The 61,179-nt window shown below is 38.9% G+C and overlaps 7 protein-coding genes and 1 pseudogene across 8 annotated transcripts; all 8 read right to left on the minus strand.

Annotated features, from left to right (window-relative positions):
- Positions 1-9,591: 9,591 nt before the first annotated feature.
- LOC311006529 (C-reactive protein-like) lies at positions 9,592-11,004 on the minus strand (the record flags this gene model as incomplete). Its single annotated transcript, XM_083999376.1, has 4 exons — positions 9,592-9,822; positions 9,918-10,206; positions 10,299-10,401; positions 10,950-11,004. 4 exons carry the CDS (start codon positions 11,002-11,004, stop codon positions 9,592-9,594), a joined length of 678 nt encoding a protein of 225 aa, XP_083855502.1.
- Positions 11,005-16,090: 5,086 nt separating this feature from the next.
- On the minus strand, positions 16,091-17,511 carry LOC311006531 (C-reactive protein-like; the record flags this gene model as incomplete). The annotated part of the gene is made up of 4 exons (XM_083999378.1): positions 16,091-16,324; positions 16,420-16,708; positions 16,801-16,903; positions 17,457-17,511. The coding sequence occupies 4 exons, from the start codon at positions 17,509-17,511 to the stop codon at positions 16,091-16,093; spliced, it is 681 nt and encodes a 226-aa protein (XP_083855504.1).
- A 1,576-nt stretch (positions 17,512-19,087) lies between these two features.
- On the minus strand, positions 19,088-19,793 carry LOC311006312 (C-reactive protein-like). The gene is made up of 3 exons (XM_083999089.1): positions 19,695-19,793; positions 19,320-19,608; positions 19,088-19,224 (listed from the first exon to the last, which is right to left on the minus strand). Exons 1-3 carry the CDS (start codon positions 19,781-19,783, stop codon positions 19,114-19,116), a joined length of 489 nt encoding a protein of 162 aa, XP_083855215.1. The 5' UTR covers positions 19,784-19,793; the 3' UTR covers positions 19,088-19,113.
- A 3,746-nt stretch (positions 19,794-23,539) lies between these two features.
- LOC311006532 (C-reactive protein-like) lies at positions 23,540-24,959 on the minus strand (the record flags this gene model as incomplete). The annotated part of the gene is made up of 4 exons (XM_083999379.1): positions 23,540-23,764; positions 23,860-24,148; positions 24,249-24,351; positions 24,905-24,959. The coding sequence occupies 4 exons, from the start codon at positions 24,957-24,959 to the stop codon at positions 23,540-23,542; spliced, it is 672 nt and encodes a 223-aa protein (XP_083855505.1).
- Positions 24,960-26,537: 1,578 nt separating this feature from the next.
- Positions 26,538-32,398, minus strand: LOC311006313 (C-reactive protein-like). The gene is made up of 4 exons (XM_083999090.1): positions 32,370-32,398; positions 27,145-27,247; positions 26,770-27,058; positions 26,538-26,674 (listed from the first exon to the last, which is right to left on the minus strand). Exons 2-4 carry the CDS (start codon positions 27,231-27,233, stop codon positions 26,564-26,566), a joined length of 489 nt encoding a protein of 162 aa, XP_083855216.1. The 5' UTR covers positions 27,234-27,247; positions 32,370-32,398; the 3' UTR covers positions 26,538-26,563.
- An 8,503-nt stretch (positions 32,399-40,901) lies between these two features.
- On the minus strand, positions 40,902-42,312 carry LOC311006533 (C-reactive protein-like; annotated as a pseudogene). Its single transcript has 4 exons — positions 42,258-42,312; positions 41,608-41,710; positions 41,228-41,522; positions 40,902-41,126 (listed from the first exon to the last, which is right to left on the minus strand). The product of its transcript is annotated as a C-reactive protein-like (transcript).
- Positions 42,313-45,202: 2,890 nt separating this feature from the next.
- On the minus strand, positions 45,203-46,626 carry LOC311006534 (C-reactive protein-like; the record flags this gene model as incomplete). The annotated part of the gene is made up of 4 exons (XM_083999380.1): positions 45,203-45,436; positions 45,532-45,820; positions 45,913-46,015; positions 46,572-46,626. The coding sequence occupies 4 exons, from the start codon at positions 46,624-46,626 to the stop codon at positions 45,203-45,205; spliced, it is 681 nt and encodes a 226-aa protein (XP_083855506.1).
- A 1,659-nt stretch (positions 46,627-48,285) lies between these two features.
- Positions 48,286-49,709, minus strand: LOC311006535 (C-reactive protein-like; the record flags this gene model as incomplete). The annotated part of the gene is made up of 4 exons (XM_083999381.1): positions 48,286-48,510; positions 48,617-48,905; positions 48,998-49,100; positions 49,655-49,709. The coding sequence occupies 4 exons, from the start codon at positions 49,707-49,709 to the stop codon at positions 48,286-48,288; spliced, it is 672 nt and encodes a 223-aa protein (XP_083855507.1).
- Between the last annotated feature and the right edge of the window lie 11,470 nt (positions 49,710-61,179).

A 61,179-nucleotide genomic window follows, 5' to 3' on the forward strand; every position in this document is an offset into this window, starting at 1 on the left:
TTTCTTGCTTCATGTGGCTTTTATGTGCAAATTACAAATAAATTAGTCTTGAATAAAGCACCATTTCATATATAAAAATAAAATAAAATTGTTAAGTCACTGGAAAAGAGCCATTGTGTAGCCTATTCGGCCAACTCCATGTAAAGGCAAACACATAGGCTAGCTACATTGAAACATTTCACCTCACTCCCGTTATAAAATCTCTCCTTAACTGCATAAGAGAGGCCTGCTGCTTTAAACTATCAATACCCCAAATCATAAAAAATGAATTCAGTAGGCCTATGTGCTGTATTTTGAAAGTTTTTACGGGAAACGATGTTTGTTATTCTTTTAGCTTAACACTGCGCATGCGTTTCAATATCTTCGTGGCTTTTCCAGAGAGTATGGCACCAAATCTCTGCGAAAAGAGCTACCTGGATATGTTGACATTTTTGTTTACTTGGCCGTCATTACCTGTAAATACTTAATATGGATAGTTATGCAGCTGATCTTGTATTGTCATGCTTTAAGAAACGCAAACAACAACCAAAACCTTTTCTCTGGATCAAACTGAAACTCTTTGAATGACCTAAAAGCCGCGAAACGCTGAAAATTACGAGCTGACACCGAAGGCAACACCTGTATGTTCAGTGGCTTCACCCACAAAGCCAGAAATCAGGTTTTATACATGGTTTTATAGTAGTAAACAGTCTTTATTGTGCAGCTCATCGACCTATCTGCTAAATCTGCTTAGATTTATGATGGCTGTAGTAAAAAGCCTGCGTTGTGATGATCACTATGTCTGACAGTAATGATGAGAAAAATTGCCTTGTTACTGAGAACATGATATCTAAATTGTCTGAGTGCTTTTAAATGTTTCATCAGCTCTTCAGCTTATTTTCTGCACATCTCCTCACTTGCATTGGGTGGTTTGATTTAATTTCTCTTGTTGCAGAAGTGATAATGGATTTTACCTGGATTCACCTCATCAGAGCACCAAATGAAAAAAAAAGTGTCTGTCTGTATAATTATTTTTAAGAAGACCTTAAATGAACCGTCTCGTCTCTTATAGTGAGTTTTCAAAAGTAAAGTTATGTCAAAACATATAAGTTTCTTGATTATTTGTAGATTATCAGTAAACTATCAGCAGTACAGTCCATTATATATCACAAAGAGTATGAAAATGCTGCTATTGATGTTTAGTGAGTATAAGTGAATGCCATCCAAAGACATTTCTTATCTTTTGTACACCATCATAGAGTGTACTTGACCTTTTCTTGTAATAATCATGTTGCGTTGTTATTTTTACTTACATACTTTTGCACATATTGAAAAAGAAGACAATAAATGACAGGTAGCCTACGGTTTCATACAATCACAGAACTGTGACATTTTTGTTCTTATTTTGTATTATATTTTATCTTTTTGCTGCTGAAACACATAGTCTATCCCCTGGCGCAGTCTATAGGTGGTATACTGGGTTTCATAATTACATGGCAACCTTTTGCATAAAACTGAGAAGATGAACAGATTGATTGTGCAAATTACATACAAAAAGTAAACTTATCAGGAATCACCAGCTGTCAGAGGAGTTATATCCTCAGTATAAGAACAAAATAGAAACCTGAGTGGTGAGGTAAGTGAGGGCAGTTTGTATAAGAGCTGGCAACAGTGAAATGCATGGTCAGTGTATGGGTGAGTGGGCTGGGCTGGGTGGGAGAGTGTCAATCAAAAAAAAAAAAAAAAAAAAAACTATTCATAGCTTCATTTTCAGCCCACTGTTGAATAATCATCTGTTGTTTATCAAAAAATACAGGCTGCAGAAAACCTCCTGATGAAACTTTTGTGACTCATTGGAGTTGGAGGGTGACGTGGGTTCAACCAGCAGGTGGAGTTAGAGGTGTGCTCATGATCTTTGGAGTAAAAGGAGCACAGTCAGTTGCCTTTGACTCTTCTCACAAGTGCCAATACAATGGACAGTGATATAACAGACGTGTCCCTGCAGCACGAGAACAACTGAGGGGAATTTGTCTCCCTGACTGAAGTCTGGAGAAAACAAAGACGCTGTGCATGATGGCGTTTGACAGTACACGCTTAAACAGGCACTCACTCACTGAAAAACACGGTTTTATTACCTTGCAATGTAGCAGCCTGTGATGTAATATGTAGTCGAGACACCAAACACATGTTTTTGGACAAGTCTTAAAATACAGAAAGCTGAAAGCTCCGGCCTCTCGGGCTTTTTGCTATATGATGTCTGCCGTCCTACACCGATTTTACAGATGTTTATGCTCCATTTTTAAAATGTAATTCTGTTCCACATGTGACTTCCTTGATTGCATTTGAAGATCAATGTGGTGCATGCTGATAGAGGCTGCACAGAATGACGGTCAGCCAACGTGTGACTATGGCTGAAGGTCATTTCATTTTCATAATGAAAAGCATCAGACTGTGTGTGTGTGGATGTGAGGTAGGCATGCAACTGAATCAGAGGATTAGTCAGATGGATAAAAGCTCAGCAACCATTTTTTTCCCTCAAATGTACGTATTTCCAGAGCTCTGTGAGACTTGAAAAATTCAAAAAATTAGGAAAGCACCAAAGCAACTTCTTTTCTCCTGATGTCAAATCAACTCCATGTCTCTGCCAATAATGAGCCCTGTTTGAATACCAGTCTTTTCTTCTTCTTTTTTTGCCTAGATTTTACTCTGTGGAACTCATTGGCATCATTTTTATGTAAGGCATTGGGAGGCCTGGCATTGCTATGGTGCTAAAAATGGAGGTGGCAGCCTGCTGTGACTTAAATAAATGTGACTAATATTAAAAAACACACACCAAAATACAACATATTAACATCAAACGTGACATAGTAATACAGACTTATTTAAAAATACTGTATTATTTTGTTGTTTCCAGCAGTTCTGGACATTTAAGCCATGTTGAATAAACCTGGTGTTGTGCCCACTGGCTGCTGCTCCCCTTGTTAGAAAAGCATCAAAGCCAATCATGGAATTGCAGGAAGGAACATTATGCTTCTGCAACAACCGCGGATGCAATTGACACACCTGCACAGGTTGTTGTACGTCGAATTACAGATAACAGCTTGTAAATTGGCCTGTTTCCTCCACTGATGTGAAAAACATTTACTGCTCCGACCGTACTGACCGAAAATGACTAAATCCAGCCTTTCTCCCACTTGACAAGATTTGCTCGAACTCTTCGTTTTTACTGCTGCTGTGTTGTTGACACTGTGCCACCTGCGCTCATCACCATTACACTTTCATAGTTTTAACTCCAAGTCGTGAAGCCAAAGACAATTTCCAACAAAATGCGCGATAAAGTTCCTACAAATTGAACTAGCTATAGATTCAGACTGAATAATGAAGTGGGTTTAAATGGCAATCCAGTGTAATTAACATGGCTGAGTGAGACCTCGGAGCGTTTTGGAATAATATATGATAATCCTTGAGAAGGCCCACCTGCGGGTGCATGAGGGGTCATGGATCAGGTGGTGGAGCATGTTGACTGGCGGCTCCTGGGTGTTCCCATGGCTCTTCTAAACACAGGGTGCATCCGGCTTAAAAACAAACAAAACAAAACAAAACAAAAACCGCTGCCAAATTCAATATATGGAGGATGGTGAACCGCTGCAGTAACCTCTCAGGGAAACAGCTGTAACACAGTGACAACAGCTTCAGAAAATGTCACAGTATATTCATCAACATGTCTGCTTTTCATGTTCAAAACAGCCATCAGCTTAGTTAGTATCAAATCCAGTGGGGTTTTAAATGGTTCAGAAGTGGGGGGGTGTTTCTTAACCCATAAAGTAAAAGGTTTCCCCGGAGAATTCAGATACTTTATTCTCTCTCTAACGTGCCTCTCTGGTGAATACATCTGTGTTCAGGTCGTTTAATGGCATCTAATGACTCCCATGAGACATATTCCTCTGAGGGAAAAGTGTCCCTGCTGACCACATCATATAGCAATCATTGCACTAAAAGCAATTAGTATGGGGAGTATTTTTTTTTTCACAGCCTCCTTTTGAGCATAGCCTACTTACTGTTGAAGAACTGCTCCAGTTGATTAGAAGTCTGACATATTTCTTCTCAACCCTGATGAAGGCTCATGTGAGCTGAAACATGTTGGTCTTTCTTCTTTTTAACCTTTTATATTTGTACCTGGCCATGTTTATAAAATAAAGGCATTTTAATCTTCTTTCTTTTTTTTCAGTTTTTCACTCCACGCAGCGCTTCCTCACCCCCTTTTTGTCAATGCTTCTGTGAACGTTTAAAGGGAAATTATGGTGCTAAAAGCGTTATCCCTGCCATCTGGCTCCATGTGTTTTGTCTACTGGCACAATCTCTGGAGACAATGTCCCAAAGCATCCTATCACACAGCATAGTGATTTTAGTGGCCATGGCAACCAACCTTGTTGCTTGGAAGTACCTATACAACCTTGTAACAGTTTCCAACGGGGCATGGGAGCCAGAAGCAACGCACAATCAACATGGATGAATAGATGTCAAGTTGTTCTGGTTGCTGCCAGAGGGTGTCTTCAAGCCTCAGGTCAAGTGCTCCTGTTGGTGCCCATTAATGGATGTGGAAGTACTCAGGTCACAGAAATATCCAGCAGTGCAAATAGAAATCATAATTCATATCTCGAGTCTCCTGCCGGCCATAAAAGCTGCAGTGAATCCTCGGCATGTTGAGCTGTGTGTAAAGAAGCAGACCTCACAGTGGGCTCTTCCTTTTCTGTAGCTACACCACTGTTTTCAGTGCAGAAAAACATCTGCAGAGCCTGACGATCAAAATAAAGCTATAGTGCTGGGTGTTTTTATCATAGAAAAACAAAATGGGGTTCATGGAGGACAGCTGGAAAGGGCCAGTCTGTATTTCATCCTACGCTGGCTGTGCCGTTGTTGTCAGCAGGAGTGGGACATCTAATAACTGCAAAACGGACACTAGAGCCTGATAGGGATGCATGTGGACATAAACAGTAAATCCACATCTTACTGTCCTTTTTTTAACTGCCTCTTATTCCTCTTTGGTGTTTCAGCTCTCTCTTTTTTATGTGATGTCTTATACCACATGTTATTTCTACTGTGCAGAAGCTTTAGATTCTCCCTGGAGATAAATGGATGAAACAACAACAATCTTCTGGCTGGCAACAAGTAGTTTAAAGTCACTTTGTATCCCCAAGCTGCAAGATTCATTCTTAGCAGCTCATGGCTGTTTGTACAAATTACAGTGGTTTTATACCTCAATAGGCTATTTCAATACTTACACAACTGATACAGTTGAGAGTATTAAATTTGACTAAAGACTATGTCGGTCCAAGAAAAATACTATATTATTGTGGGTGCAGCAGAAAATAAGAACAACGTCAATAGTCACCCTGAAAACAGACAATTCACAATTCATAGATTTCACATACAGTACCAGCAAAACTGTTAGTTTGTTAGAAATAAACAGAAGAAAAGCACAAAAAATGTGCTACATTGATTGCAAACACGATGTGTTAATTTGCACATGTGACAGTTGAGGGTCCTGTCACTATGCCTCCAATTGATCATGTGCCCTAGGTGGCTACTTGGCCAAGGGGATGTCCCTTTGGCCAAGTGGTTACCGCGCATGACTGTTACCTGGGAGTCCGGGGTTCGAAACCCGCCCGGGCCCTCTTCACCTTGCCACACACACACACAGACTGAGTATCACTCTCCATCCAGCATCCAGGTTCTAAAAGCAGTTATTATTGAAGAATGGAAAGAGATGACATGTTGGATATAAACACTAAGTACTATATACTCACCTTTATTTATAATGATGATTGAGTTATGGTGCTTAATTGGTCCCGGATCCTGCCGGAACAACATCCGGCACCTCGCCAGTCAGGACTAATATTTGCAGTGTCAACATTCTGTACTTAATAATAATAAGTGGAAGTGTTAGTGTTTATATCGAACATGTCACGCTTCACTAAGTCAACATCTAGCCATGCAAATTAAAGTTTGCGCAGTGCCTGCATGGAGCTGACTGTGACTTTCCTCATCTCTAAATCTATTCTACCGACTTTTAAGCTCTCCCAAACTTAGGAGCTACTTTTAGGCCTAAAATACTTTGTGAATTACTCTTATTTTAAACCTTAAGATTCTTTGTGAATACGGCCACTGGACATATAGTGCTCAGCATAAATGATACACACCCTTTAAAAAGTAAGATTTAAATCAATATCTAAATGAACACAAGAACAATTTGCTGGTTGCAAGTTTTATAAAACATTTGTTCAACTCAGAAAATGAAATAAGGTTAATCATATTACTTAGATTACAAAATCTTAGTTTTACTTAAATTAGTTGAAGCAAAAATGAATACACCACAAAACAAAATCTACTACAACTGGTATTTTGTATGACCTGACATGATTTTTAAGGACAACACCAAGTCTAGTATGGAATGATTTGATATTATTCCATTTGATTAATAACACCGGCAGCCGGTCGAGTGCACATGGGGCCGTCTGCAAATTGCAAGACAAGAACAAGACGCTGCAAACAAAAATCAATAACTACTAAAGTACAGAGACTCTCTCACTACACACATCAACAATCTCCTCACATTCATACTACAACAGCTGTTTTGGAAAAATATGCTTTTGCGTAATATTGGTGATTTTTTATTGGGAATAATGATCAATCACTTCAATATTAATCAATAACATCACTGTTATACAGTATAGAGACTTAAATACACACACCAACGGTCTCCCTGGTCATACTATAACAGCTGTTGGGACAGGACTAAAGTCTGTAACCAGTTTCATATTACTCTCTGTCAAGAAGTGAACACTTCTTCTGATGTTACAGAGATACCTCTGCTCATTTTGGTCACCGGACCATGCTACCAGTCCATCAATGGTGCCACTTGGCTTATTTCATCTTCTCAATAGCTTCACCTTGCAAGAAGAGGCACAAATCTTGATTTGCATGCATGTTTAGAGCCCAGTAGGCTACCATGCATTTTGCCTTGAAGACATTCAGTTTCAGCTTGTTTTCTTTGACCCACTTGACAGGACAGCAGCATCTATCCGCACAATCAAACCATCAAAAGTTCATGTGTCATAGAACTGCTTTTCACATAAAATCTTAATTTTATAAATAAAACTTACAATAAAAGCCTCAGGATAGGTAAAAAATATATATATATTTGAATGGGCTGGTTGGGTCAAGTTGGGAATTGTTTATATCAGGGATTTATTTGATGGAGACCAGTTTTTCTTTTGAACAATTAAGGGGAAAGTACAAACTCTCTAACAAGGATTTTTGGAAATATCTCCAGTTACGGAGCTGTAACTTGTCACATCTTAAACAACTACCGCTTACATCTAGAACTGAAATACAAACCAGACTGGAACAGGATGGGCACTTCAAGAGGAAATCAGCATGCTTTTACAACCTACTGAGGGGGTCTCAGTCACCCAGTTATGAAGGCCTTAAGAGATAAGGATATAGGGGAAGAGATATCTGGTGAAACATGGGTGCAAATGATTAAATCATGGTTTAAAGTATCAAGGGAAATGTATAGGTGTAGATATACTGTCTCTGTTGGACTCCCTATATTACGTTTGTTTGTCTTTGTTGTTGTTTTTTTTGCAGAGGCTCTGTTTGGGCTTGGTTTAGACTTGTGGTATGGTATGTATGTATGCATTTTCTTGTTGAAAACTAATAAAAAGTGAATAAAAAAATAAAAATAAATAAAAAAGAACTACTTTGCCTGTGTACTTACCCTGACCCATTCACTGCACATGTGAGCATGAAGTTGTAAAACTGCCAAACTAAACAGCTGTTAATGCCAGTGGTGGCTATAGTGTGAAAGCCTCCAAATAAAACAAAATATAAAATTTAAGTTGTGTGTTTTGAACAACAGAATCAAGCGTAGCGTTAGTTCTGTCAGGACCACTATGTCAAAATAATATTTATTTACTTGCACAAGTTTAATTTGGCAGTATGGTACTGTTCTGGGACCCCCTGCTCTTCCACGCGCTTGCGTGGAAAGCCTGAGGCAGGAAGAGCACCTCCCTGCCCTTCACGAGCCATCATGAACGGCATAAGCAGGGAGCGCAGCAGCAAAGAAAACCTTGACGTCATGTCCTGCTAAAACTAACGCTACGCTTAATTTCTGGCAGGCCATGACGTCAAGCTCTTAATCAGCACAGCGTAGCTGTCATCACCGGTGCAGATCAGCTGATGGCTCCTATTGGGGAATTGCATTCAGAGCGCGCTATTTAAACTGCTCTAGCCCGACGTCACCTCCCTTGCTGCTGCTGCTTCCTCTGCCGGCTTTTTTGCAACCCACCTCCATCCCAGCTCCTCCTGTCATTGTATTCATGTTGGTTGCTCTGCTCTGTCTGGGTTTTCTTTGCTGCTGCGCTCCCTGCTTATGCCGTTCATGATGGCTCAGGAAGGGCAGGAAGGTGCTCTTCCTGCCTCAGGCTTTCCACGCAAGCGCGTGGAAGAGCAGGGGGTCCCAGAACAGTACCATACCGCCAAATAAAACTTATGCAAGTAAATAACTATTATACTGACAGAACTGCATTTTTCAATTTCTCTGTTCATGCACCCTAAGCTAGTTATACTCGGGTGATGACCCAACATCTTTTCACAACACCTAGGTGTTTCTGGGATAGAACCAGAGAGGAAAACATATTAGATGGAAAGCCAATGGACAGAATTGGCAATTGAGTCAATTTGTGTTATTATCATGAGGATCATGTTTGTTTCATCTTGTTAGAAAATAGAACAATGTACCACTATTATGGCTTTTTCACCAGCCTTAGACATCCATCTCATTATGTAGAATAGATCCATGAGAGAAACTAGTCATTGTACTGATTGAAAGACTGGCAGCACTGAGTGACTTGAATAAACAATAAAAAAAAAACATAATAGTGATTTATTATTTAAAAAACAGTGAGAAGTGATGAAGCATAAAGAAACCTAAGCCCTCTGCCAAGTAGCTCCATTCACATACTGTACAGAGGGAACTACAAGGTTGTCCAGTTGAATGAAGATATGGTTTATGTCCGTGTCTAAAAAAAAACGAAACCAAAAAAAAAAGGCCAGGATCAGATCAATTAATGTAAATATCAAAACTAAGTTGAAACAACTTTTTTTTTTTTTTTTTTTTGGGGGGGGGGGGGGGCTGCATCTTTGGAGGGTATGCAGAATGAATCAAACACACCAGCAACTGCAACAACAATTATTTTTTTATTATTTTTCTCTTTGCAAGTTATAATTTCTTGATTGCCCAATGATTTGATTGATTGATTGCCCATTAAATCAGGAAATGATAGTAGTGATTTTAAGTGCACACGAAGAGAATGGAAGGTAATAGAAGAAAAATGACACATCTGTCTCATTTTTGTTTACAAGGCTACAATGAAGTCAGACATTAGCCATCTCACCACTTGAAGAAAAACCTTTTTCCAGTTAGCACAAGGATGCAACTTTTCTTGACAGTATTCAATCACACAAGTTTGCTAATAATTATTATATTGTTGGATTATGAAAGAAAGAAAAAAATCAGAACCTCTTCCATAATTATTATTCTTATTCTCTCTAAGTGTTTTTAATTGTAGTGACATCTCTCATGTCCTCTATCAGCACTCTGCCCTTGATCTGGAAGTGCAGTGCTTTCCAATTGAGTACGTTTCCCGGAGTGAAGCTTTCCTCGTCCATGTAGTTGTGGATCTCACAGGAGGAAAGGATGTAGTCCCACATGTGGACATCAGTCATCATGCCGACAAAAGACCCCGAAGCATGAAACCCACCACCATAGGTATCTTGGTCCTGTAAAGAGAACAGACATTACAGTAAATTAAAGTGTTATTTTATAAGCATTATTCTGAAATATATGCAATATGATCTTACTAAAAAAGCTGTACCTGTCCTAGAATAATAATAGCAGGTCCTTTGATGCTGGATCCAGAGATGAATTTCCGTGCCAAAGGTTTTCCATCAAACCACACTTGAACCAGTCCAGAGGCAGAGTCCCATGTGGAGCAGATAGAGTGCCACGTGTTCAGCTTGTAGTCCAGTACCCCATATTCTCTCCTTTTATCGTTGACATGGGGCCAAATCTCATTCTGAGCCCAAAATATCAAGAAGCCATTGGCTGTCGTGGGTGTGGCCAAAGAGAAAAGAACATAGCCTCTTTTGAGGTCTGTAAAGGATCTATGAGCATTACAGAAATGTCATTATACATGAAACTTTTCACAATTAGAGATGCACTTTGTTCTTTTGTGCATTTGCACATTTAACACTACCTGTGACAGACGGTTACAGCACTGAAGGTCTGCTGTGGCGCATTCAGCCTCACGTAAGATTGTAAGGTTTCTTCTGGGAACGTGAACATTTTACCTGACAGATCTGAAAAGAGAGACATTATGTTTTTAACCCTTTTCTTCTTCACTATCAAAGGAAATTGCAACAACAAAAAATACAGAAGTGTTTTTAAGGAACAATGACAACTGCAAATATTGTGAAAAAAATAGACATTCTGTTACCTGATTAATATCGTTTTGATTCTCCATTTACTCTTGTGGTTTGCTTATTGTTTTGTCCAGTTTTGCACAGCTCAATAAATAATTCCGGTTTATTGCAAATAGTAGGATACATTTTTGGTGTATAAACAAAAAATGGAATGAGCACCACCGTGTCAGTTTATTAACAGTGAATGGACAATTTTACACTCTAATTAGTGACTGTAAATTATAAATATTGGGAAACAATATGACTTTTTTTTTTCTTTTTTTATATAAAAGGAGGCTATAAATACCATATGTGTTATACAATGGCATGAAGAATTTAACTTTAGCAGAATATATAGGGGCACAAATGAAGTCAATTTGGTGGTAAATAACAAAAGGCGACACATTTCCTCCATTTAACTTGAAGAATAAGCCTTCTTTTTTTACCTTGAGGACTTGCAGCACATCCAGTCAGTATCAAGAGCAAAAGTAAAAACTGCATCTGATATGAAGATAAGAGATGTTTTGAGGAAAGTTTGATGTGATCCAGCAAAACCAGTAACTCATGATTCACTCATATTTGTGTTGGACCTCTACAATAAAGTTATATAACGAGAAATAACACAATTATTGTGAATTCATCCAGTTTTCCGAATGTAGATCTTACCTTGAAGTCCGTGTGAGATTTTGGAGTGTGATGTTGAAAACAAGTGTGTTTTGTAATGGAGCAAAGTAAAAGTTGAGACAGGAAGACTATCTCTTTAAGTAGCCTCCAGGCATCTTCCCACTTCTCCCGCTATCCTCTCGCTCCGCCTTTCTTCACCTAATCCAACCAATCACAGACTGCCATCCCCTCTCTCTTCTTCCAATCAGTAGTCTGGGGCCGTTGACTCGCTGTTTTGGTAGGAAACGGATCCAGGGTGAGAGAGACAGGCCTTTCCGTCAAAATAAAAGCACCGAGCTAATAAAATGCGGTAAAACTCTTTAATTTAAGGAATATAATTTACAAGAAAGTCCCCGAGCCATTAAGTTAACATTTTGCTTTTATTGTATTACAAGTTAATGTTTATTTTATAAGTTTTATGTTGGTGAACACTTTTATTTTGGTGAATTTGGTGATTTCGGTATCCGCTACAGACAGGAACCAGAATACAGACGAATTTCGAGGTAGCGGACACCAGGCTCTTCGCTTGTCTGAAGAGCCTGGTGACGCGAGGCTATCCAATCAGTCATTAGCTGTTGTTACTTGTGGCCAGGGGGAGTGGCCTATATGTGTGTGTGTCTTTCTGTCTCCGCCCTGTTCTGCCTTCCTGAGCTCAGGTGCTGGCAATCACCTGAGCAGGCTAAAAGGAGGCAGCAGCAGGGGCGGCAAAGTTTATTCTTGTGCACAAATGTTATTTCATTTTTCAACCTGTTTCAACCAATTTTCCTCATCTTTATTAGTCTGTCCTGATTGAATTCCTGTTGCTTCCTCATTTCTATCTGCATTTTTTTGTGTTTTTCCTTCCTTAAAGCAGAAGTAAGCGGAATGTTTGTGTTAATATAAGTCTTAAATAGTTCACTGATTCTTGAGAGTCGGGACAAAACATGTCCCACATAGAAAAGTCTTATTTATATCAAAAATGAAGAAATAAATAATGATTGACATACTCACAAAGTTAGATCTAAATGAATTGTGAATACTGATGTTATGTTTTAGCATAGATAATTCCTTTTTTGGGGGATATTTGTTTAATTATATGACCAGTGGTCAGACGGCCCATGTTATTTCTCTTGTCCTCAGCAATAGGTCACAACATTCACCAGCCCCAAAAAGCTTTAAAAACCTCTACAATTGTGAAAACATTTATATCAAATCAAAGATAAGGGTTATAAATGTATAAAACAATGCATGCCATGAACATCTAAAAATATTTTCCACAGAAATCTGCCCATCAAAGTTGTGTCCTCTGTTTCCGTCAACTCCGTCAGATTTTTTCATAAACCTCATTAAATCAGGCAATAGCATGGCCAGCTATCCCTTAGGATCCCTTTTCATTCTCCTGGCTGTGGTGAATGCATCAATACCACACATGGTCTGGTAAAGTTGACATTTTTTGATATTTTAGATGAACAATGTCAATTTTCCTATGGTCACAGCCGGAGCATGTCAACACCATCTCTCCCTTATGATACTTTTTTTAAACCATAGTGGACTCAATGCAAGTATTTTATTGAGATTATGGAGACAGCTAGCAATAGCCAAAAAACTAGCTAGCTAGCTGCAGGGCTTTTTTCTGCAGAAGGAAAAAAACATGCCATTTCGTCAACTCCGTCAGAGTCAACTCCGTCAGGTTTTATGTCTGACGGAGTTGACATGTAAGCTGACGGAGTTGACAAATCCACCAATAACTGCTTAAATGTGCTAATATTATACTTTTTTCAAACATAGTAAAGGAATATAATGTTATTTTAGGGGTTTATCTGCACATTAATGTAGGTATATAGCATGCAATTACATTATATTACAATATACTTGTGATTTGTAGAGCACGGCCAGACTGTGGTCTGCTTATTGAATAATTTTCTTCTCTTTTCTATCTGCTTATTATTGGATGACTTTCCAGCACATGTGTTATATATAGCACTTGTCTACATGTTTGATTCATTGATTGATGTACAATTTTAAAGGTACAGTGTGTAGTTTTCACTATGGAAAATATACACACTTCTTATAGAGCAGGGAAGAAGTTCAAATGTTGCTTTTTCAAATCAGTTTACTTGGACCATCATACCAAAAGTGCACCTGTGGTAATTTTGGCTTGATATATTTTAAGACATGGTCCATAGGATATGTGTCCAGAATGCCACAGCATCCAGTCTCTCTGACTCGGACAGTGTGCAAAACCCTGCCTTTCCACCATCATTAGTGTAATATATGCAGTACAGTGTTATCTGTGGCAGATTTGTCCAAAACAGACACATCTTCCAATCAAATGCTAGATAATGTGACATTATAGAAGGGCTTCAGAGTACAAAATGAAGAAGTGCAATTTGTTATAGTTTGAAATGGTGTATTTACAGTTTTGTTTATTATAGTTGAATTTAAAATATGTTCAGTAAGACAAGGGATTGCTATTTTTTAATTTAGTGTCACTTCCATCTGTTTAAAAAAGCTTTTGCTCATTGATCAGAAATGCAAATACAATTTTGTCAACTCCGTCAGCTCCGTCAGCTCTTCATCAGCACCGTCAGATGTATGTTTTTGTAATTTTTTGGGAAAACAAATAATTCTTTCTTCAGTTTTTGTTGTTTAAGTAATGAAGGATCATCAGATCTACATCCTCTTGTGTCTTATTCACTTTAGGATTTTTTTCTATAGTGGCAAAATAAAAGATAAAGTTTGAAAATGCTAATTTTTAGAAATCTGTGTATTCATAACAGTGTGAAATTAAACCTTAAGTTTATATCTTACTTTTTATTGCATATCAGAGTAACTAAACACTATTAAAACATACATCAGAACTTAAGATTCTTGTTAGGCTATTATAATTATATAATTATATACTTTTAGTGTGTCTGACGGAGTTGACACAAATCAAGTCCTTAAGGTAAACATGTGAATTTGTTAAAAATGTTTTTTAACCTCCAGCCTGCACCTTTACATGGTTAAATAGAACAGATCTTTATCTACATGAATATATAACTCTAATCAATATAGTGTAAATTTTCAAAAAAAGTTTTTCAAAACGTGTTTTGTCCCGACTCTCAAGAATCAGTTTCGACAGCAATCACTTATATAGAGTGTTTGGTCCGAAACACGGGTCTGTCAGTCACTCTGCTCTGCTGTAAGCCGAGGAGAAAACATTCCTTGTTTCCTACAACCTTTATCCAATGAGGAGAGAGAACGGCATAAAGGGGCGGTCCTCTCTCTGTGTGCAGCCAAGGGATGCGCGTGCATGTGGTGACGTAGGGACGAGGGCGGGGACTGCTAACTCCATCGGCTGACAAGAAGTTAGCCAAAACGACCGGATCGCTTACTTCTGCTTTAAGGTAAAACATAAAAAACACATTGGTCCCAAATCCCTCACCAAATCTGCCAACAACTTCACGCTCTCTATTGACACACCTCCCTTCAGCACTTCACTTCAGCAGAACTGTCCCTACATTCATAAATTTAAATAAAATAGCTAAATCTACTTTAGCTACCTTTTTAGGTTTTTAGCTATTATGTCAATCCATTTTAACAGGAGGGATGTAAAAATGTGTTGAGATGCATAAAGTGCACTCATTTACTGCAGGCTTGACAAGGTGAAGCTGACAGCTGCAACAACAAACAGTGAAGCCGTGTCGCGTCGCGTCCGTGCCTGGAGTAGCAGTTAAAAAACTCCCCTCCGCCCCGCTTACGTATCGCGTCGCAGCCGTTCCCAGTGTATTCCTGGCGTAAGAGTGGAGTTATTGATTTTTCTTTTCTTTTTTTGTAATTATGAGATGAGTGAAAGCAATGCGTTTAAAAACCCGTCTCTTTTCCATAATATTTGATTCAGAATAGTAAAAATACTCCATCGTTCTCAGATTGTTTTACCCACTGTTTATAAATGTTCTTTCTCTCTGTCTTTTTCTCTCTTTTTATATTCTTATTGTCATTGTCGTTCTTGCTTTGTACATAATTGTAAAGCACTTTTGCTTTACATTTGTTGTTTTTAGATGTGCTCTATGAATAATGCTGACTTGACTTGACTAGTCGTGTAGCTCTATTCTGAGCAATCTGGACTTTAACCAACTCTTCCTTTGATGCACTAGACCAGATTGTAGAATAGTTGTCCACATGGGACAGGACTAAAGACTGTACAACCAGTTTAATATTACTCTCAGTCAAGAAGCCAACACTTCTTCTGATGTTACAGACATACCGCTGCTCATTTTGGTCACTGGACCATGCTACCAGTCCATCAATGGTGCCACTCAGCAACTTGGCTTCTTTCAGAGGCACAAATCTTGATTTGACTTGAGAGCATGTTTAGAGCCCAGTAGGCTACCATGCATTTTCCCTTGAAGACATTCAGCTTCAGCTTGTTTTCTTTGACCCACTTGACAGAACAGCAGCATCTATCTGCACAATCAAACCATCAAAAGTTTATGTATCATAGAACTGCTTTCCTGTCTACTTAGTTTGGACTCGTCGGGGGGCTGTATCTTTGGAGGGTATTCAGAATGAATCAAACACACCAGCAACTGCAACAACAATTTTTTTTTTTTATTATTTTTCTCTTTGCAAGTTATAATTTCTTGATTACCCATTGATTTGATTGATTGATTGCCCATTAAATCAGGAAATTATAGTAGTGATTTTAAGTGCACACGAAGAGAATGGAAGGTAATAGAAGAAAAATGACACATCTGTCTCATTTTTGTTTACAAAGCTACAATGAAGTCAGACATTAGCCATCTCACCACTTGAAGAAAAACCTTTTTCCAGTTAGCACAAGGATGCAACTTTTCTTGACAGTATTCAATCACACAAGTTTGCTAATAATTATTATATTGTTGGATTATGAAAGAAAGAAAAAAATCAGAACCTCTTCCATAATCATTATTCTTATTCTCTCCTAAGTGTTTTTAATGCAGTGACATTTCTCAATTATGTCCTCTATCAGCACTCTGCCCGTGATCTGGAACTGCAGTGCTTTCCAATTGAGTACGTTTCCCGGAGTGAAGCTTTCCTCGTCCATGTAGTTGTGGATCTCACAGGGGGACAGGATGTAGTCCCACATGTGGACATCAGTCATCATGCCGACGAAAGACCCCGTAGCATGAAACCCACCACCATAGGTATCTTGGTCCTGTAAAGAGAACAGACATTACAGTAAATTAAAGTGTTATTTTATAAGCATTATTCTGAAATATATGCAATATGTTCTTACTAAAAAAGCTGTACCTGTCCTAGAATAATAATAGCAGGTCCTTTGATGCTGGATCCAGAGATGAATTTCCGTGCCAAAGGTTGTCCATCAAACCACACTTGAACCAGTCCAGAGGCAGAGTCCCATGTGGAGCAGATAGAGTGCCACGTGTTCAGCTTGTAGTCCAGTACCCCATATTCTCTCCTTTTATCGTTGACATGGGGCCAAATCTCATTCGGAGCCCAAAATATCAAGAAGCCATTGGCTGTCGTGGGTGTGGCCAAAGAGAAAAGAACGTAGCCTCTTTTGAGGTCTGTAAAGGACCTATGAGCATTACAGAAATGTCATTATACATGAAACTTTTCACAATTAGAGATACACTTTGTTCTTTTGTGCATTTGCACATTTAACACTACCTGTGACAGACGGTAACAGCACTGAAGGTCTGCTGTGGTGCATTCAGCCTCACGTAAGATTGTAAGGTGTCTTCTGGGAACGTGAACATTTTACCTGACAGATCTGAAAAGAGAGACATTATGTTTTTAATCCTTTTCTTCTTCACTATCAGGAAATTGCAACAACAAAAAATACATTACAGAAGTGTTTTTTAGGAACAATGATAACTGCAAATATTGTGAAAAAAATAGACATTCTGTTACCTGATTAATATTGTTTTGATTCTCCATTTACCCTTGTGGTTTGCTTATTGTTTTGTCCAGTTTTGCACAGCTCAATAAATAATTATGGTTTATTGCAAATAGTAGAATACGTTTTTGGTATACATTTAATAAAAAATGGAATGAGCACCACCGTGTCAATTTATTTACAGTGAATGGACAAATTTACACTCTAATTAGTGACTGTAAAATATAAATATTGGGGAACATTTTTTTTTTTAGATAAAAGGAGGCTATAAATACCATATGGGTTATAAAATGTCATGAAGAATTAAATTTTAGCAGAATATAGGCTATAGGGGCACAAATGAAGTCAATTTGGTGGTAAATAACAAAAGGCAACACATTTAATACTGTCCTCCATTTAACTTGAAGAATAAGCCTTCTTTTTTTACCTCGAGGACTTGCAGCACATCCAGTCAGCATCAAGAGCAAAAGTAAAAACTGCATCTGATAGGAAGATAAAAGATGTTATGAGGAAAGTTTGATTTGATCCAGCAGTAACTCATGATTCTCTCATATTTGTGTTGGACCTCTACAATAAAATTATGTAACGAAAAATAACACAATTATTGTGAATTCATCCATTTTTCCGAATGTAGATCTTACCTTGAAGTCCTTGTGAGATTTTGGAGTGTGATGTTGAAAACAAGTGTGTTTTGCAATGGAGCAAAGTAAAAGTTGAGACAGGAAGATAACTCTTTAAGTAGCCTCCAGGCATCTTCCCACTCCTCCCGCTACCCTCTCGCTCCGCCTTTCTTCACCTAATCCAACCAATCACAGACTGCCATCCCCTCTCTCTTCTTCCAATCAGTCATTAGCTGTTGTTACTAGTGGCCAGGGGGAGTGGCCTATATGTGTGTGTGTCTTTCTGTCTCCGCCCTGTTCTGCCTTCCTGAGCTCAGGTGCTGGCAATCACCTGAGCAGGACAAAAGGAGGCAGCAGCAGGGGGCAGCAAAGTTTATTCTTGTGCACAAATGTTATTTCATTTTTCAACCTGCATGTCTCATGTCTTCAGCACCTCCCTTCAGCAGAACTGTCCCTACAATCATAAATGTAAATAACATTGCTAAATCTTTTGTAAAATATAGCATGCTAATTCACTTTTACTGTATACCCAGCGTTAGACGAAAAGATCAATACCACTTAAAAAACAATTTTTTTTTTTTTTTTTTTTTAAACACTTTTAGACAGGTTATTAAACCAACAGGATATGGTATGTTTTTACTGGTGAGATTTTGAGGTGCTGCTAGTTGGAATTTGTTAACTCAGAACTATAAGCAAGGTTACAGTAGTTGCTTTCATGTTTGTAGGCTTAATTGCGGATCTAAGTCTTAAAGGAGATATATTATGCCCCTTTTCCACAAGTAAAATAGTTCCCAGCTGTCTTAAAGACATGTCTGTGACATGTTTCAGTCCAAATGCTCCAAGAATCAAACATCACAGCTCTTTTTTCATCCGCTCAGAACAGCCCTTTTCAGACTGTATCTTTGGAGGGTATGCAGAATGAATCAAACACACCAGCAACTGCAACAACAATTCTTTTTTTTTAAATTATTTTTCTCTTTGCAAGTTATAATTTCTTGATTGCCCATTGATTTGATTGATTGATTGCCCATTAAATCAGGAAATGATGATAGTGATTTTAAGTGCACACGAAGAGAATGGAAGGTAATAGAAGAAAAATGACACATCTGTCTCATTTTTGTTTACAAAGCTAAGTTCAAATTCTGCATCAAGCGGCCTTATCCTGCGTGTCACCCCCCCCCCCCCTCTCTACCTCCCATTTCCTGTCTCTCTCTCAAGTGTCCTATCCATTAAAGGCCAAAAAAGCCCCCAAAAATAAAAGTTTGCTAATAATTATTATATTGTTGGATTATGAAAGATAGAAAAAAATCAGAACCTCTTCCATAATCATTATTCTTATTCTCTCTAAGTGTTTTTAATTGCAGTGACATCTCTCATGTCCTCTATCAGCACTCTGCCCGTGATCTGGAACTGCAGTGCTTTCCAATTGAGTACGTTTCCCAGAGTGAAGCTTTCCTTGCCCATTTAGTTCTGGATCTCACAGGGGGAAAGGACGTAGTCCCACATGTGGACATCAGTCATCATGTCGACGAAAGACTCCATAGCATTAAACCCACCACCAGGGGAATCCTGCTCCTGTAAAGAGAACAGACATTACAGTAAATTAAAGTGTTACTTAATAGGTATTATTCTGAAATATATGCAATATGTTCTTATTAAAAAAGCTGTACCTGTCCTAGAATAATAGTAGCAGGTCTTTTGATGCTGGATCCAGAGATGAATTTCCGTGCCAAAGGTTGTCCATCAAACCACAGTTGAACCAGTCCAGAGGCAGAGTCCCATGTGGAGCAGATAGAGTGCCACATGTCCAGCTTGTAGTCCAGTCCCTCATATTTTGAACCTTTACCGTTGACATAGGGCCTAATCTCATTCTGAACCCAGAATATCATGAAGCCATTGTGTGTCTTGGGTGTGGCCAAAGAGAAAAGAACGTGGCCTCTTTTGAGGTCTGTAAAGGACCTATGAGCATTACAGAAATGTCATTATACATGAAACTTTTGACAGTTGGAGATACACTTTTTGTGCATTTGCACATTTAACACTACCTGTGACAGACGGTTACAGCACTGAAGGTCTTCTGTGGTGCATTCAGCCTCACGTGAGATTGTAAGGTGTCTTCTGGGAACGTGAACATTTTACCTGACAGATCTGAAAAGAGAGACATTATGTTTTTACTATGTAATTAATCCTTTTCCTCTGCAATTGCAAAAAAAAACATTACAACATGACAACTGCGAATACCATGAAAAAGATAGACATTCTGTTGGCTGATTAATATCGTTTTGATTCTCCATTTACCCTTGTGGTTTGCTTATTGTTTTGTCCAGTTTTGCACAGCCCAATAAATAATTATGGTTTATTGAAAATAGTAGAATACGTTTTTGTTTTTTTGTTTTTTTAAATGGAATGAGCACCATCGTGTCAATTTATTTGAATGGACAATTTTACACTCTAATTAGTGACTGTAAATTATAAATATTGGGGAAAAAATTATGACTTTTTTTTAAATAAAAGGAGGCTATAAATACCATATGTGTGATAAAATGTCATGAAGAATTTAATTCTAGCAGAATATATAGGGGCACAAATGAAGTCAATTTGATGGAAAATAACAAAAGGCAACACATTTAATACTGTCCTCCATTTAACTTGAAGAATAAGCCTTCTTTTTTTACCTCGAGGACTTGCAGCACATCCAGTCAGCATCAAGAGCAAAAGTAAAAACTGCATCTGATAGGAAGATAAAAGATGTTATGAGGAAAGTTTGATTTGATCCAGCAAAACCAGTAACTCATGATTCACTCATATTTGTGTCGGACCTCTACAATAAAGTTATATAACGAAAAATAACACAATTATTATGAATTCATCCATTTTTCCGAATGTAGATCTTACCTTGAAGTCCGTGTGAGATTTTGGAGTGTGATGTTGAAAACAAGTGTGTTTTGTAATGGAGCAAAGTGAAAGTTCAGACAGGAAGACTATCTCTTTAAGTAGCCTCCAGGCATCTTCCCACTTCTCCCGCTATCCCCTCGTTCCGCCTTTCTTCACCTAATCCAACCAATCACAGACTGCCATCCCCTCTCTCTTCTTCCAATCAGTCATTAGCTGTTGTTACTTGTGGCCAGGGGGAGTGACCTATATGTGTGTGTGTCTTTCTGTCTCCGCCCGGCTCTGCCTTCCTGAGCTCAGGTGCTGGCAATCACCTGAGCAGGACAAAAGGAGGCAGCAGCAGGGGGCGGCAAAGTTTATTCTTGTGCACAAATGTTATTTCATTTTTCAACCTGTTTCAACCAATTTTACTCATCTTTATTAGTCTGTCCTGATTGAATTCCTGTTGCTTCCTCATTTCTATCTGCATTTTTTTGTGTTTTTCCTTCCTTAAAGCAGAAGTAAGCGGAATGTTTGTGTTAATATAAGTCTTAAATAGTTATATCTTCCGACAGCAATTACTTATATAGAGTGTTTGGTCCGAAACACGGATCTGTCAGTCACTCTGCTCTGCTGTAAGCCGAGGAGAAAACTTTCCTTGTATCCTACAACCTTTATCCAATGAGGAGAGAGAACGGCATAAAGGGGCAGTCCTCTCTGTGTGCAGCCAAGGGATGCGCGTGCATGTGGTGACGTAGGGACGAGGGTGGGGACTGGTAACTCCATCGGCTGACAAGAAGTTAGCCAAAACGACCGGATAGCTTACTTCTGCTTTAAGGTAAAACATAAAAAACACATTGGTCCCAAATCCCTCACCAAATCTGCCAACAACTTCACGCTCTCTATTGACACACCTCCCTTCAGCAGAACTGTCCCTACAATCATAAATGTAAATAAAATAGCTAAATCTTTTGTAAAATATAGCATGCTAATTCACTTTTATTCCCAGCGTTAGACCAACGTATATATATATATACACACTATTTACACTTTTAGACAGGATATTAAACCAACAAGATATTTTATGTATTCACTGGTGAGATTTTGAGGTGATGCTAGTTGGAATTTGTTATCTCAGAACTAAGCAAGGTTACAGTAGTTGCTTTCATGTTTGTAGGCTTAATTGCGGATCTAAGTCTTAAAGGAGATATATAAGTATTCGCTCACCTGCCTTTACTCATTCTATGAACTGAAGTGCCATCCCATTCCTAACTCATAGAATTCAATATGATGTCGGTCCACCTTTTGCAGCTATTACAGCTTCAACTCTTCTGGGAAGACTGTCCACAAGGTTGAGGAGAGTGTTTATAGGAATTTTTGACCATTCTTCCAAAAGCGCATTGGTGAGGTCACACACTGACGTTGGTCGAGAAGGCCTGGCTCTCAGTCTCCGCTCTAATTCATCCCAAAGGTGTTCTATCGGGTTCAGGTCAGGACTCTGTGCAGGCCAGCCAAGTTCATCCACACCAGACTCTGTCATCCATGTCTTTATGGACCTTGCTTTGTGCACTGGTGCACAGTCATGTTGGAGGAGGAAGGGGCCCGCTCCAAACTGTTCCCACAAGGTTGGGAGCATGGAATTGTCCAAAATGTTTTGGTATCCTGAAGCATTCAAAGTTCCTTTCACTGGAACTAAGGGGCCAAGCCCAGCTCCTGAAAAACAACCCCATACCATAATTCCTCCTCCACCAAATTTCACAGTTGGCACAATGCAATCTGAAATGTACCGTTCTCCTGGCAACCTCCAAACCCAGATTCGTCCATCAGATTGCCAGATGGAAAAGCGTGATTCATCACTCCAGAGAACGCGTCTCCACTGCTCTAGAGGCCAGTGGCGGCGTGCTTTACACCATTGCATCTGACGCCTTGCATTGCACTTGGTGATGTGTGGCTTGGCTGCAGCTGCTCGGCCATGGAAACCCATTCCATGAAGCTCTCTGCGTACTGTACTTGGGCTAATCTGAAGGTCACATGAAGTTTGTAGCTCTGTAGCAATTGACTGTGCAGAAAGTCGGCGACCTCTTTGCACTATGCGCTTCAGCATCCGCTGACCCCTCTCCATCACTTTACGTGGCCTACCACTTCGTGGCTGAGTTGCTGTTGTTCCCAAACGCTTCCATTTTGTTATAATAGAGCTGACAGTTGACTGTGGAATATTTAGGAGCGAGGAAATTTCACGACTGGATTTGTTGCACAAGTGGCATCCTATGACAGTTCCACGCTGGAATTCACTGAGCTCCTGAGAGCGGCCCATTCTTTCACAAATGTCTTGTTTCACAGTCTGCATGCCTGAGTGCTTGAATTTATACACCTGGGGCCAGGCCAAGTGATTAGGACACCTGATTCTGATCATTTGAATGGGTGAGCAAATACTTTTGGTAATATAGTGTATATTATGCCCCTTTTCCACAAGTAAAATAGTTCCCAGCTGTCTTAAAGACATGTCTGTGACATGTTTCAGTCCAAATGCTCCAAGAATCAAACATCACAGCTCTTTTTTCATCCGCTCAGAACAGCCCCTTTTAGACTGTATCTTTGGAGGGTATGCAGAATGAATCAAACACACCAGCAACTGCAACAACAATTCTTTTTTTTAATTATTTTTCTCTTTGCAAGTTATAATTTCTTGATTGCCCATTGATTTGATTGATTGATTGATTGCCCATTAAATCAGGAAATTATAGTAGTGATTTTAAGTGCACACGAAGAGAATGGAAGGTAATAGAAGAAAAATGACACATCTGTCTCATTTTTGTTTACAAAGCTACAATGAAGTCAGACATTAGCCATCTCACCACTTGAAGAAAAACCTTTTTCCAGTTAGCACAAGGATGCAACTTTTCTTGACAGTGTTCAATCACACAAGTTTGCAAATAATTATTATATTGTTGGATTATGAAAGATAGAAAAAAATCAGAACCTCTTCCATAATCATTATTCTTATTCTCTCTAAGTGTTTTTAATTGCAGTGACATCTCTCAATTATGTCCTCTATCAGCACTCTGCCCGTGATCTGGAAGTCCAGGGCTTTCCAATTGAGTACGTTTCCCGGAGTGAAGCTTTCCTTGCCCATGTAGTTATAGATCTCACAGGAGGAAAGGATGTAGTCCCACATGTGGACATCAGTCATCATGCCGACGAAAGACTTCAAAGCATGAAACCTGCCACCAAAGGAATCCTGCTCCTGTAAAGAGAACAGACATTACAGTAAATTAAAATGTTATTTTATACGCATTATTCTGAAATATATGCAATATGATCTTACTAAAAAAGCTGTACCTGTCCCAGAATAATAATAGCAGGTCTTTTGATGCTGGATCCAGAGATGAATTTCCGTGCCAAAGGTTGTCCATCAAACCACACTTGAACCAGTCCAGAGGCAGAGTCCCATGTGGAGCAGATAGAGTGCCACGTGTTCAGCTTGTAGTCCAGTCCCTCATATTCTCTAATTTTATCGTTGACATGGGGCCAAATCTCATTCTGAGCAGAATATATCATGAAGCCATTGATTGTCTTGGGTGTGGCCAAAGAGAAAAGAGCGTGGGCTCTTTTGAGGTCTGTAAAAGATCTATGAGCATTACAGAAATGTCGAAATGTCATTATACATGAAACTTTTCACAATTAGAGATACACTTTGTTCTTTTGTGCATTTGCACATTTAACACTACCTGTGACAGACGGTAACAGCACTGAAGGTCTGCTGTGGTGCATTCAGCCTCACGTAAGATTGTAAGGTGTCTTCTGGGAACGTGAACATTTTACCTGACAGATCTGAAAAGAGAGACATTATGTTTTTAATCCTTTTCTTCTTCACTATCAGGAAATTGCAACAACAAAAAATACATTACAGAAGTGTTTTTTAGGAACAATGATAACTGCAAATATTGTGAAAAAAATAGACATTCTGTTACCTGATTAATATTGTTTTGATTCTCCATTTACCCTTGTGGTTTGCTTATTGTTTTGTCCAGTTTTGCACAGCTCAATAAATAATTATGGTTTATTGCAAATAGTAGAATACGTTTTTGGTATACATTTAATAAAAAATGGAATGAGCACCACCGTGTCAATTTATTTACAGTGAATGGACAAATTTACACTCTAATTAGTGACTGTAAAATATAAATATTGGGGAACATTTTTTTTTTTAGATAAAAGGAGGCTATAAATACCATATGGGTTATAAAATGTCATGAAGAATTAAATTTTAGCAGAATATAGGCTATAGGGGCACAAATGAAGTCAATTTGGTGGTAAATAACAAAAGGCAACACATTTAATACTGTCCTCCATTTAACTTGAAGAATAAGCCTTCTTTTTTTACCTCGAGGACTTGCAGCACATCCAGTCAGCATCAAGAGCAAAAGTAAAAACTGCATCTGATAGGAAGATAAAAGATGTTATGAGGAAAGTTTGATTTGATCCAGCAGTAACTCATGATTCTCTCATATTTGTGTTGGACCTCTACAATAAAATTATGTAACGAAAAATAACACAATTATTGTGAATTCATCCATTTTTCCGAATGTAGATCTTACCTTGAAGTCCTTGTGAGATTTTGGAGTGTGATGTTGAAAACAAGTGTGTTTTGCAATGGAGCAAAGTAAAAGTTGAGACAGGAAGATAACTCTTTAAGTAGCCTCCAGGCATCTTCCCACTCCTCCCGCTACCCTCTCGCTCCGCCTTTCTTCACCTAATCCAACCAATCACAGACTGCCATCCCCTCTCTCTTCTTCCAATCAGTCATTAGCTGTTGTTACTAGTGGCCAGGGGGAGTGGCCTATATGTGTGTGTGTCTTTCTGTCTCCGCCCTGTTCTGCCTTCCTGAGCTCAGGTGCTGGCAATCACCTGAGCAGGACAAAAGGAGGCAGCAGCAGGGGGCAGCAAAGTTTATTCTTGTGCACAAATGTTATTTCATTTTTCAACCTGCATGTCTCATGTCTTCAGCACCTCCCTTCAGCAGAACTGTCCCTACAATCATAAATGTAAATAACATTGCTAAATCTTTTGTAAAATATAGCATGCTAATTCACTTTTACTGTATACCCAGCGTTAGACGAAAAGATCAATACCACTTAAAAAACAATTTTTTTTTTTTTTTTTTTTTAAACACTTTTAGACAGGTTATTAAACCAACAGGATATGGTATGTTTTTACTGGTGAGATTTTGAGGTGCTGCTAGTTGGAATTTGTTAACTCAGAACTATAAGCAAGGTTACAGTAGTTGCTTTCATGTTTGTAGGCTTAATTGCGGATCTAAGTCTTAAAGGAGATATATTATGCCCCTTTTCCACAAGTAAAATAGTTCCCAGCTGTCTTAAAGACATGTCTGTGACATGTTTCAGTCCAAATGCTCCAAGAATCAAACATCACAGCTCTTTTTTCATCCGCTCAGAACAGCCCTTTTCAGACTGTATCTTTGGAGGGTATGCAGAATGAATCAAACACACCAGCAACTGCAACAACAATTCTTTTTTTTTAAATTATTTTTCTCTTTGCAAGTTATAATTTCTTGATTGCCCATTGATTTGATTGATTGATTGCCCATTAAATCAGGAAATGATGATAGTGATTTTAAGTGCACACGAAGAGAATGGAAGGTAATAGAAGAAAAATGACACATCTGTCTCATTTTTGTTTACAAAGCTAAGTTCAAATTCTGCATCAAGCGGCCTTATCCTGCGTGTCCCCCCCCCCCCCCCCCTCTCTACCTCCCATTTCCTGTCTCTCTCTCAAGTGTCCTATCCATTAAAGGCCAAAAAAGCCCCCAAAAATAAAAGTTTGCTAATAATTATTATATTGTTGGATTATGAAAGATAGAAAAAAATCAGAACCTCTTCCATAATCATTATTCTTATTCTCTCTAAGTGTTTTTAATTGCAGTGACATCTCTCATGTCCTCTATCAGCACTCTGCCCGTGATCTGGAACTGCAGTGCTTTCCAATTGAGTACGTTTCCCAGAGTGAAGCTTTCCTTGCCCATTTAGTTCTGGATCTCACAGGGGGAAAGGACGTAGTCCCACATGTGGACATCAGTCATCATGTCGACGAAAGACTCCATAGCATTAAACCCACCACCAGGGGAATCCTGCTCCTGTAAAGAGAACAGACATTACAGTAAATTAAAGTGTTACTTAATAGGTATTATTCTGAAATATATGCAATATGTTCTTATTAAAAAAGCTGTACCTGTCCTAGAATAATAGTAGCAGGTCTTTTGATGCTGGATCCAGAGATGAATTTCCGTGCCAAAGGTTGTCCATCAAACCACAGTTGAACCAGTCCAGAGGCAGAGTCCCATGTGGAGCAGATAGAGTGCCACATGTCCAGCTTGTAGTCCAGTCCCTCATATTTTGAACCTTTACCGTTGACATAGGGCCTAATCTCATTCTGAACCCAGAATATCATGAAGCCATTGTGTGTCTTGGGTGTGGCCAAAGAGAAAAGAACGTGGCCTCTTTTGAGGTCTGTAAAGGACCTATGAGCATTACAGAAATGTCATTATACATGAAACTTTTGACAGTTGGAGATACACTTTTTGTGCATTTGCACATTTAACACTACCTGTGACAGACGGTTACAGCACTGAAGGTCTTCTGTGGTGCATTCAGCCTCACGTGAGATTGTAAGGTGTCTTCTGGGAACGTGAACATTTTACCTGACAGATCTGAAAAGAGAGACATTATGTTTTTACTATGTAATTAATCCTTTTCCTCTGCAATTGCAAAAAAAAACATTACAACATGACAACTGCGAATACCATGAAAAAGATAGACATTCTGTTGGCTGATTAATATCGTTTTGATTCTCCATTTACCCTTGTGGTTTGCTTATTGTTTTGTCCAGTTTTGCACAGCCCAATAAATAATTATGGTTTATTGAAAATAGTAGAATACGTTTTTGTTTTTTTGTTTTTTTAAATGGAATGAGCACCATCGTGTCAATTTATTTGAATGGACAATTTTACACTCTAATTAGTGACTGTAAATTATAAATATTGGGGAAAAAATTATGACTTTTTTTTAAATAAAAGGAGGCTATAAATACCATATGTGTGATAAAATGTCATGAAGAATTTAATTCTAGCAGAATATATAGGGGCACAAATGAAGTCAATTTGATGGAAAATAACAAAAGGCAACACATTTAATACTGTCCTCCATTTAACTTGAAGAATAAGCCTTCTTTTTTTACCTCGAGGACTTGCAGCACATCCAGTCAGCATCAAGAGCAAAAGTAAAAACTGCATCTGATAGGAAGATAAAAGATGTTATGAGGAAAGTTTGATTTGATCCAGCAAAACCAGTAACTCATGATTCACTCATATTTGTGTCGGACCTCTACAATAAAGTTATATAACGAAAAATAACACAATTATTATGAATTCATCCATTTTTCCGAATGTAGATCTTACCTTGAAGTCCGTGTGAGATTTTGGAGTGTGATGTTGAAAACAAGTGTGTTTTGTAATGGAGCAAAGTGAAAGTTCAGACAGGAAGACTATCTCTTTAAGTAGCCTCCAGGCATCTTCCCACTTCTCCCGCTATCCCCTCGTTCCGCCTTTCTTCACCTAATCCAACCAATCACAGACTGCCATCCCCTCTCTCTTCTTCCAATCAGTCATTAGCTGTTGTTACTTGTGGCCAGGGGGAGTGACCTATATGTGTGTGTGTCTTTCTGTCTCCGCCCGGCTCTGCCTTCCTGAGCTCAGGTGCTGGCAATCACCTGAGCAGGACAAAAGGAGGCAGCAGCAGGGGGCGGCAAAGTTTATTCTTGTGCACAAATGTTATTTCATTTTTCAACCTGTTTCAACCAATTTTACTCATCTTTATTAGTCTGTCCTGATTGAATTCCTGTTGCTTCCTCATTTCTATCTGCATTTTTTTGTGTTTTTCCTTCCTTAAAGCAGAAGTAAGCGGAATGTTTGTGTTAATATAAGTCTTAAATAGTTATATCTTCCGACAGCAATTACTTATATAGAGTGTTTGGTCCGAAACACGGATCTGTCAGTCACTCTGCTCTGCTGTAAGCCGAGGAGAAAACTTTCCTTGTATCCTACAACCTTTATCCAATGAGGAGAGAGAACGGCATAAAGGGGCAGTCCTCTCTGTGTGCAGCCAAGGGATGCGCGTGCATGTGGTGACGTAGGGACGAGGGTGGGGACTGGTAACTCCATCGGCTGACAAGAAGTTAGCCAAAACGACCGGATAGCTTACTTCTGCTTTAAGGTAAAACATAAAAAACACATTGGTCCCAAATCCCTCACCAAATCTGCCAACAACTTCACGCTCTCTATTGACACACCTCCCTTCAGCAGAACTGTCCCTACAATCATAAATGTAAATAAAATAGCTAAATCTTTTGTAAAATATAGCATGCTAATTCACTTTTATTCCCAGCGTTAGACCAACGTATATATATATATACACACTATTTACACTTTTAGACAGGATATTAAACCAACAAGATATTTTATGTATTCACTGGTGAGATTTTGAGGTGATGCTAGTTGGAATTTGTTATCTCAGAACTAAGCAAGGTTACAGTAGTTGCTTTCATGTTTGTAGGCTTAATTGCGGATCTAAGTCTTAAAGGAGATATATAAGTATTCGCTCACCTGCCTTTACTCATTCTATGAACTGAAGTGCCATCCCATTCCTAACTCATAGAATTCAATATGATGTCGGTCCACCTTTTGCAGCTATTACAGCTTCAACTCTTCTGGGAAGACTGTCCACAAGGTTGAGGAGAGTGTTTATAGGAATTTTTGACCATTCTTCCAAAAGCGCATTGGTGAGGTCACACACTGACGTTGGTCGAGAAGGCCTGGCTCTCAGTCTCCGCTCTAATTCATCCCAAAGGTGTTCTATCGGGTTCAGGTCAGGACTCTGTGCAGGCCAGCCAAGTTCATCCACACCAGACTCTGTCATCCATGTCTTTATGGACCTTGCTTTGTGCACTGGTGCACAGTCATGTTGGAGGAGGAAGGGGCCCGCTCCAAACTGTTCCCACAAGGTTGGGAGCATGGAATTGTCCAAAATGTTTTGGTATCCTGAAGCATTCAAAGTTCCTTTCACTGGAACTAAGGGGCCAAGCCCAGCTCCTGAAAAACAACCCCATACCATAATTCCTCCTCCACCAAATTTCACAGTTGGCACAATGCAATCTGAAATGTACCGTTCTCCTGGCAACCTCCAAACCCAGATTCGTCCATCAGATTGCCAGATGGAAAAGCGTGATTCATCACTCCAGAGAACGCGTCTCCACTGCTCTAGAGGCCAGTGGCGGCGTGCTTTACACCATTGCATCTGACGCCTTGCATTGCACTTGGTGATGTGTGGCTTGGCTGCAGCTGCTCGGCCATGGAAACCCATTCCATGAAGCTCTCTGCGTACTGTACTTGGGCTAATCTGAAGGTCACATGAAGTTTGTAGCTCTGTAGCAATTGACTGTGCAGAAAGTCGGCGACCTCTTTGCACTATGCGCTTCAGCATCCGCTGACCCCTCTCCATCACTTTACGTGGCCTACCACTTCGTGGCTGAGTTGCTGTTGTTCCCAAACGCTTCCATTTTGTTATAATAGAGCTGACAGTTGACTGTGGAATATTTAGGAGCGAGGAAATTTCACGACTGGATTTGTTGCACAAGTGGCATCCTATGACAGTTCCACGCTGGAATTCACTGAGCTCCTGAGAGCGGCCCATTCTTTCACAAATGTCTTGTTTCACAGTCTGCATGCCTGAGTGCTTGAATTTATACACCTGGGGCCAGGCCAAGTGATTAGGACACCTGATTCTGATCATTTGAATGGGTGAGCAAATACTTTTGGTAATATAGTGTATATTATGCCCCTTTTCCACAAGTAAAATAGTTCCCAGCTGTCTTAAAGACATGTCTGTGACATGTTTCAGTCCAAATGCTCCAAGAATCAAACATCACAGCTCTTTTTTCATCCGCTCAGAACAGCCCCTTTTAGACTGTATCTTTGGAGGGTATGCAGAATGAATCAAACACACCAGCAACTGCAACAACAATTCTTTTTTTTAATTATTTTTCTCTTTGCAAGTTATAATTTCTTGATTGCCCATTGATTTGATTGATTGATTGATTGCCCATTAAATCAGGAAATTATAGTAGTGATTTTAAGTGCACACGAAGAGAATGGAAGGTAATAGAAGAAAAATGACACATCTGTCTCATTTTTGTTTACAAAGCTACAATGAAGTCAGACATTAGCCATCTCACCACTTGAAGAAAAACCTTTTTCCAGTTAGCACAAGGATGCAACTTTTCTTGACAGTGTTCAATCACACAAGTTTGCAAATAATTATTATATTGTTGGATTATGAAAGATAGAAAAAAATCAGAACCTCTTCCATAATCATTATTCTTATTCTCTCTAAGTGTTTTTAATTGCAGTGACATCTCTCAATTATGTCCTCTATCAGCACTCTGCCCGTGATCTGGAAGTCCAGGGCTTTCCAATTGAGTACGTTTCCCGGAGTGAAGCTTTCCTTGCCCATGTAGTTATAGATCTCACAGGAGGAAAGGATGTAGTCCCACATGTGGACATCAGTCATCATGCCGACGAAAGACTTCAAAGCATGAAACCTGCCACCAAAGGAATCCTGCTCCTGTAAAGAGAACAGACATTACAGTAAATTAAAATGTTATTTTATACGCATTATTCTGAAATATATGCAATATGATCTTACTAAAAAAGCTGTACCTGTCCCAGAATAATAATAGCAGGTCTTTTGATGCTGGATCCAGAGATGAATTTCCGTGCCAAAGGTTGTCCATCAAACCACACTTGAACCAGTCCAGAGGCAGAGTCCCATGTGGAGCAGATAGAGTGCCACGTGTTCAGCTTGTAGTCCAGTCCCTCATATTCTCTAATTTTATCGTTGACATGGGGCCAAATCTCATTCTGAGCAGAATATATCATGAAGCCATTGATTGTCTTGGGTGTGGCCAAAGAGAAAAGAGCGTGGGCTCTTTTGAGGTCTGTAAAAGATCTATGAGCATTACAGAAATGTCGAAATGTCATTATACATGAAACTTTTCACAATTAGAGATACACTTTGTTCTTTTGTGCATTTGCACATTTAACACTACCTGTGACAGACGGTAACAGCACTGAAGGTCTGCTGTGGCGCATTCAGCCTCACGTGAGATTTTGCGGTTTCTTCTGGGAACGTGAACATTTTACCTGACAGATCTGAAAAGAGAGACAGTATGTTTTCAATAATTTTTTAATCCTTACCCACTATCAAATGAAATTGCAACAACAAAAAAATACATTACAGAAGTGTTTTTAAGGAACAATGACAACTGCAAATCTTGTGAAAAAGATAGACATTCTGTTAGCTGATTAATATCGTTTTGATTCTCCATTTACGATTGTGGTTTGCTTATTGTTTTGTCCAGTTTTGCACAGCTCAATAAATAATTCTGGTTTATTGGAAATAGTAGAATACGTTTTTGGTATACATTTTTTTTTTTTAAATGGAATGAGCACCACCGTGGCAATTTATTTACAGTGAATGGACAATTTTACACTCTAATTAGTGACTGTAAATTATAAATATTGGGGGAAAATAGGACTTTTTTTTTTTTAGATAAAAGGAGGCTATAAATACCATATGTGTTATACAATGGCATGAAGAATTTAATTTTAGCAGAATATAGGCTATAGGGGCACAAATGAAGTCAATTTGGTGGTAAATAACAAAAGGCGAAACATACTGTACTCCATTTAACTTGAAGAATAAGCCTTCTTTTTTTACCTTGAGGACTTGCAGCACATCCAGTCAGCATCAAGAGCAAAAGTAAAAACTGCATCTGATAGGAAGATAAAAGATGTTATGAGGAAAGTTTGATTTGATCCAGCAAAACCAGTAACTCATGATTCACTCATATTTGTGTTGGACCTCTACAATAAAGTTATGTAACGAAAAATAACACAATTATTGTGAATTTATCCAGTTTTCCTAATGTAGATCTTACCTTGAAGTCCGTGTGAGATTTTGGAGTGTGATGTTGAAAACAAGTGTGTTTTGTAATGGAGCAAAGTGAAAGTTCAGACAGGAAGATAACTCTTTAAGTAGCCTCCAGGCATCTTCCCACTTCTCCCGCTATCCTCTCGCTCCGCCTTTCTTCACCTAATCCAACCAATCACAGACTGCCATCCCCTCTCTCTTCTTCCAATCAGTCATTAGCTGTTGTTACTTGTGGCAAGGGGGAGTGGCCTATATGTGTGTGTGTCTTTCTGTCTCTGCCCTGTTCTGCCTTCCTGAGCTCAGGTGCTGGCAATCACCTGAGCAGGACAAAAGGAGGCAGCAGCAAAGTTTATTTTTGTGCACAAATGTTATTTCATTTTTCAACCTGTCTTTCTTCATCCTCATTACTCTATCCTGATTGAATTCCTGTTACTTCCCCATTTCTATCTGCATCACATTGGTCCCAAATCCCTCACCAAATCTGCCAACAACTTCACGCTCTCTATTGACACACCTCCCTTCAGCACTTACTCTACAATCATAAATGTAAATAAAATTGCTAAATCTTTAGTAAAATATAGCATGCTAATTCACTTTTATACCCAAGTTAAATACCATTAAAAAGTAAATATAATTTTTTTTAATACACTTTTAGACAGGTTATTAAACCAACAGGATATGGTATGTTTTCACTGGTGAGATTTTGAGGTGCTGCTAGTTGGATTTTGTTAAAGCAGAAGTAAGCGATCCGGTCGTTTTGGCTAACTTCCTGTCAGCGGATGGAGTTAGCAGTCCCCGCCCTCGTCCCTACGTCACCACATGCACGCGCATCGTCCGCAGTCTATGCAACTGAATGTTTGTACTTTTATTTCTCAGAATACATTGTCTGGTGTGTCTCTTATATGTGAATGTGCTGTTTGGGTTCCACTCCTATCCTGCAAACAACAAAGATCATTATTACATCATCAACCTGCTTGTTCAACTTGCAAAATACCACATACACAAATCCAAATTAGCTAATCACAATCCATCTGTGACAGTGATGGTCCTGTCACTATGCCTCCAATTGATCATGTGCCCTGGCTACTTGGCCAAGGGGATGTCCCTTTGGGTGACTGGCAAGCACGCATGACTCTTACCCGGGAGGTGTGGGTTCAATCTCCGCCCGGGCCCTCTTCACCTTGCCACACATCATTTTTAATTTTTGAGAAGGAACTCAAACAATACTTCACAACTATCCAATATTCATCAAACAAAAAAGCTATTAAAACCACTGAGTTATACATTTTATATAATATTTTATTGAATTAATAGCAATGTTTTGTATACTATTTTGAATACTGCGACCCCCTGGCATTGTATTGTTCTTTGTTTTGTAATTTATGCTAAATGTAATTCTTGACTTGTCAATAAATTTTGCCAAAAAAAAAAAAAAAAAAAAAAAGTCTATGCAACTGTCCCCTTGGCGTGCACACACAGAGAGGACCGCCCATTAATGCCGTTCTTTCTCCTCATTGAATAACGTTTTTTATCATAGAAAAACAAAATGGGGTTCATGGAGGACAGCTGGAAAGGGCCAGTCTGTATTTCATCCTACGCTGGCTGTGCCGTTGTTGTCAGCAGGAGTGGGACGTCTAGAGCCTGATAGGGATGCATGTGGACATAAACAGTAAATCCACATCTTACTGTCCTTTTTTTTAACTGACTCTTATTCCTCTTTGGTGTTTCAGCTCTCTCTTTTTTATGTGATGTCTTATACCACATGTTATTTCTACTGTGCAGAAGCTTTAGATTCTCCCTGGAGATAAATGGATGAAACAACAACAATCTTCTGGCTGGCAACAAGTAGTTTAAAGTCACTTTGTATCCCCAAGCTGCAAGATTCATTCTTAGCAGCTCATGGCTGTTTGTACAAATTACAGTGGTTTTATACCTCAATAGGCTATTTCAATACTTACACAACTGATACAGTTGAGAGTATTAAAGTTGACTAAAGACCATGTTGGTCCAAGAAAAATACTATATTATTGTGGGTGCAGCAGAAAATAAGAACAACTTCAATAGTCACCCTGAAAACAGACAATTCACAATTCATAGATTTCACATACAGTACCAGCAAAACTGAAACAAGTTTGTTAGAAATAAACAGAAGAAAAGCACAAAAAATTGCTACATTGATTGCAAACATGTGTTACTGTAATTTGCACACAGAAGAATGGAAAAAGATGACATGTTGGATATAAACTCTTAGCACTATATACTCATCCTTATTTATAATGATTATTGAGTTATGGTGCTTAATTTGTCCTGGAACACGATCCGGCACCTCGCCAGTCAGGACCAATATTTGCAGAGGTGTCAGAAGTACTCACATTCTGTATTAAGTGGAAGTGTTAGTGTTTATATCCAACATGTCACGGTTAACTAAGTCAACATCTGTCTTACAAAATAAAGTTTGCACAGTGCTTCCGTGGAGCTGACCTGTTGACACATGTGCAACTAACAGTGACTATCCTCATCTCAAAATTCATTCTACCATCTGATTGTCCCACGCTCACATCTCGAGGACGGGACAAAGTCTCCTGGACATATAGTGATCAGCATAATAGATAGATAGTTAGATTTTAATCAATATCTGAATGAACAACAACAATTTCCTAAATCTTGACAAAACAAAGTTTTATAAAACATCTGTTTAACTTAGAAAATGAAATAAGGTTAATGATATTACTTAGATTACAAAATCTTTAGTTTTACTTAGTTGAAGCAAAAATGATTACACCACAAAACAAAATCTACTACAACTGGTATTTGTATGACCTGATATGATTTTTAAGGACAACACCAAGTCTAGTATGGAATGATTTGATATTATTCCATTTGATTAATAACACCGGCAGCTGGATGAGTGTGCAGGGGCTGTCTGCAAATTGCAAGACAAGAGCAAGACGCTGCAAACAAAAATCAATAACTCCACTAAAGTACAGAGACTCTCTAATCACTACACACAACAGTCTCCTCACATTCATACTACAACAGCTGTTATGGAAAATGCTTTTGCTCAACTATTTCTTTTCATTGCCTTTGTGTGTTTTGATTTTCATAGGCTAATATGTTAGTATGACCACAAGGAGACCGTTGATGTGTGTAGTGATTCTTAAGTCTCTATACTGTATAACAGTGATGTTATTGATTAATATTGAAGTAACTGATCATTATTCCCAATAAAAAAATATGCAAGCATATTTTTACAAAACAGCTGTTGTAGCATGACTATGAGGAGACTGTTGATGTGTGTAGTGATTTGAGAGTCTCTGTACTGTATAAGAGTGGAGTTATTGATCTTTCTTTTCTTTTTTTGTAATTATGAGATGAGTGAAAGCAATGCGTTTCTGAAAAAACCCGTCTCTTTTCCATAATATTTGATTCAGAATAGTAAAAATACTCCATCGTTCTCAGATTGTTTTACCCACTGTTTATAAATGTTATTTCTCTCTGTCTTTTTCTCTCTTTTTATATTCTTTTGTCATTGTCGTTCTTGTTTTGTACATAATTGTAAAGCACTTTTGCTTTACATTTGTTGTTTTTAGATGTGCTCTATGAATAATGCTGACTTGACTTGACTAGTCGTGTAGCTCTATTCTGAGCAATCTGGACTTTAACCAACTCTTCCTTTGATGCACTAGACCTGATTGTAGAATAGTTGTCCACATGGGACAGACAGGACTAAAGACTGTATAACCAGTTTAATATTACTCTCAGTCAAGAAGCCAACACTTCTTCTGATGTTACAGAGATACCGCTGCTCATTTTGGTCACTGGACCATGCTACCAGTCCATCAATGGTGCCACTCAGCAACTTTGCTTCTTTCAGAGGCACAAATCTTGATTTGACTTGAGAGCATGTTTAGAGCCCAGTAGGCTACCATGCATTTTCCCTTTAAGACATTCAGCTTCAGCTTGTTTTCTTTGACCCACTTGACAGAACAGCAGCACCACCCGCACAATCAAAACATCAACTGCTTTGCCTGTGTACTTAGTTTGGACTCATTTACTTACCTTGATGCATTCACTGCACATGTGAGCATGAAGTTGGAAAATTGCCAAACTAAACAGCTGTTAATGCTAGCAGTGGCTATGTTGTGTGTTTTGAACAGCAGACTGTATTTTTCAATTTCTCTGTTCATGCACCCTAAGCTAGTTATGGCCCAACATCTTTTCACAACACCTAGGTGTTTCTGGGGTAGAACCAGAGAGAAAAACATATTAGATGGAAAGCCAATGGACAGAATTGGCAATTGAGTCAATTTGTGTTATTAGCTTTTAAGGATCATGTTTGTTTCATCTTGTTAGAAAATAGAACAATCATGGCATTTTCACCAACCTTAGACATCCATCTTGTTAAGGAGGAATTTGTGGTGATGCTGATGAAGAAGAACAAGTCCTGTATGTCTTTTGCTGAAGGAGTTTATTTAAGCTCGATCGAGAAGAACAGAAGTCGTCATCACAACATAAGTGCGTGAGGCCACCTCAATTCTAAGGGTCAAACAGTAAAGCTCAGATTCTTATACTAGAAATGGACCGAGGCAGCAAAGGGAAGATGTGTTAACATCCAATCCAAAGATAAGGATTCACACCAGCTAAGTGTCATCCAGTGATGGAGAGCATTATCATCTAACTCTACAGCTGTAACCAGCCAGAGAGTGACATTGAAGACGCCAAAGAGCGATATGGCCTTGGCATGTTCCTCAGAGAGAAAATAGGGCAGATAACTGACCCCAGCAGTAATCTAACAGAAAGTCACTATGACACAGAGGGATTGACCATTAACTACACAAACTATCTATATACATATATATCTATATACTTTTGGTTTAAAAAAAAAAAAAAAAGGTTAAAAAATTATGGGCTAACAGCAGTGTCACTCAATTCTCTGATTTCTCATTGGTTTTAAATGTAAACAAGCCGACCCTGTGCTAGCTGTGTCACTCATCTCCTTAACTGAAGGTTAACATGCCGAAAAGACAATGCCGAATGGTCAAAAGAGCACACGTTTGTCAGCAAAAGTAGCGAAGACGTTTTGCATGCGTATTGCACACTTTGTCGCTGTGATGTGGACGTTGGCACACAAGGAAAGGTGGCCATTGAAAGGCATGCTAGCACGCAGGCACGAGTGCTGTTGTCTCCTGAGCTGCTGCAGCAGGTGAAAGTGGAAAGGGCTGAGGCCATATTGAAGAACAGGATACTGAGGACAGGGACTAAAATCAGTTAAAAATACAGGTGGACTGCTGCACACACACATACATAAACACAAATACACTGTCCCCAAAGTACTGAATCACTGTGGAATACACTGTGGACATGGTGTTTTTTTCTTACTGTCTTTTGTTGTTCTTACTGTCTTTTGTTGTTTACCAGTTCGATCTGGTACGAGTTCACGGGTTGGAAGTTACGAGTGGCCGTTATAGTGACTTTCACCGGTAAAACAGGTCGGAAAAACACGAGTGGGTTGCCTGTAACACTACAAAGTCGCAAGTTGTGACTTGAAGCTGTAATTTACGGTTTCAAAAGCCTGCCTGGAACGCAGCATTAGCCAAAACGACCGGATCGCTTACTTCTGCTTTAATTTGCACATTTAAGGCCATAATTGATCTGCTTTGTGGCACTGCACTTTGCAAGACAGATGTATTGAATAAATACAAATACTGTGAACAAATATTTTTTGCCTTCTCAGGAATATTTTTTCCTCTTCTGTTACATCATGATATATCATAGATAATTTGTCTTGTGGTAACAGAGTAGGCCTACCTCAGAATCACTGTATCATGATACCATCGTTATCATGTACAAAATTGTATTGTCGTGGGGAATACACTAGAGTTAAATGTTGCGATTTTTCTTTCCTCACTAAATGCCGCAAAGTGTCCTCCTTTTTGGTGTTGTGGAAATGGCCACCCTGACAACATCTTGGAGGGTATGCAGAATGACTCAAACACACCAGCAACTGCAACAACTTTATTTTTATTTTTTCTCTTTGCAATTTCTTGATTATCCATTGATTTGATTGATTGATTGATTGATTGATTGATTGATTGATTGATTGATTGATTGATTGATTGATTGATTGATTGATTGATTGATTGATTGATTTATTGATTTATTGATTGATTGATTGATTGCCCATTAAATCAGGAAATTGTGGTAGTGATTTTAAAAACACATGCAGTTTGCAGAATGGCAGGTAATAGAAGAAAAATGACACACCAATCTAATTTTTGTTTACAAAGCTACAATGAAGTCATGAAGCCATCTCACCACTTGAAGAAAAACCTTTTTCCAGTTAGCATAAGGATGCAACTTTTCTTGACAGTATTCAATCACACAAGTTTGCTAATAATTGTTATATTGTTGGATTATGAAAGAAAGAAAAAATCAGAACATCTTCCATAATCATTATTAAGTGTTTTTCAGTGACATCTCTCAATTATGTCCTCTATCAGCACTCTGCCCGTGATCTGGAAGTCTAGTGCTTTCCAATTGAGTATGTTTCCCGGAGTGAAGCTTTCCTTGCCCACGTAGTTCTGGATCTCACAAAAACTGAAACAAGTTTGTTAGAAATGAAAAGAAGAAAAGCACAAAAAATGTGCTACATTGATTGCAAACACGATGTGTTAATTTGCATACACTGAGTATCACTCTCCATCCAGCATCCAGGCTCTATAAGCAGTCATGCTTGAAGAATGGAAAAAGATGACAAACACTAAGCACTACACCCTTATTGATAATGAATATCGAGTTACCGTGCTTAATTTGTTCCGGATCCTGCCGGAACAAGATCCGGCATCTCACCAGTCAGGACCAATATTTGCAGAGGTGTCAAAAATACTCACATTCTGTACTTAAGAGGAAGACGTTGGTGTTTATATCCAACATGTAATGGTTAACTAAGTCAACGTAGTCTTACAAAATAAAGTTTGTGCAGTGCCTGCGTGGAGCTGACCTGCTGACACAACTGACAGTGACTTTCCTCATCACTAAACCTATTCTACCATCTGATCCTCCCTCGCTCATGTCTCGAGGACAGGACAAAGTCTTCTGGACATAATGTATATGTACAGTATGTCTTAGAGCCTGGATGCTGGATGGAGAGTGATGCTCAGTGTGTGTGCAATTAACATACCATATTTGCAATCAATGTAGCACATTTTTTGTGCTTTTCTTTCCTTCATTCATGCTCCCAATCCACATAATAAATTACATTTATCATAAATTTCATGACATTGCAAAATCCTGGAGGGTCTGTATAATGTCCTGCAAAGTAAAAAAAAAGGTAGAATATAAGTTATATTATATTGAGTATTTAGTAGTAATATAAGTATTTATGTGGCATTAAAGGGGACATATTATGGAAACATCACTTTTTGAAGGCTCTGGGTGTTTGGCTTGCCTTCTGGCCCCAAAAATGTGAGAATTGACAAAAATTATTTTCTTTTTGAATTTTCATAATCCCATCCCTACCTATGAGTACCGGTACCAGTAAAGGAGGCAGGGCGACAGCCTTGCAAGCATTTTATTGACGTCATTAATTAAGCATTGAAGGGCTAGTCAGCTGTCCAGAATACAGCAGCAAGAATTATTACTGGTACTGGGAGAAGTGACCATATTTCCCCTGCATTGGCCTCTCTTCGTGGCTACTTGTAAAACATAGGTGCTAGTGTTGAAAAAACAAATAAAAATATCTTTTAATCAATCCTGAGTATATCGCTGGACTCCTCACTCCCTACTCCACCTCTCGTCCTCTCAGATCCTCCAACAAACCAGAGGTGACGAAGTATTTTCAGTTTCTGGTCCAAAACTGTGGAATAATTGGCCACATTCATTTCCTTCTCGCAGTAATAGGAGGAGGGTAAAATATCTTAACAGACATGCAGAATGAATCAAACACACCAGCAACTCCAACAACAATTCTTTTTTTTATTATTTTTCTCTTTGCAAGTTATAATTTCTTGATTACCCATTGATTTGATTGATTGATTGCCCATTAAATCAGGAAATTGTGGTAGTGATTTTAAGTGCACACACAGATTGCAGAATGGCAGGTAATAGAAGAAAAATGACACATCTGTCTTGTTTTTTGTACAATGAAGTCAGATATTAGCCATCTCACCACTTGAAGAAAAACCGTTTTCCAGTCAGCACAAGGATGCAACTTTTCTTGACAGTATTCAATCACACAAGTTTGCTAATAATTATTATATGGTTGGATTATGAAAGAAAGAAAAAAATCAGAACCTCTTCCATAATCATTATTAAGTGTGTTTAATTGCAGTGACATTTCTCAATGATGTCCTCTATCAGCACTCTGCCCGTGATCTGGAACTGCAGTGCTTTCCAATTGAGTACGTTTCCCGGAGTGAAGCTTTTCTCGTCCATGTAGTTGTGGATCTCACAGGGGGAAAGGACGTCGTCCCACATGTGGACATCAGTCATCATGCCGACGAAAGACTGCTTAGCATCAAACCCGCCACCATGGGAATCCTGCTCCTGTAAAGAGAACAGACATTTGAATTACAGTAAATTAAAGTGTTATTTTATAAGCATTATTCTGAAATATATGCAATATGATCTTATTAAAAAAGCTGTACCTGTCCTAGAACAATAATAGCAGGTCCTTTGATGCTGGATTCAGAGATGAATTTCCGTGCCAAAGGTTGTCCATCAAACCACACTTGAACCAGTCCAGAGGCAGAGTCCCATGTGGAGCAGATAGAGTGCCACGTGTTCAGCTTGTAGTCCAGTCCCCCATATTTTTAAAATTTATCGTTGACATAGGACTCTATCTCGTTATTCTTCTGAACCTATAAAATCATGAAGCCATTGGCTGTTGTGGGTGTGGCCAAAGAGAAAAGAGCGTGGTCTCTTTTGAGGTCTGTGAAGGATCTATGAGCATTACAGAAATGTCATTATACACAAACCTTTTCACAATTAGAGATACACTTTGTTCTTTTGTGCAATTTAACACTACCTGTGACAGACGGTTACAGCACTGAAGGTCTGCTGTGGCGCATTCAGCCTCACGTGAGATTGTGAGGTTTCTTCTGGGAACGTGAACATTTTACCTGACAGATCTGAAAAGAGAGATTATGTTTTTAATCCTTTTCCTCTTCACTATCAAAGGAAATTGCAACAACAAAAAATACAGAAGTGTTTTTAAGGAACAATGACAACTGCAAATATTGTGAAAAAAATAGACATTCTGTTACCTGATTAATATCGTTTTGATTCTCCATTTACTCTTGTGGTTTGCTAATTGTTTTGTCCAGATTTGCACAGCTCAATAAATAATTCCGGTTTATTGCAAATAGTAGGATACATTTTTGGTGTATAAACAAAAAAATGGAATGAGCACCACCGTGTCAGTTTATTAACAGTGAATGGACAATTTTACACTCTAATTAGTGACTGTAAATTATAAATATTGGGAAACAATATGACTTTTTTTTTTCTTTTTTTATATAAAAGGAGGCTATAAATACCATATGTGTTATACAATGGCATGAAGAATTTAACTTTAGCAGAATATATAGGGGCACAAATGAAGTCAATTTGGTGGTAAATAACAAAAGGCGACACATTTCCTCCATTTAACTTGAAGAATAAGCCTTCTTTTTTTACCTTGAGGACTTGCAGCACATCCAGTCAGTATCAAGAGCAAAAGTAAAAACTGCATCTGATAGGAAGATAAGAGATGTTATGAGGAAAGTTTGATGTGATCCAGCAAAACCAGTAACTCATGATTCACTCATATTTGTGTTGGACCTCTACAATAAAGTTATATAACGAGAAATAACACAATTATTGTGAATTCATCCAGTTTTCCGAATGTAGATCTTACCTTGAAGTCCGTGTGAGATTTTGGAGTGTGATGTTGAAAACAAGTGTGTTTTGTAATGGAGCAAAGTAAAAGTTGAGACAGGAAGACTATCTCTTTAAGTAGCCTCCAGGCATCTTCCCACTTCTCCCGCTATCCTCTCGCTCCGCCTTTCTTCACCTAATCCAACCAATCACAGACTGCCATCCCCTCTCTCTTCTTCCAATCAGTAGTCTGGGGCCGTTGACTCGCTGTTTTGGTAGGAAACGGATCCAGGGTGAGAGAGACAGGCCTTTCCGTCAAAATAAAAGCACCGAGCTAATAAAATGCGGTAAAACTCTTTAATTTAAGGAATATAATTTACAAGAAAGTCCCCGAGCCATTAAGTTAACATTTTGCTTTTATTGTATTACAAGTTAATGTTTATTTTATAAGTTTTATGTTGGTGAACACTTTTATTTTGGTGAATTTGGTGATTTCGGTATCCGCTACAGACAGGAACCAGAATACAGACGAATTTCGAGGTAGCGGACACCAGGCTCTTCGCTTGTCTGAAGAGCCTGGTGACGCGAGGCTATCCAATCAGTCATTAGCTGTTGTTACTTGTGGCCAGGGGGAGTGGCCTATATGTGTGTGTGTCTTTCTGTCTCCGCCCTGTTCTGCCTTCCTGAGCTCAGGTGCTGGCAATCACCTGAGCAGGCTAAAAGGAGGCAGCAGCAGGGGCGGCAAAGTTTATTCTTGTGCACAAATGTTATTTCATTTTTCAACCTGTTTCAACCAATTTTCCTCATCTTTATTAGTCTGTCCTGATTGAATTCCTGTTGCTTCCTCATTTCTATCTGCATTTTTTGTGTTTTTCCTTCCTTAAAGCAGAAGTAAGCGGAATGTTTGTGTTAATATAAGTCTTAAATAGTTATATCTTTCGACAGCAATCACTTATATAGAATGTTTGGTCCGAAACACGGGTCTGTCAGTCACTCTGCTCTGCTGTAAGCCGAGGAGAAAACTTTCCTTGTTTCCTACAACCTTTATCCAATGAGGAGAGAGAACGGCATAAAGGGGCGGTCCTCTCTCTGTGTGCAGCCAAGGGATGCGCGTGCATGTGGTGACGTAGGGACGAGGGCGGGGACTGCTAACTCCATCTGCTGACAAGAAGTTAGCCAAAACGACCGGATCGCTTACTTCTGCTTTAAGGTAAAACATAAAAAACACATTGGTCCCAAATCCCTCACCAAATCTGCCAACAACTTCACGCTCTCTATTGACACACCTCCCTTCAGCACTTCACTTCAGCAGAACTGTCCCTACATTCATAAATTTAAATAAAATAGCTAAATCTACTTTAGCTACCTTTTTAGGTTTTTAGCTATTATGTCAATCCATTTTAACAGGAGGGATGTAAAAATGTGTTGAGATGCATAAAGTGCACTCATTTACTGCAGGCTTGACAAGGTGAAGCTGACAGCTGCAACAACAAACAGTGAAGCCGTGTCGCGTCGCGTCCGTGCCTGGAGTAGCAGTTAAAAAACTCCCCTCCGCCCCGCTTACGTATCGCGTCGCAGCCGTTCCCAGTGTATTCCTGGCGTAAGAGTGGAGTTATTGATTTTTCTTTTCTTTTTTTGTAATTATGAGATGAGTGAAAGCAATGCGTTTAAAAACCCGTCTCTTTTCCATAATATTTGATTCAGAATAGTAAAAATACTCCATCGTTCTCAGATTGTTTTACCCACTGTTTATAAATGTTCTTTCTCTCTGTCTTTTTCTCTCTTTTTATATTCTTATTGTCATTGTCGTTCTTGCTTTGTACATAATTGTAAAGCACTTTTGCTTTACATTTGTTGTTTTTAGATGTGCTCTATGAATAATGCTGACTTGACTTGACTAGTCGTGTAGCTCTATTCTGAGCAATCTGGACTTTAACCAACTCTTCCTTTGATGCACTAGACCAGATTGTAGAATAGTTGTCCACATGGGACAGGACTAAAGACTGTACAACCAGTTTAATATTACTCTCAGTCAAGAAGCCAACACTTCTTCTGATGTTACAGACATACCGCTGCTCATTTTGGTCACTGGACCATGCTACCAGTCCATCAATGGTGCCACTCAGCAACTTGGCTTCTTTCAGAGGCACAAATCTTGATTTGACTTGAGAGCATGTTTAGAGCCCAGTAGGCTACCATGCATTTTCCCTTGAAGACATTCAGCTTCAGCTTGTTTTCTTTGACCCACTTGACAGAACAGCAGCATCTGTCTGCACAATCAAACCATCAAAAGTTTATGTATCATAGAACTGCTTTCCTGTCTACTTCGTTTGGACTCGTCGGGGGGCTGTATCTTTGGAGGGTATTCAGAATGAATCAAACACACCAGCAACTGCAACAACAATTTTTTTTTTTATTATTTTTCTCTTTGCAAGTTATAATTTCTTGATTACCCATTGATTTGATTGATTGATTGCCCATTAAATCAGGAAATTATAGTAGTGATTTTAAGTGCACACGAAGAGAATGGAAGGTAATAGAAGAAAAATGACACATCTGTCTCATTTTTGTTTACAAAGCTACAATGAAGTCAGACATTAGCCATCTCACCACTTGAAGAAAAACCTTTTTCCAGTTAGCACAAGGATGCAACTTTTCTTGACAGTATTCAATCACACAAGTTTGCTAATAATTATTATATTGTTGGATTATGAAAGAAAGAAAAAAATCAGAACCTCTTCCATAATCATTATTCTTATTCTCTCCTAAGTGTTTTTAATGCAGTGACATTTCTCAATGATGTCCTCTATCAGCACTCTGCCCGTGATCTGGAACTGCAGTGCTTTCCAATTGAGTACGTTTCCCGGAGTGAAGCTTTCCTCGTCCATGTAGTTGTGGATCTCACAGGGGGACAGGATGTAGTCCCACATGTGGACATCAGTCATCATGCCGACGAAAGACCCCGTAGCATGAAACCCACCACCATAGGTATCTTGGTCCTGTAAAGAGAACAGACATTACAGTAAATTAAAGTGTTATTTTATAAGCATTATTCTGAAATATATGCAATATGTTCTTACTAAAAAAGCTGTACCTGTCCTAGAATAATAATAGCAGGTCCTTTGATGCTGGATCCAGAGATGAATTTCCGTGCCAAAGGTTGTCCATCAAACCACACTTGAACCAGTCCAGAGGCAGAGTCCCATGTGGAGCAGATAGAGTGCCACGTGTTCAGCTTGTAGTCCAGTACCCCATATTCTCTCCTTTTATCGTTGACATGGGGCCAAATCTCATTCGGAGCCCAAAATATCAAGAAGCCATTGGCTGTCGTGGGTGTGGCCAAAGAGAAAAGAACGTAGCCTCTTTTGAGGTCTGTAAAGGACCTATGAGCATTACAGAAATGTCATTATACATGTAACTTTTCACAATTAGAGATACACTTTGTTCTTTTGTGCATTTGCACATTTAACACTACCTGTGACAGACGGTAACAGCACTGAAGGTCTGCTGTGGTGCATTCAGCCTCACGTAAGATTGTAAGGTGTCTTCTGGGAACGTGAACATTTTACCTGACAGATCTGAAAAGAGAGACATTATGTTTTTAATCCTTTTCTTCTTCACTATCAAAGGAAATTGCAACAACAAAAAATACATTACAGAAGTGTTTTTCAGGAACAATGATAACTGCAAATATTGTGAAAAAAATAGACATTCTGTTACCTGATTAATATCGTTTTGATTCTCCATTTACCCTTGTGGTTTGCTTATTGTTTTGTCCAGTTTTGCACAGCTCAATAAATAATTATGGTTTATTGCAAATAGTAGAATACGTTTTTGGTATACATTTAATAAAAAATGGAATGAGCACCACAGTGTCAATTTATTTACAGTGAATGGACAAATTTACACTCTAATTAGTGACTGTAAAATATAAATATTGGGGAACATTTTTTTTTTTAGATAAAAGGAGGCTATAAATACCATATGGGTTATAAAATGTCATGAAGAATTAAATTTTAGCAGAATATAGGCTATAGGGGCACAAATGAAGTCAATTTGGTGGTAAATAACAAAAGGCAACACATTTAATACATGTCCTCCATTTAACTTGAAGAATAAGCCTTCTTTTTTTACCTTGAGGACTTGCAGCACATCCAGTCAGCATCAAGAGCAAAAGTAAAAACTGCATCTGATAGGAAGATAAGAGATGTTATGAGGAAAGTTTGATTTGATCCAGCAGTAACTCATGATTCTCTCATATTTGTGTTGGACCTCTACAATAAAATTATGTAACGAAAAATAACACAATTATTGTGAATTCATCCATTTTTCCGAATGTAGATCTTACCTTGAAGTCCGTGTGAGATTTTGGAGTGTGATGTTGAAAACAAGTGTGTTTTGCAATGGAGCAAAGTAAAAGTTGAGACAGGAAGATAACTCTTTAAGTAGCCTCCAGGCATCTTCCCACTCCTCCCGCTACCCTCCCGCTACCCTCTCGCTCCGCCTTTCTTCACCTAATCCAACCAATCACAGACTGCCATCCCCTCTCTCTTCTTCCAATCAGTCATTAGCTGTTGTTACTTGTGGCCAGGGGGAGTGGCCTATATGTGTGTGTGTCTTTCTGTCTCCGCCCTGTTCTGCCTTCCTGAGCTCAGGTGCTGGCAATCACCTGAGCAGGACAAAAGGAGGCAGCAGCAGGGGGCAGCAAAGTTTATTCTTGTGCACAAATGTTATTTCATTTTTCAACCTGCATGTCTCATGTTCAGCACCTCCCTTCAGCAGAACTGTCCCTACAATCATAAATGTAAATAACATTGCTAAATCTTTTGTAAAATATAGCATGCTAATTCACTTTTACTGTATACCCAGCGTTAGACGAAAAGATCAATACCACTTAAAAAACTAAAAAAAAAAAAAAAAATTTTTTAAACACTTTTAGACAGGTTATTAAACCAACAGGATATGGTATGTTTTTACTGGTGAGATTTTGAGGTGCTGCTAGTTGGAATTTGTTAACTCAGAACTATAAGCAAGGTTACAGTAGTTTCTTTCATGTTTGTAAGCTTAATTGCGGATCCAAGTCTTAAAGGAGATATATTATGCCCCTTTTCCACAAGTAAAATAGTTCCCAGCTGTCTTAAAGACATGTCTGTGACATGTTTCAGTCCAAATGCTCCAAGGATCAAACATCACAGCTCTTTTTTCATCCGCTCAGAACAGCCCCTTTTCAGACTGTATCTTTGGAGGGTATGCAGAATGAATCAAACACACCAGCAACTGCAACAACAATTTTTTTTTTATTATTATTTTTCTCTTTGCAAGTTATAATTTCTTGATTGCCCATTGATTTGATTGATTAATTGCCCATTAAATCAGGAAATGATGATAGTGATTTTAAGTGCACACGAAGAGAATGGAAGGTAATAGAAGAAGAATGACACATCTGTCTCATTTTTGTTTACAAAGCTACAATGAAGTCAGACATTAGCCGTCTCACCACCACTTTTCTTGACAGTATTCAATCACACAAGTTTGCTAATAATTGGGGCGGTGTTTAGCTCAGTTGGTAGAGCACCTTCCCCATGTGTTGAGGCTCGTCCTAACTGCAGGCGGCCCCAGTTCAAATTCTGCATCAAGCGGCCTTATCCTGCGTGTCACCCCCCCCCCCCCCCCCCCCCCCCTCTACCTCCCATTTCCTGTCTCTCTCTCAACTGTCCTATCCATTAAAGGCCAAAAAAGCCCCCAAAAATAAACGTTTGCTAATAATTATTATATTGTTGGATTATGAAAGATAGAAACAAATCAGAACCTCTTCCATAATCATTATTCTTATTCTCTCTAAGTGTTTTTAATTGTAGTGACATCTCTCAATTATGTCCTCTATCAGCACTCTGCCCGTGATCTGGAAGTGCAGTGCTTTCCAATTGAGTACGTTTCCCGGAGTGAAGCTTCTCTCGTCCATGTAGTTGTGGATCTCACAGGAGGAAAGGACGTAGTCCCACATGTGGACATCAGTCATCATGCCGACGAAAGACTGCTTAGCATCAAACTTACCACCATATGTATCCTGCTCCTGTAAAGAGCACAGACATTTGAATTACAGTAAATTAAAGTGTTATTTTATAAGCATTATTCTGAAATATTTGCAATATGTTCTTATTACTGTAAAAAAGATGTACCTGTCCCAGAATAATAATAGCAGGTCCTTTGATGCTGGATCCAGAGATGAATTTCCGTGCCAAAGGTTGTCCATCAAACCACACTTGAACCAGTCCAGAGGCAGAGTCCCATGTGGAGCAAATAGAGTGCCACGTGTTCAGCTTGTAGTACAGTCCCTCATATAGTAAACCTTTATTGTTGACATAGGGCCCAATCTCATTCTGAGCCCAAAATATCACGAAGCCATTGTCTGACGTGGGTGTGGCCAAAGAGAAAAGAGCGTGGCCTCTTTTGAGGTCTGTAAAGGACCTATGAGCATTACAGAAATGTCATTATACATGAAACTTTTCACAATTAGAGATACACTTTGTTCTTTTGTGCATTTGCACATTTAACACTACCTGTGACAGACGGTTACAGCACTGAAGGTCTGCTGTGGCGCATTCAGCCTCACGTGAGATTTTGCGGTTTCTTCTGGGAACGTGAACATTTTACCTGACAGATCTGAAAAGAGAGATTATGTTTTTAATTCTTTTCCTCTTCACTATCAAAGGAAATTGCAACAACAAAAAATACAGAAGTGTTTTTAAGGAACAATGACAACTGCAAATATTGTGAAAAAGATAGACATTCTGTTAGCTGATTAATATCGTTTTGATTCTCCATTTACCCTTGTGGTTTGCTAATTGTTTTGTCCAGTTTTGCACAGCTCAATAAATAATTCCGGTTTATTGCAAATAGTAGGATACATTTTTGGTGTATAAACAAAAAAATGGAATGAGCACCACCGTGTCAGTTTATTTACAGTGAATGGACAATTTTACACTCTAATTAGTGACTTTAAATTATAAATATTGGGAAACAATATGACTTTTTTTTTCTTTTTTTATATAAAAGGAGGCTATAAATACCATATGTGTTATACAATGGCATGAAGAATTTAACTTTAGCAGAATATATAGGGGCACAAATGAAGTCAATTTGGTGGTAAATAACAAAAGGCAACACATTTAATACTGTCCTCCATTTAACTTGAAGAATAAGCCTTCTTTTTTTACCTTGAGGACTTGCAGCACATCCAGTCAGCATCAAGAGCAAAAGTAAAAACTGCATCTGATAGGAAGATAAAAGATGTTATGAGGAAAGTTTGATTTGATCCAGCAAAACCAGTAACTCATGATTCACTCATATTTGTGTTGGACCTCTACAATAAAATTATGTGAAGAAAAATAACACAATTATTGTGAATTCATCCAGTTTTCCGAATGGAGATCTTACCTTGAAGTCCGTGTGAGATTTTGGAATGTGATGTTGAAAACAAGTGTGTTTTGCAATGGAGCAAATTGTAAAGTTCAGACTCTTTAAGTAGCCTCCAGGCATCTTCCCACTTCTCCCGCTATCCTCTCGCTCCGCCTTTCTTCACCTAATCCAACCAATCACAGACTGCCATCCCCTCTCTCTTCTTCCAATCAATAGCTGTTGTTACTTGTGGCCAGGGGGCGTGGCCTATATGTGTGTGTGTCTTTTTATCTCCGCCCTGTTCTGCCTTCCTGAGCTCAGGTGCTGGCTAACACCTGAGCAGGCTAAAAGGAGGCAGCAGCAGGGCAAAGTTTATTTTTGTGCACAAATGTTATTTCATTTTTCAACCTGTCTTTCTTCATCCTTATTACTCTGTCCTGATTGAATTCCTGTTGCTTTCTCATTTCTATCTGCATCACATTGGTCCCAAATCCCTCACCAAATCTGCCAACAACTTCACACTCTCTATTGACACACCTCCCTTCAGCACTTCACTTCAGCAGTACTGTCCCTACAATCATAAATGTAAATAAAATTGCTAAATCTTTTGTAAAATATAGCATGCTAATTCACTTTTATACCCAGCGTTAGACAAAAAGTTCAATACCATTAAAAAGTAAATATATATTCTTTTATATACACTTTTAGGTTATTAAACCAACAGGATATTGTATGTTTTCACTGGTGAGATTTTGAGGTGCTGCTAGTTGAATTTTGTTAACTCAGAACTAAGCAAGGTTAGTTACTTTCATGTTTTTAAGCTTAATTGCGGATCTAAGTCTTAAAGGAGACATATTATGCCCCTTTTCCACAATTAAAATAGTTCCCAGCTCTCTTAAAGAAATGTATGTGACATGTTTCAGTCCAAATATTCCAAGGATCAAACATCACAGCTCTTTTTTTACAGCCCTGTTCAGAACGGCTAGTTACATCATTGTCAGACAACTGAGGGAACAGCTGGTAAAATCACATGGATTTCAACCGAGGGGGCCTGAAAATTACAGATTTTTTTGGCCGGAAGGCAAGACAAAAACCAAAGAGCCTTCCAAAAGCGGTGTTTCTATAATATGTCCCCTTTAATGCCACATAAATACTAATACTAAATACTCTATATAACGTATATATTTTGCAGGACATTACAGTATACAGACCCTCCTGGATTTTGCGATGTCATGAAATTTTTTGAAAATTTATAATAAATGTAATTTATTATGCGAATCAGGAGCAAGCAAGCAAGAGAGAAAAGATACTGCGTATGTACCAGATTTCACATAGCAAAAACTGAAACAAGTTTGTTAGAAATGAAAAGAAGAAAAGCACAAAAAATGTGCTACATTGATTGCAAACACGATGTGTTAATTTGCACACACACTGAGTATCACTCTCCATCCAGCATCCAGGCTCTAAAAGCAGTTATTCTTGAAGAATGGAAAAAGTTGACATGTTGGATATAAACACTAAGCACTACACCCTTATTGATAATGATTATCGAGTTACCGTGCTTAAAGCAGAAGTGAGTGATATATTTGTGTTAATATAAGTCTTAAATAGTTATATCTTCCGACAGCAATCACTTACATAGAGTGTTTGGACTGAAACACGGGTCTGTCAGTCACTCTGCTCTGCTCTGAGCCGAAGAGAAAACTTTTATCGTATCCTACAGTTTTTATCCAATGAGGAGAGAGAACGGCATGCAGGGCTGTGTGTGCAGCCAAGGAACGCCGTGAATGTGGTGACGTAGCGATGAGGACTGTTATGGTGCGTTCAAGGAAACTCGTATTTTTCCGACCGTGAAGTGGTACCAGTTCGATCTGGTACGAGTTCACCGGTCGGAAGTTACGAGTGGCCGTTATAGTGACTTTCACAGGTAAAACAGGTCGGAAAAACACGAGTGGGTTGCCTGGAACGCTACAAAGTCGTAAGTTGTGACTTGAAGCTGTAATTTACGATTTCAAAAGCCTGCCTGGAACGCAGCATTAGCCAAAACCACCGGATCACTCACTTCTGCTTTAACTAAGTCAACGTCTAGTCTTACAAAATAAAGTTTGTGCAGTGCCTGCGTGGAGCTGACCTGCTGACACAACTGACAGTGACTTTCCTCATCACTAAACCTATTCCACCATCTGATCCTCCCTCGCTCACGTCTCGAGGACGGGACAAAGTCTTCTGGACCTACTGTATATGTACAGTAGAGCCTGGATGCTGGATGGAGAGTGATGCTCAGTGTGTGTGCAATTAACATACCATATTTGCAATCAATGTAGCACATTTTTTGTGCTTTTCTTTTCTTCATTCATGCTCCCAATCCACATAATAAATGACATTTATCATACATTTTCAATAAATTTCATGTCATTGCAAAATCCTGGAGGATCTGTATAATGTCCTGCAAAGTAAAAAAGATAGAATATAAGTTATATTATATTGAGTATTTAGTAGTAATATAAGTATTTATGTGGCATTAAAGGGGACATATTATGGAAACATCACTTTTTGAAGGCTCAGGGTGTTTGGCTTGCCTTCTGGCCCCAAAAATGTGAGAATTGACAAAAAAATCTGTAATTTTCTGGCTCTTGAGGTTGAAATAAATGTGGTTTTATAAGTTGTCATCTCAGCTGTCTGACAATAATGTAATTATTTTTTTTAATTTTCATAATCCCATCCCTACCTATGAGTAGGGGGCAGGGCGACAGCCTTGCAAGCATTTTATTGACGTCATTAATTAAGCATTGAAGGGCTAGTCAGCTGTCCAGAATACAGCAGCAAGAATTATTACTGGTACTGGGAGAAGTGACCATATTTCCCCTGCATTGGCCTCTCTTCGTGGCTACCTGTAAAACATAGGTGCTAGCCCATTAAAGCAGATATCAGCTTCACGGCCGTTTCGGCTAATGCTGCGTTCAAGGCAGGCTTTTGAAACCGTAAGTTACAGCTTCAAGTCACAACTACGACTTGGTAGCGTTCCAGGTAACCCGTAGCTCGTGTTTTTACCATCCTGTTGTCTGTGAAAGTTCCCTATAACGGCCACTCGTAACTTCCGACCCGTGAACTCGTACCAGATCGAACTGGTATGACTTCACAGGAAGGAAAAACACAAAGTATGAGTTTCTTTGAACGCACCATGAGTTAGCAGCCCCCGCCCTTGTCAGGCATCAATTGGTCCTCGTGCTACGTCACCACATTCACGCGCATCCCTTGGCTGCACACACAGCCCTTCATGCCGTTCTCTCTCCTCATTGGATAACACTTGTATCCCACAAGGAAAATTTTCTCCTCGGGTTACAGCAGAGCAGAGTGACGGAGAGACTCGTGTTTAGGCTGAAATACTTCATGTAAGTGATTGCTGACGGAAAATAGGACTATTTAGGACTTATATTAACAAAAACATTCCACTGATATCTGCTTTAAGTGTTTAAAAAACCAACACATTCTCACTCCCAGTGCGTCAACAGCCTGACGAACGGTCAATGTCCCTCATCGGCACATGCCTGACTCATTAGGTACCCGTTTTTCGTCAGGTTTTGACGCGCTCGGCTTTCAGTTGATTCCAATGCAATCCCCTTCGCGGCGATATGTGACGCTCAGAGCAAGTGATCCAGCAGCCGACCCGGCTGCGGCACTGAAAGACGCTGTGAGCAGGGAACTTTTTAAAAAATTTTTTTTTTTACTTTTCCTTAAAGCTTTATTGAACCTGATGCTGCTTTGTCTGACGTAGATTTCGGCAAGGATGTTATTTATTTATTTATTTAGTGATCATGGTGTTGGTGCAGAATAATCAATCAATAAATTAAAAAAAGACGTTCACTTCCGCGTTCAAAAAGCTGCTCTGTTTAAACAATATTCTCAAGAAAGATCTGATTATTAGCCACAACGCTGTAACCATCCAAGGAAGACTGTGTAACAATATTATGTGCTTCTGCTGAGTCCAAAAGCCCTGTGTAATATCAACTTTATTTTAAGAAAACACGCTTTGTTTCCAATGTCATATCACGTAGAAGCACTACATTACCCATAATCCTCATATTTATCAGCGACGTGTCTGATTGGTTGAGCTTGCTGTTACCAGCAAATGAAAAAATAAAACAAATTGAGAATTATTTTCTTAGTAACTAAAAGGTCTTAACATCTTTTTTGTTTTCAACATTGAATAAAAAAACGGTGCTATATTGTTAAAATTCAACAATAAAGTGCATGAAAGTTGGCTTGACTTCTTTTTTTTTTTCATAATTTTCACCAGCATCTTTCTGGTCCACATCACATCACATTTAATGTAATTTTTAATTCAATGAGTGAACTTTTATATTTTATCTGAAAAACATTATTATGAATTCAATTCATTTTGATAGGTTGTTCAGAGCACTAAAGTTTCTGTAGAATTTTAGACCTGTCGGACGTCCAGAAGGGTCACAGCTGACCGTCCAGGCTCGTTTCTCGGCCTTCAAAGCCTGGATTTAGAAGCATTTTGTCTAATAACGTCCACATTCTTGGGGTTATAAGGCTGAAAGTTTAATTTGTTTGTCCGGATCCAGATCACAACATAAACAAACAGCTCTGCGTAACGGAGGCATCACGGAGCGTCTCTCTTTTTCTTTTTTCTTTAGAATTTACCTGAGAGGGGAGATGTGAATATCTGCTCACTATGATGCCGAGGCTGATTGTGGTTTGCTGTGAGAGATGATAGTTGTAACAAAACCAACAAGAATATGCTGCAGAGAGGATGGAGCTAAATCATCAACTTGTATCGATTTAATATTTACAAATGTTGCTCATCTATGCTCAAAAGCAGTGTCTATTCCAGTAGGCTGCAGCGACCACAACCTAACAGCAATTGGAAGAAAGACCAAAGTTCCAATAGCAGGTCAGAAAATAATTTTAAAAAGAATATTTAAGCACTTTCATGTAGAAAATTATTGTGATGATGTAATAAATATTGATTGGTCAGTAGTCCTATGTGCAGCAGATCCAGATTTAGCCTTGGATACATTTAATAAGTTACTAATGCCAACTGTTGACAAACATGCTCCTGTAAAAAAACTAACTGTGAGAAATGCTAGAGCTCCTTGGCTGGACCAGGAATTGAGAGAACATATGAAGCAAAGAGATAAAACTAAGGTAGAAGCGACTCAATCAGGAGACGAGTTACAATGGTGCAGGTATTGTAAATTAAGAAATTTAGTAACAAAGTTGAATAAAAAGAAAAAACATAATTATTACCAAGATAGAATTAAAAATGCTAAATTTGACAGCAAGAAAGTATGGAGTGTGCTTAAAGGGATAGTTCACCCTAGAATGATATTTCGCTCATTATCTACTCACCCTCATGTTGACTAAGGGCTGGAAGAATTATCAGAGTCCACCGTCCCTTCTCTGAGTTACAGGGGGTCTTGGCGTAGCAGTGCATTTCAATGCAACGGTTGCAAAGGGACACCAGAGCTCTTCGTAAAAAAACACACACAAAAAAACATCCAAATACCTCCATGATGCTCGTATGTAATGTCCGTCTTGTGCTGAAGCCCCAAATTGCGTAATTGTCCCGAAAAAAATTAAATAAGTCTATATTTTAAGCTTGTTTGTAGCGGAAGCTTCTCGAAGCTCCTCTTCCTGGTCCGTCCAAATCTCGCGTGATTTGCGCCGGCGTCAGTGCGGTTACTGCGAATCACGCGAGATTTGGACGGACCAGGAAGAGGAGCTTCGAGAAGCTTCCGCTACAAACAAGCTTAAAATATAGACTTATTTAATTTTTTTCGGGACAATTACGCAATTTTGGGCTTCAGCACAAGACGGACATTACATACGAGCATCATGGAGGTATTTGGATGTTTTTTTGTGTGTGTTTTTTTACGAAGAGCTCTGGTGTCCCTTTGCAACTGTTGCATTGAAATGCACTGCTACGCCAAGACCCCCTGTAACTCAGAGAAGGGACGGTGGACTCTGATAATTCTTCCAGCCCTTAGTCAACATGAGGGTGACTAGATAATGAGCGAAATATCATTCTAGGGTGAACTATCCCTTTAACGAATTAATGGGAAGAGGAGGTCAATCCACACCAGCTTTGCTGGAGGCTGAGGGAAACTTCCTCACGAAGCCAATAGACATAGCAAATTATTTAGGTTCCTTTTTTAGCAACAAAATACAGAAATTAAATAATGATATGGACCATAGATATGATTTTGATGATTTCTCATATAGACTCATAAGAGATAGAATAATGGCTGACAAATCATGCAAATTTCATTTTGAAAAGGTCAGTGCTGCGACAGTAGGAAAGCTACTAAGAACAGGCAAAGAAAAATCTGCCGGTATTGACAACATGGAAATGCAGTTACTGAAGCCAATAGCAGATCTCATTGCTTTACCAATCTCTTATATTATAAACTTGAGTTTAGAAAAATCAATTTTTCCATCAATTTGGAAGACAGCTAAGATTATTCCTTTGCCTAAAAAAAGTAATGAGCCATTTTCAGGTAAAAATAGTAGGCCGATTAAGTCTGTTGCCCACATTAAGCAAAATCATGGAAAAAATCATATATGAACAGATCCAAATATATTTCTCTAGTAACAACTTGAATACTGTATTTCAGCACGCATACAAAAAGGGACACTCAACAGCCACAGCATTAACCGAAATGACTGATGCATGGTTACAAGAAATTGATGATGGTAAATTTGTTGGCTCTGTACTACTGGATTTTACAGCAGCTTTTGACATACTTGATCACAGGTTACTACTGAATAAGCTGAGTTGTTATGGCTTTGAGGAATCAGCCACAACACTGATTGAAAGCTATCTAACCAATAGGAAAAATTCTGTATATTTCAATGGTAGTTATTCGAGAGTGATTGATGTGAGTTGTGGAGTGCCACAAGGCAGTTGCTTAGGGCCACTGTTGTTTTCTATATTTACTAATGAGTTACCCCTAATACTGAACAATTCTAACATAGTGATGTACGCCGACGATTCCACGATTTATGCTGCTGCAAGAACACCAGTATTACTAAATGAAATCCTAAATGAGGAACTAGAAATGATAAAAGAATGGGTTAACAAAAATAAACTAGTCCTTAATATTGAAAAGACAAAATGTATAGTACTAGGTTCAAAAAATGCAATGAGAGAGGCACCAATACTGAATTTAAAAATAGGAGATAAAGAAATAGAGCAGATCACAGAGGTTAAGCTATTAGGGATAACAATAGATAATAAAATGACTTGGAATAGTCAAATAAACCAGATGGTGGTAAAAATGGGCAGAGGAATGGCTGCTATTAGACACAGCAGAAAATTCATACCCAGGCACTTAACTAAACAACCAATACAAGCTCTAGTGTTGTCACAAATGGACTATTGTCCAATGATTTGGTTCAACACGTCAGAAGGTAACATACAAAGGCTGCAGGTAGCTCAGAATAAAGCTGCTCGAATCGTTCTTCAGTGCCCCTATAGAACAAGGGTACATGAAATGAACAATCAGCTGGCCTGGTTAAGCGTCAAAAGCAGATTGCATTGTTCTCTGGCTTGTTTTGTAAAAAATGTCACAATAACAAAAAACCCAGTATTTTTTTATAATAAATTAGTGTTTTTTTCTGAAAGTCATAACTATTCTACTCGGCAGTCTTCAGAAGGTCGTTTCCTGTTGCCCCCATGTAGAACAAATGCAAAACAAAAAACTGTTCATTACAGAGCGATGGCTGCATGGAATGCTCTGCCGAGATTTTTGATGCGAGAAGGTAGTGCTGCCTCTTTTAAACAGGGACTAAAGATGTATTTGTTTTTACAAGAGGGAGTGACTCTCTGACCATTTGAGACAGTTGCATGTCACAAACAACGCATGATTTCTGTTTCTTTGTACTTTAAGAACAGTTTGTAAATGAGATGTGAGCTTTTTTTTGTATGTTTTTTTATGTTTTGTGTTGCTGTTGTCCATTGTATGAATGATGATGATCTATGTTGAATGTTCTGTGTTAAATTCTGAAACAGAAATGTTTGTAAGATGTTTTGACCCCAGGAAGAATAGCTGCTGTCTTGTACAGCAGCTAATGGGGATCTAATAAAACAAACAAATCTGGAACTGCAGTGCTTTCCAATTGATCACGTTTCCCGGAGTGAAGCTTTCCTTGCCCACGTAGTTCTCACAGGGGGAAAGGACGTGGTCCCACATGTGGACATCAGTCATCATGCCGACGAAAGACTGCTTAGCATCAAACCCGCCACCATGGGAATCCTGCTCCTGTAAAGAGCACAGACATTTGAATTACAGTAAATTAAAGTGTTATTTTATAAGCATTATTCTGAAATATATGCAATATGATCTTACTAAAAAAGCTGTACCTGTCCTAGAGTAATAATAGCAGGTCCTGTGATGCTGGATCCAGAGATGAATTTCCGTGCCAAAGGTTGTCCATCAAACCACACTTGAACCAGTCCAGAGGCAGAGTCCCATGTGGAGCAGATAGAGTGCCACATGTTCAGCTTGTAGTCCAGTCCCACATATTTTGAAAATTTATCGTTGACATAGGCCTCTCTTCTGAACCCATAAAATCATGAAGCCATTGGCTGTCTTGGGTGTGGCCAAAGAGAAAAAACACACAGAGACACACACACACTTACATGGACACAGACACACAAACACACTCACACGCACACACACACACACAGAGACACACACACACACACTTACATGGACATAGACACACACAGACACACGCACACACAGAGACACACACACACTTACATAGACACAGACACACAAACACGCACACACAGAGACACACACATGGACACACACGCACAGACACACACAAACTTACATGGACATAGACACACAGACACACAAACACACGCACACACAGAGACACACCCACACTTATATGGACACAGACACACACACACTTACAGACACAGACACACAAACACGCACACACATGGACACAGACACACACACGCACAGACACAGAGACACACACAAACACCCCAAGGCTTTACTATAGTGGATTTTTTACATACATTATAACTTTATCACAAAAAACGAATGACACTTCATTGTTAAATGTGATCTAGCAGAGATTAATTGCAAACATGATTCATGTATGTTATCTATATTGTTTGGAACCGAGATAAAGAAAATATATGTTGGAGTTTTTTTATGTAAATATTTAGTTCTATATTTCTTTTAAAACCAACAATAATGTTCCGGGTCAATTTGACCTGAACAGTTCCAAAGGGTCCAAAATGTGAACATAACACAAGGGTTAAGTAGCCTCCAGGCATCTTCCCACTTCTCCCGCTATCCTCTCGCTCCGCCTTTCTTCACCTAATCCAACCAATAACAGACTGCCATCCCCTCTCTCTTCTTCCAATCAGTCATTAGCTGTTGTTACTTGTGGCCAGGGGGAGTGGCCTATATGTGTGTGTGTCTTTCTGTCTCCGCCCTGCTCTGCCTTCCTGAGCTCAGGTGCTGGCAAACACCTGAGCAGGCTAAAAGGAGGCAGCAACAGGGGGCGGCAAAGTTTATTCTTGTGCACAAATGTTATTTCATTTTTCAACCTGTTTCAACCAATTTTCCTCATCTTTATTAGTCTGTCCTGATTGAATTCCTGTTGCTTCCTCATTTCTATCTGCATTTCTTTGTGTTTTTCCTTCCTTAAAGCAGAAGTAAGCGGAATGTTTGTGTTAATATAAGTCTTAAATAGTTATATCTTCCGACAGCAATCACTTATATAGAGTGTTTGGTCTGAAACACGGGTCTGTCAGTCACTCTGCTCTGCTGTAAGCCGAGGAGAAAACTTTCCTTGTATCCTAAAACCTTTATCCAATGAGGAGAGAGAACAGCATAAAGGGGCGTTCCTCTCTGTGTGTGCAGCCAAGGGATGCGCGTGAATGTGGTGACGTACAGGGACAAGGGCAGGGACTGCTAACTCCATTGACTGACAGGAAGTTAGCCAAAACGACCGGATCGCTTACTTCTGCTTTACAGTTTTTCTCTGTTGGTTTGGCTCAGTTCTTGAAACAGAAATTACATTCTCAAAATAACATGGACAAATCTCCAAACCACCTTGCAAATGTTCACAACAGAATGGCATTTCTCATTGATTTCATCAAATTGCAAATGTCTTAGTACATGTCTCAAGTGTCTTAGTGCATCTTTGCAAATGGTTATGTACAAGTACCCTAGAGTTAGCACAATGAGCATACATTTAGCACATTTTCCAAATGAATAGATCTTGCTGATCTAAGCTGATTAGTTGATTCTCAGTCTAATGGTTGCTCTCTCCAAAACATGTCAGCATGATTTCACTGTGTAAATCATCATATGCACAATAGTCTGTTCAACTATCAAAATTAGTCAACATACTGTAGGCTGATACCATGAAAACCATATGAATTTCTTGCAGCATTTCATAAATTCATGACAGTAATTGACAGTCAGGTGAAATTAGAACTTGACTAACGAAGGAGGAGTTCAGATCAGCTGTTTAGCTACCTGACTGGTGCTGTCTATGATTGTGAATGCTGCCAAACGCGTATATATTACAGGGGATCAGTGTAGGGGATGGTTGCATCATTCACACGCCTTTTTCCCTCGCTGCATCGCGAGGGAAAATATCCGCTGTGATGTTGATGAAAATATGTGGCCAATCAGAGCGCAGCGTATGGATGGTCAGGAGGATGAAGATGGTGGCCAGGAGACAGAGGGTGATGACAGTGATGACCAGTGAAAATGTCTCTACTCGTGAAACTTTGTTTACTGCACTATAGGCTTGGTATATTTTTTCTGGGTTTTTTTGTGTTCATATTTCATACATGTACAGAGAACTGTAGGCCTATACATTTTGTTTTTACAGTACATAATCTTGAGTTACTTTATGTAGGCGATATGTGAATAAAAATGGTTACAATTTCCTTGGCAATATGAGTGCAGTGTGTGTGATGTCAAACTTTGGAGGCTGCTCTTACTGTAAAGTCATTTTCTTAGGTTTTATACGTCTCTGCCATAGTGACAAAACATCTAAGCATTTTGACTTGCAGTGCTCACAGAATGCCACAGGGATGATGCATTTTGGGGGCACTGACTACTTACATGAGAAAGAAGTTTGGTTTTGACACATAAGTAAACTGTTTTGGGAGAGATATGAGGTTCTGCAGCTCATCCATGGTGTTATGCTGAACCATCCAGTTTATTTTTGGTAAAAGCACTAAGTGAATGCAAATGAGCCAAAAGCAATTGAGAAAGATCTTTGCCATTTTGATGGTACTGACACTTTACATGGTAAAGGAATCTAGTTT

This window comes from Trachurus trachurus (assembly GCF_905171665.1).
Source record: "Trachurus trachurus genome assembly, chromosome: 23".
In the NCBI taxonomy this organism is placed as follows: Eukaryota; Metazoa; Chordata; class Actinopteri; order Carangiformes; family Carangidae; genus Trachurus; species Trachurus trachurus.

Bases quoted from the DNA above. Each gene is read 5' to 3' on its own strand.
- LOC311006312 (XM_083999089.1), bottom strand. From the start codon at position 19,783: ATGTTCACGTTCCCAGAAGACACCTTACAATCTCACGTGAGGCTGAAT. The intron at 19,609-19,694 runs GTAGTGTTAAAT...TAATGCTCATAG, and splicing joins GCTGTAACCGTCTGTCACAG to GTCCTTTACAGACCTCAAAA. The intron at 19,225-19,319 runs GTACAGCTTTTT...TTCTCTTTACAG, and splicing joins CTACTATTATTCTAGGACAG to GAGCAGGATTCCCCTGGTGG.
- LOC311006313 (XM_083999090.1), bottom strand. From the start codon at position 27,233: ATGTTCACGTTCCCAGAAGACACCTTACAATCTCACGTGAGGCTGAAT. The intron at 27,059-27,144 runs GTAGTGTTAAAT...TAATGCTCATAG, and splicing joins GCTGTAACCGTCTGTCACAG to GTCCTTTACAGACCTCAAAA. The intron at 26,675-26,769 runs GTACAGCTTTTT...TTCTCTTTACAG, and splicing joins CTACTATTATTCTAGGACAG to GAGCAGGATTCCCCTGGTGG.